This window comes from Falco rusticolus, chromosome 13 (genome assembly GCF_015220075.1).
Source record: "Falco rusticolus isolate bFalRus1 chromosome 13, bFalRus1.pri, whole genome shotgun sequence".
Classification (NCBI taxonomy): Eukaryota; Metazoa; Chordata; class Aves; order Falconiformes; family Falconidae; genus Falco; species Falco rusticolus.
In genome coordinates, this window is record NC_051199.1 from 26465982 (window position 1) to 26538070 (window position 72089).

Sequence of the window (72089 nt, forward strand, 5' to 3'; positions counted from 1 at the left end):
CATCACTGATGCATACTGTTTTGTCCCTCTAGTAATGTCTTTCCAGGGTAAAAGATGCAAAAACGCACTATCCTTGAGAAAGGCCTTGAGAATTTAATTTTAATAAGTCACAATTTGATTTATTTAGTACAGCTTCTCTCAACCAGTTGGTTGCAACTTCAAAGGGTCATGAAAGGCAATTAGAAGACACAAGGCACTTAAAATCTTATTACTGCCTAAAACAAAATAGAGTTTAAATCCTACTCCCTCATTCCACTTACACCATAATCCCCCAAGGTCACACCCACAACCTTCTGAAACACGGAGCTACCTACAGAATTTAGAGCTGTGGTCACAGATGGGAGGAGGTTTAATTTCACTGTAAAGCGAAGGGGGTCTTAAATACATTATACATGAAATAGAGGCCCGCTTGACTGGAAGGAGTGAAAAATATTGAATTAATGATTCAACAAATGTGCAAATCATGCATTAATTTATTGTCCCTCCTTATCTCATTGATTTGTCTCACCAAATAGTTAAATACAGTGCTTCCATAATTTTATATCAAACCACAAAATTATTTTTCAAATAATATCCAAATCAGAAAAGCACTTTGGCATCTGTCTGGCCCCCACTGTCTCCAATTTAATGGGCATTAACTGTCCCAACTGAGTTTCTGGAATAAAATCCATTGATCTGTGTCAGTCAGGATCTTGAAAACTGAAGACCTGAGGTTTAAGAATCCAGGCTGCTAATATGCATTAAAATGAGCTAGGAGCCTTCACTGGACTTTGGTTCAGGCTCTGACAACCCAACTCCAGCTAAAATTCATCCAAGAAATAAAACTAAATTATTTGCCTGGGCAAGAAAAAAAAAAACCAAACCATTATTATTATCATTATTATTGTTAATAATAGTAATAATAATGAAGAATAATCCTTTCTCTCTATTCAGTGGGATATCCCTCCTGGGGCTGCAGTTTGGGATTTCTGTTTTACAGACCAAACACCAAATGCAGAGAAATGGAGATGAGCTGGAGAAAGCTCAGTAAAACGATTCAGTTGAATGGATTCATTCATGATGTTTTCCTTGTTTGCTCACACATATAGAATACGTGTAGCTCAGCTGAGCTATAATTATGAGACAACATCAAGAGTGATCTAAAAGTACCTGAGGCAAACACCCTGAGGAGGGGAAGGATCCTTCGGGGCGGTACGTAAGGCTACAAGGAGGATGAATGGGATTAGTGGGGAAATGGAGTGGAATATTAAAAAGAAATTATTCCCGGCAACAAGATCAGCTAAACTAAAATAGTCTCTCAGGGGAAGTAATAGAAACAGTGCCATTTGACATCTCTAGTGCTAGATTGGGGAAACTACTAGAAACACAGTGTGGAGGACGATTTTACATCTGCAGAGGGGTGGCGAGGACAACCTAAAACAACCTCAGTGAATCCCTGACCTCTCTAACTACATGTGCTTATTTGCAAGGAGCAGGGATAAGATCCCCACAATACAGCACTGCGTTAGCTACGCACGCACAGAGTAGATGACACTGGGTACACAGATTTAATGAAACACTACAATTAAATTTAAATTATCTTCTTCTTTTTCTTCAGATGTGAAAAATTCCTACACAACGAGCAGGGTTAGAAAAAAAAGAGTGTATTTGTTTAATGTTTCTCAAGAAACACTTCTCCGTAGAGGCCACATTATAATTAAGACTACTTATCCAATCCCTTGAGATCTTTCCATACTTATTTCCTATCCCAAGGCAATCTGAAACATAAACTTATTCAGAGTAAATCTGTCAGCAGGAAAACTGGAATGGTTTTCCCAACCAGATCCCAGTGGGATAGGCTGAGTGTGACTCCAACTGTATCAGCCCCGTGGCATTACTGAAAGCAGGGCTGCGAAGGAGGAGGTCTGGCATCGCATGGGCTAGCAGCAGCCGGGCAACCTGGAGGAAGCATCTCATGCACTGGTGAGATGTCCAGAGCTTAAGGAATAGGTGAATTAGGTCTGGCCTTTATTAAATCCCCAGTACTGGCCTTTTAATATGATCAGACTGTTTCCTCGATTGTCTAAATATTTAGTTAGCTTTGTCACATTGTATTTCCATGTTAATATAAAAATGGTAAGATACAACTCAAGCTATGCAGTCTTTTTTCTCCTGCCATTGCTGCCAACTCAGACAATATTTCTTAGAGGTTCTAACAATGCAATGCTTTCTCCAATTCACTCGTCTTAGACCGAGTTCATTAGCGACTTCCCAATGCAGCATTTTTCTTATTGAAGTCAATAATTACATTTCCATTGTAATAGCAAGCTTGCAAGTCTTGATATTGGACTGTGGCAAGACAAGGCTTGAAAAGCCTTGGGACATGGCTGGTGACAGTCTCACCACCCCAACCTGCGTGCCCAGAAGGCAGAAGCTAAATGCCTGCAACTCTTCTTCACAAACCTCTGCAAAATCCTGGCTGGCTCACCAGCGTCTAGTGCCCCAGGGAGACGAAAATTTAACTTGGTCATCTTCCAGAAGAGATGCCTTTCTAACCCTGCAGATAGAGCAGCCGCAAAGGATCCCCAATGACAGCCACAACAGAGCTGCAGGGAAGAGCGGGTATGGTGTGGTGTACGGCCAGGCTCGTCACGAGGCAGAGGTTAACAGGAGCAGCCTAAAATTCAGAGAAGATTAAGGGAAACAAAAGGCAGCAGAGAAGCACACAAAAAAGCTACAGAGTGGCAGTAAGAATCTTGCTGAGGACATGCCCTCACCAGCAGGCACAGCCAGCAGAAGCCTTGAAACTTCTGCTCAAATCAAAATTCCCCCAGTCTTCAAGTGAGACCAGGGGCAATACTTCAGTCCCAGTAAATTACATTCCTTTTATTCATATTAACTCTTAATAGCTTTGGAATGTCTGAAGACCCAATCCACGTAGGTGTTTGTTTATCTGCATGAATAAGAAATGTTAGATAATGTAAATTATGTATATATCACCAGTCCTTTCCAGACAAAATGAATTATGAGATTTGGTACCACCTTGCATCAGGCTTGCTGATGGCAATGTCAGCGATGTCTAGTCCTTGCACAGGAGGACATTCCATTGGAACGGAGCTCCTCGGCTGGTCCAAAAGAATTGAGAGAACCGATGGAGCAAAAAGAAATCACCAAAAATCTTGAAAATGGCCGGAGATTTACTGCAGTGCTGGATACAGAGGCAAGTAAACAAACATGGCTTCATTACACAGCTCACTACACCCAGCAACCGATATGCAATCCCTATTCCCTGGCCACATACAGTATCTCATCAGTGATTTCTGCCCAGAAAAGCCAGTAGAATAAAAACGTACGCTGCCAAGGTAAAGTTTTAAGAGTTACAATTTTAAATTTCTTATTAAGGATAAGGTAAGATTCATGGATGATATACTGATTTATAAGAAAATTTAGACAGTAAATAGTTTTGGCTTTAGGATGGAATCAGAATGCTTGATGTAAAGAAATATTTTTAAAGGTTTTGTGGTACAAAAAATAAATCCAACTTAAACTTTCAAAGAGCAATCTAGCTGTATAAAAGATGATGATAGTGATAGTGAAAAAAAAAAAAAATTGCTTATATCTACAATGCTCCATTATTTTCTCATTAACTTGAGTTTTAAAGAGAATCATATTAATGCCTCCAGAGGATGAGCTATATAAACAAGAGCTACAAATTTATCTGTGCATTAAAATGAATGCTACGGTAACAGGTTTGATTGCTTTGGCTGCAACTTAAAAACTTAAAGGGTGTATTATCCTGAGATAATCTCACCCTTGGGTCCTTATATATATTATATCTCATACCTCTAACCCTGCGAGACAGTGCCTAGCTAATGCTATCCCCTCTGCCTTTGCCTGGTTTGTCATACTGCAACTGAAACACCTGCCTTCCAACTTCACATAACACATTAGTTAAGTAATTTTACTTTGATGACTCTGAATCATTAGTTTATGTCTGGAGAATGTGTAGAGAATTATTCCTTGGACAGCAGGAAAAGATCTCTTAGCAAGAGGATAGTGCAGCATGCAGCGCTCAGCAGAGCAGTGAAATTGCCATCCTTCGAGGTTTCCAGGACTTGGCGAGGCAGAGCCGCAATGGAGCCATCTGCTGCAAAGCTGTGCAGCCTCAGAGGCCAGTCTTGTACCTGTGATGGACAGTCAGTGCCTTGGGTATCCACACTTCATGGTCTGCATTCGCTGGTCTTCACCAGGGAGACCTCAACAGTTGCAAACCACTGCAACACAATCGCTCCTTTGGCCACGTCCTGGCACACCATGCCTTGCTAAGGTCCCCCCAAACCCACCGGGGCACGGGCACAGCTTAGGGCCGCTCAGGTCTGTGCTGTCTTTCCAACCGTCTGGGAACAACTGAAGTGGAGATGGTCTTCCATCAGGCTGTGGAGTTGTTGTTTTTAAATCCTTCTTTTGGAGTCCTATGGAGATTTACTGGCAGGATTAGGATGACTTTAGCCTACATCAACAATTTTCAGATCTTCACAGCAATGTTTTCCTATTGAAATCTGACCTGCATGTGATGAGGGATCCTCTCTGCATTGACTGGGAGGTGACTATGGTGGACCAGTGTTTGCACATGGCCATTGCACACTGGAAGAGCACACAGGTGAGGAGACAGGATCCAGTTCTTTGTGCTGTGGATGAGGTAGTGCCTGAAAGGCTCATATACAATTATCCATAAAACAACAATCTTGGATGCTGAAGGCATTTTCCATTCTCCAGGCTTGAGGCTTTCAGTAGCCAAACCCCTCTTAGAAGAATCTCAAATCTTACAAAAATTGAAGGAAATCAGCATCTCGGTACGTTCACTTTGTGCCTTGCACTAGGCAAGAAAGTAGCCACAGCCAGTTTTCCTGTTTTTTTCACTCAATCATACCTCTCCTCATACTGTTTATTGCAACGCTGTTATTCCCCGTTAGTCATTTGCCTACATAAACTGCCACGCTCTGCCACGGGAGTGTGATTTCTGGACAGAGACCGTGATACCTTATTAAAAGAAAATGACCTTGCTTTTCAATGCCTAAGTCAAATCCTAAGGGTTAACAGAGACTCCTCAAGGTCCCAGCCCACTGTTGCACAGCTTTTATATACTGTTCCTGATATAAACTGCTTCTGAACATGCCTTCACCTGTCAGTTCTGTTGAGATATTTTTGAAAGTCATAAACTCCTACATCTTAAAGCCAGGTTTGAAAGAATCCCTATTATTATCACTACATTGTCAGCCACAATAACAACAGTTAATAAGCGATGACAGGGACATAAATGTCTGGTTCCTGTGTACGGCCTGTCATTTGCAGTCAAATCTAACACTGCTAGAGGAGTCTTTGGGAGCGAATGCTGAAAAAATGGATGTCTTCTGGGAACTGGCTCTGCAAAAAAGGCATCCATGTTTAATTCTGCTTAATCTTTTCTAACTTCAATGTGCTCTGCTCATAAAAAAATAAGTGTAAGCTGGTCAACACATACACGTGTGTATTAAAGACTTTTTATTTTAAAAGGCCTGTCCCAGCTTTCAGCAGGGTGGCAACAGGGGCTCGGCCACGCTGGCTTGGGCAGTGTTACCAACATCTTGTTTAGGGAGGGAGTCAGCGGCTTCGACTTCCCATCCAGAGGCAAATCAAACAAACAAAAACGTGTACACGTTGCCCCTGCCCTGATCACAACATCACATTACTGCAGTGCCTTGTTGCATTGTGCTTTATCTGTTCTCTATCTTGCACAGGTTAAAATCAGGAACTCGATGATATTTCTCTCAGAAAATTGTTTATAGCAGTCTATTTTACATCTCTCATGCAAAAAAATTAAAAATGAGCATGCAAGGGAATTGCCTATCACGCCTGGGTGAGACATGCCCTTGAGCTTTGCCTTACCCGTGCTCCTAGGCTTGAGAGGTCTGTTAAACACCTCTTGCAGAAAATCCTTTTCCTTTATACATACTGTGTATATTTTGCTTCTTACAACATATTAAATAAGAAGAGTACATGAATTATTGATACTGTACCAGGAGAGAAAGTGCAGGGGGAAAAGAGAGAATATCACATGATGGTAAAGCAGCCACGTTTCAGCTAGATGCCTGGGTAAATAGCTCTGTAAGAACCCCTGTGGCTCGTTGCTCGGTGCATACCCAGATGATCTCAGGTGCTTTCTTGCTCGCTGTGGTTATCTCTTCCAGTTTTTAGGTTTTGAGCATAAGCTGATACAAAAGCTTCTACAAATTATTTAAGTGAGGAGTTCAGCTCTGTCTTTGAATGGGAAATGTAATTCCTTGCCTGTTGTAAATCCAAAGGGCAGGGAGATCCAGGCTTCCCTGCTTCATTTTGATGTCTTTGCAGGATTCATTGGCTGAATTTTCAGCTTTTTTATTTTTCCAATGAATTATTCCTTTTGGTCAGGAGGGGAATCCTTTATATTCCACATCAGTCTGCATTTTCCGACCTCAGCTAACTTCATTAGCTTGCATCAACATGAACTCGTTCCTGCGTAACTTGAGGTCTTTGTAACTAAATATTCCCTCCAACTGACCTCAGGTAAACTACCAAGCAAGGCTCAAAGTCAAGGAAAGCTATAATTCTTGGGAAAATGGCAACTGTAAGACACGGATCTCCCACTTCCAAAGTATATCTTTTTCTACCTTTTCAGTTGTTTGGGTTTTTTTTTGGTGGACGAGGGTCAGAGCACATTTTGTCCTACAGCGCAGGCTCTGTGCTTTGTTTTGTGCCAACTTCATGTTATCAGTTCTTTTCCTTTGACTGAAGTCAAACATCAAACTGAAAATCACTCCTCCATTATAGTGTGAGTCAGGGAAAAACCTTTACACTTTTTAGGAAATAATTGGGTAATGCTATAGCAAGACCTCCTAAGAAAATCATGGTAACAGGCTGTCATAGGCTTTCAAAGCAGAAAGAGGAAAAATGTTTCATGAAAGCCTTTAAACAGTTGTATCTGCAGACTTCAGGTGAACAAATTGCACGTGGGCAGCAAAGAATAAATCAAGTACTTATATAATTTTTTCAGTCTGCATTGTTCCTGTCCCAAGCTCTACAATTTTGCATATAATTTTGACATTTCAAAATCTAAAGTTATTTTTATCCTGTAAAAAGTAGCTTCTACATAAATAGTTGTTGCTAATGTATTATAAACTAGGATTAGCTTAATTAGGGACTTCACAAGAAAGTAATGACTATTTAAGCCCTGAAAACAAGCTAATTATTTTGTATCACATTATTGCTAACGCCGTCCTTGGTTCTCTTCAGGTGAATGTTCAAAGAGATGTATGGCAGACATGCCAATTAACAGATTTCTTGCAAACACATTACCGATTTTTTATAATATATTAAAATTCCTCTTTTATGCAATATTTCATGTATACACACATTGCTACTCAGGTTAACTGCCAGCCTGATTCAGTGTCTTTTGTAAGACTGCATCACCATCAAAGTTGCTGCTAGAGTTGCAAAGGATACAACAGTGATTTTTCTAGTGCTCTGCTGAAAAATCCAGTAGTTCCATTACCTGCGCACACATTTTTATAAATGCCTTCTGTTTATATTACTTCATCACAATTCATTCAAAACAGTTAAATAAATCCAAATTATTTGAAGTAAGTAGAATCTGAAGATCTGAGCTTCCAAGAGGCAAGACACCTTCCGCAGCACCTGAAACCCCCCTGAAGCATCTCTTCCCAATAGTCCTTATCTTGCCATTCCACTGCTGCACACTGTCATCGGAGCTTACATTACCTACCAGGAATTAGGAGTGGAAAGCCCATGAAATCCAAACATTTCATATAATGCAGTGGAATGTAAACTTACTGCAGTTTTCTGTAACTATTATGTTTAAAAGCCTATGGAATAGCTACCATTTAATTCTTATCTATGTTTTCCCCTTTTCTGTATATGACAGTTGCCTTTCCTTTAAAATCCCCTTTTACTTCTAAATTCCTCTGTTCTTACATTTCATATTCAATATTACTTCATTGTTGCAGTTTCACATTATCTGTACTTTCCATTCCTTCAACATTTTTCACATGCATACATATACATCATACACATATTCCAAGATCTCACTGGTGTATTTGCAATTAATGACTCAATTTATCCTGACACACAAACTCTTACAAAGTGACGATAAATGATTCCTGATTAGATAGCTGATTTCCATAAAAGAGCTCTGGAAGCGAAGCAGATGAATTCTCAGCTCTACTTTTAACTCACACATTGGCTCTGGTTCATCCTAGATTTCCAATGGTGTTAGTCAATATAAATCCCTGCAACCCTGCCTTAAAAAAAAAGCAAAATAGATAAACGCAGAGCTACCGTAATACAAAAGTATATAATTTCAATAAATATGAATATCTCTATCTTAAATGGAATAATGCAAGTATACGTATTCTGCTGCAAACCAAAGAGCTGACAGAAAATGATTACACTATTATTAAGCATCTATACAGTTTCTGTTGCTAGATATTGTCAAATCAAAATTATTAAGCTTCATTAGAGATCTGGTGCCTTTAAAAGAATTCCTCTGCATGTCCTAGATGAAGGCCCCTTCAATAAGGACTGATAGCTCTGCAGCATACCCATTCTGGCTTTTTTTCCATCTTGAATTTCCCATGGTGTCATCTTATCTAATCATTGCTTGGTAATGCTGGCTCCATAAGAAATCTTCCATAGAAAATGAGAGTTCGCACATCTGTCTCCCGCTGAAAATGCTCATGAATAATGGCATGTCGCAGCACCAGTCAGTAAGAAAGCAAAGAGCAGTTCCAACGCTGTGTGAAAGGCAGACGGCTCTGAAGGAAGAGAAATTCAATTCTTATTTTAATTTTGTATCAGGGGCTTCCTCAGGTGCAAATTGTCCCAAGCCCTTGAAGGAATATTAAGGGGGAAGTCACAAAGAAATCTTTTTTTTTTTTTCTCCTTCTCAAAGCAACAGCCGGACAACAGGTACACCTTCTGTGACTGGTTAAATGCAGTGACAACCCCTTTTTTATGCCCCTAAAGTAAAGCTGTGAAGGTGAGAGCCCCTGAGCCCTCGCTGGCAAAATTCACAGCAGCCTGCAAGGGACCAGCCGCGGCGAGGAAGCCAGGGTACCCGTGCAGGCAGGCGTGCACGCACACCGGGCTGTGCAGGCAGGCAGCTCCCTGCGCATGCATTGCAATCATTGTCTGCTGCCATTCCCATCAACTGAGTGTCGTTGCCATTTATTACTGTCATAACTGGATGCTTATTAATTTTACATTCGATATTTTGATCATAAAATGGATCTCAGTCTTCATTTATTAGAAGTATAATCATCACCTTCCTCATAAACCCATGCTTCGGGTCGGTATGCTGGGGATCCCTGGCAGACCACCTTGGCTACAGAACCTTCTCAGACGCTTCTGGCTGCTGAAACAATTAATTTTTTTAAGTCTCTTATTGACATTGTGATCCCATGAGCATAGTATGAGTTAAATATTTGCTTATTATAATTGCACATTTCACATGCTAGAAGCAATTTCTGTATTATAGTCCTGGTACAATATTCCGCACTGTGGAACTCTCTCCAATAAGGAATCAAATTCAATCAGACTTGAGAACTATTCATGTGAATGACTACCATTACTTGATATCATCTGTAATGCAATAAACCGAGTGTTTGATATAATACTGTTATATTAGGGATAAGCATAACCTATTTGTTATCCATCACTAGAATCACAGAAATGGTGTGATCAAAATTAATTACATTTTAGGGTATGTCTGAGTTACAGCTAATAAAAAACAAAAATCAGTTTTAAAGTGTTTTTTGGAGAAAAAAATAGATGTGATGCTGTGATCTCATTTGCAAAATAGCTTTTCTTAAGAAGCTACACATGTCACCAAGAAAGTTTGTTCACTGTCTAAATGTCTTGCATTGCAAGCTGCAGCGATGCTGGCTACGGAATGTGACCTTTCAATGAAATAGTGCACGATATGAAAAATATTACATCAGCTTTCAAAAGAGAATACTGAAAAGAACTTACAAAAATAAAAGCATTTCCATGTCAAATATTTTATATGAAATGTTACCCATGGGAGTTTTTTCATAAATACCTAAGTGCAGCTTTTGGGAATGCCCATAATTGCTGTATTACATATTCTTACACTTGGCAAACTGATTCCTGAATTTGAAAATAAATCCATCTGGGCTTTTTCAAGTAACAGGGATCGGCAGAAAATGCCTTTGTATTTGGTTACAGCAATTACTTATGTACAGAAGTCACTTTTAGGTCTTTAACACGTTCGGGGAGAATGGCTTTTCTCTTAAAGCAGCACTGCAGGCCGGCCAGCGGGGCAGGTGTGAGGCGGGCGGCGGCAGCCCTACAGCGCGGGTCTGGGCTGAGCTGCAGCTGGGTCAGAGGCACCAGGGAGGTGGACCAGGGGTGCAGCCTGAGGTAGCACCAGGGGAGCCAGGGAGTGGAAGCGGAGCTGATGCCTGGCCTCGAAGGGAACGTGTACTGAGCACACTGTGGTCTTATGGGAGGGGAAGGAAAAGAAAACAAAGCGGAAAGCACAAATAGAGGTCGAGTCCTCTGGCCCCGGAGGAGGAGCGGGTATAGCCTGGGCAAGATTGAAAGAGCTCCTGAAAAAAGGATGGAGAACACATCACGCACAGAATAGGAGTCACTTTCAAGGAAATCCTCTTTTCTCATCATTACAAAAGGTTTCATGTGTGCAGCTACACCAGACCGCTGGAGAGAAGCCGTGTGAGCTGATGGACAGGGCCTGGGGTCCTGGGCAAGGGGTCATTGCCAGCAGCAGCTTCTGGCTGCTGCCTGCCCTGCCCACCCGCCCTGCCACCCCTGTCCTGCTCCCCCCGCCATGCTGCAAACACCGGGGCAGCGCCTGGTGCCTGCACCTCCCGAAGCTCACCTGGGGTGCTCTAGTTCGACAGCAGAAATATTGAGCTAGAAATAAGAAGCATTACGGTTGCATCAACCCTGGCACTACATCACTCCAGAAGCTACAAACAATATTAGTCATATATGGGCAGCAGCTGGGGTGTGTGAGCTAATCCCAGCATCTTTGAAACAGCCATAGGATTCACCAAACGGTTTGTGACCTGTCTTGTGAAAGGCTCTTTGAGGGCTCACCAGTTTCTCCCGTTTTTCCTGCACATCTGATACATGTGGCTCCTTTTAAACCAGTTTTCTGACAAAATGTATTGATCTTGCTTCTATTTATTTATTGAGCTAGCCTAAGCAAATTCAAAATAGAAAAAAAAAAAAAGTTCCCTGTTTCTATTGACATCTTATAGGAGTTTAAAATCCGGTGAAATAGCCTTGTTAAATTGTGTCCTGCCAAACTTTGCAATAATTCTGACGTCTTCCTTTTAAATCTTCACAGTTTTGCTAGTTACCTTCAGATTGGTGTGGGTAACCCCAGTGCAGATGCCAGGATTCTCTGATCACATGCATCTTAAGGTTTCCTGTTAAATCTTCAGAACATTATACACAGGGTCATGCATTAGTGAGAATTCTGGGAACGTTAGGAAGAAATTTTAAAAGCTACTGAAGAAGTAGCTGTTGACAACCAGCACAATGCATTCTGTATTTGCTTATAGTTCTGGGTTTTACATATATATATATGGACTTCAAACTTATTCACTTTACTGACATGAATAACCAAGGGCATGATTTATAATGATTTGTCATCGAGTATTAGATTATAAAAAGTTTAATTAATTTTTCATTAGCCACATTTAATGACGGGCTTGTTAAACATCTTGAGGTGAAGCCAAGAGCTATTAGCTATGTTAAGGACCAGTTTCAAGAAAATTACTCCTTTTATAATCCCCAAAATGAGTTATAATGTTTTCCCCCCTTTCAGAAAACTGTTTTAAGGTATATAGATATAATAAAATTTATACAGCAGGCAGACTTTGAGGAAAACTGATCACATAATAAAAATTATTGACCAATTTTTGCATCAATTAAAATAAGAGCAAACTTATTGACGATATTCTAAAGAAATAGTCTCGTGAAATTAGTTACTGGTTCTTGTAGTTAAAAATCAACATAGTGGTTTATCGTATAGCAAAGGACTGACCTAGAGAGGGTGACTATTTGGAGGAACTTCTTTGCTGCCACTAGATTTCTGCCAGTTGTCTCACCTGATTATCATAATAAAACCAAAATTAAGGTTTGAATTGAAAATGTGATTAAAATTATAATATAATTGAAAAATTAATTTTTTTCCCAGCTCTGTGCCCCCAACTGGGTGGGAAGGCTAAGCATGAGAGTGGCCATTGTGCTACGATCTATGACTCAGAGAACCTGCAAAAGAACATGTATGAGTAATTAATGTGTAAAAATGTGGGGTGGGAAATGGAATTGAAATTATATTTCTAGTAAGCCTTCTGATTTTCAGAAAGAGGGATTACATTAAAAATAAAAGCAAAATCTTAAAAATAAGTGTCTAAACATAAAAGTGGTGCAAGATGAATAGTCTTAAAGGTTCTTTTAAGCAGGTGGGAGGAACGCGCCTATTGAAATAACTGAGAAACGTGACTGCTTGGTAACTCTAAACCCTGTGGGTGTGAACAGGAATTCAGAAACCTAAATTTTAGCCTCAGTTTTATCAAATCTTGACCAGAATCTACATTCAATAACAAATGTACTTTACTTATGTAAACAGCTATATGAGAATGTAAAACTGTTTCTTAAAAGATTTTAAATCCAGTTCCATTTCAAGCTGCAATAGATTTTCAACATTTCTCCACAGCAAATGCAGGAAAAGGTGGGAAAATCACTTTCCATCTCTTCAAATGTTTCACTGGGTTTTATTTTATTTTTAATGTCACCATAACATATATAATACAACCCCAAAATGTTAGAAATGAATTTTGAAAGTTGCTTCAAAATTTAAATATTAAAAAAATGTATTTTTATCTTAGAGACCCTTTTACCCCTTTTTTCCTAAATGAAATTTCAGCGAACTTGGCATGAACTTGACACAGTGACAACAGCTTCCATATGAACCTCTGTAGAATGCAAAGTAAGCTGCAGCACAATGACCGATGTGAGAACTGAAGAAAGGGGGGAGCAGAATCAGCCCCCACAGACAGACCGCATCGTCTAACATTTTAAAAGAAGATGTTTGGCCTCAAGCCTCCAAACTTGGACACAACTAACCTCCCCAAATAAAAAGCCAGCTCCACATGGCACCGAGGTTCTCCCTGAGCACTGCGGACACATCTGCGTAGGCAGCGCCAGTCGGGAAAAGGCATCATCCAGCTGTAGGAAATGCAAACATTGAGTATAGAGAATCTTTCACCTGACCCAGAAAGGAACGGTGGGACATAAGGAAGATGTGCAGCAATAGCTGGATGCATGGCGACCATCCCATTTACATGAATTTCTCTGTATGAGGAGGACCTAAACAAGTGCTTACAGCTCAATGCAACACACAGCAGGCGTGTGCCACACACAGCATCTCCCTGTGCAAGTCCGTTCTGGAAAGGCGATATTTCATTGAGAGCAAGAACATGCACTTTAAAAGCATAAAGAGAAGTGTAAGACCCTCTAAATGTCTTGCCTGAGGCAATCTGTTTCCTTTCACAGGATTGCTCGTGAAACAGGTCTACAAGGACTGTTCTTAGCACTTCCCATCGGCGCTACAGCGACAAGGGCACAATTCTCACCCCAGATCCATGCAGAGCTCCCAGAAACACTGGTGGCTGCCACAGCCCCATCACAGCCGTGTCTCCCACACATCCCAGCCTCTCTGCCCTGCACATGGGACCATGCAGCCACCCCCCCCAACCATGCGCAGAAGGCTCCTGCCAACCAAACCACGAGCTCTTCTCAGCACACAGTGCAGATCCTACGCTGCTCCGGCAGCTACGCTACCAAATCCCACCCCAAACTGAGGCTGGGAGCCACACGTGCACCCCTACCGATGCACTGCAGGGGTAGGACAGAGGGTCACAAGACCCTTCCTCTTGGAGGCCGCCAGGTGCAGGGTCCCCTCCGTGGGTAGGTGTCCCTCCACCTCAATGCCTCCAAGAGCATGCTGTTTACCTGTTCAGGGAAAGCTGCTGAGCTAAATCTGTATATTCTAAACCAGGATGCCACATCCAAGCCGTATACAAGGAAGAAGAAGGGCTTATATAAGTAAGCACAAAAAAAGTATTTGTTTTCCTAATATAAACCCATTGAAGCCAACTTCACTTAACTGATGCTTTGATTTGCCACTGAAGCACCTTGCTAGGCAGCTTCAAATTCTACTGAAATGATTAAATATATTTCTCCATCTTCACTCTGGGTTTTTGACCTAACAAAATCAATATATGTATGTTCAGTCAATACAAATATTTAGTCAATCTAATAATAAGGCACAAAGCATATGAGTAGGAAACATACGGTTTGCTCCCCATCGCTCTTCAGTACCCAGTCACTTTGACACACACGTGGCTGCGCAGCTGAAGGGGATGTGTGGAGGGAGCAGAAGTAAATGTGCACCAGTTCCCACAACCGCAGCCGGTCTCACCACCTCTGTGCTTGACGTTACAGCCTTAATAATGCTCCTTTAACTCAGGACCTTGGCAGGAGTAGAGGTATTGGTAAAACTATCCAATATTAGAGCAAAACCTTGGTGATCTGTCTTATGAAAATTACAGGCTTCTATTCCTCCCATTAGCAATAGCAGGTGTCTGTCTATCATTTGTTAATCAGTCTTTACTGGATACTGTAGCAGAAAAGAAATAAATTGCAGATGTCACAGCTAAGCAGAAATAGGAGGAAACAAGTATGGATGGAGCATCCTGGGTCTACACTGTGTTGTCACAAAGCTGGGAAGGGGAATATAGGGCATGTCGTCTGCCAGAGCAACAGGACTTCACCCTCTGTGTATCTTCTCAGGTCACATTCTCCAAATTTCCCCTTATCTCTAGATCCACAGCTTACATGATCCAGCAGGAGGTTTTTCCGGTGCAGACAGGTAATTTCCAACAGCTCTGAAAAATCAGGGATTTGGCTTTTTAAATCAGGAATTGCTAAAGTTCTGGTGAAAATAAATTCCAGCTGTTTCTAATGAACTGATGTTCTGTCCAACAGCGGCTGGGCAGAAGCCATGCCTGTATGTCCATTCCGGGAACATAAGGAGACTACACTAAGGCTTAGGACTTACTAGATTGCACAGATGTTGGACACGAACTAGTACAAGATCCTCAGGAGTGGGGAAATTATTTTATGACCTATAAAGCACATAAAGGAGCAAAACCAGAGATTATTTTAGATGAAGGTGGAGGAGAAAATGTGCACTGCTAAACTCCCAGCGTAATGTGCCATATGTATGTCCTGAACCAGAGGACTAAATTTAGCATCCCTGCCAAAATTACAGCAAAGAGATTGGGAACGTGTCCCCCAGTGCTGGTACGGCTGCGTTTGGCATCACCCTTCTCACACGGCCCATTAGCTGCTCTGCCCAGGGCTCGCGCTGAGGACGGGGCCATGGTGTACCACGTCCAGCACCTCTCAGAACATGTCAGGCAGTGAAGGATGGGAGGAAAAGCCCTAGCAGCAACACTAACACTGATGAGGGAATTTGTCATGGTGACACTGATGGTACTGAGAGTCCTACATTGTAATGATTGGTTTACAATAAAAATTACTTCAAATGCTGGATCAGAAAAAGGATGGTTCAGTCCATCAAATCACTGTCAGCTGCAAATTAGGTTGCCCATCCCTAGGCAATGGGGAACATAATTGGCTTTGTCCATCGCTGGTTTTATTTTTATCTGTTCTCTTAAAGTTAGGCTCTTTCCTCACTCGCACTGGTTACAAACAGAGTATTTTTTCTCTGTTTGATGCAGAAAGGCTCTTTCACTCCTTACACCTGCAATAAATGGGGCGAGCTAGCCCTGAATTTCTAAAATTAGTCAAAAATTCTTTGAGAGGTGGCTTTCTGTCAGGGCGAGGTTCCCCTCATGGAAGGAAGTAAGAACAAATGGTATTTTAGCGTGTGGGCTTTCAGGAGCCTTAGGCTGAAACAACCCTTAAACCACAAGTGGCCAGTGCTCTAGTTCAGCCCCTGGGGTTACACAAGGGGGGCTGGAAACCTTCTCCTTTCTAATCCTGTAAGTGTCGCAGTAACTTTAAAACCTGCTGTAGTTTGCTGAAGACAGGCTGGAAACGCACACACTGAACGCCTCCCTCCCTAGGGGCTGATCGTTTTGACACCATCGGGCGCACGGCAGAGTTGTTGCACTGTGATGTCTTGGTGTTTCTTCAAACTGTGATGATGCATGGTGAGGTTATGAAGTTGCGTCAGGCTGAAATAACGACCGATGGACTTCACCGGGAGCACATGAGGAACTCAAAAGCATTTCTCCCCGTGCAGTGTCAGGATATGTGGCTTTTGTTGCTGGGAACACCTGTGTTACAAACTGGAAGTGGAAGTAGTCTCCATCCCCGGCACGACATACAATGTCAGACAGCCGAGACTCTCTCTCCAGCTCTTCTGCCAGTTCATATACATTAGTATTCAGCTCTCTATAAGCGCCAAATATCCCTGTCCTCCCGGCGCACAAGTTGTAAGGCTATGCCCTTCCCTGGGTAGCAGAGCTTTCTTAACACATTTCCCTGACATTGCAGGCTACAGTGAGACTCAGAACAGGAGAAAATCCGCTGAAAAAATAAATACAGCTGACTAAGTAGGAGGGAGAACAATGTCTGTCATCTTAGCCTGTCTGTCCTCTTAACCCGGAGAATTCACTGCTCTGCTTACTTGGCTCTCCCTTTTCTCACTCTATCTTTAGGGCAATTTAGCAGCCGCCTGTGTACCTGGGAAATCCACCACTATGGTAAAGGCTTGTCTAAGCCCTGGCTCTGCGTGGAGAAACAAGGGCATGCAGCAACCCAAGGGAGAGGGAAGGTTTCACCAACCTTCACATTGCACCCAGTACAAAAGAACTGTCTGTGAATAACTGCTCATAGGATTCTGTTCATCAGCAAAGGCCAGTAACTCAGGATGAGGACAAACTGGAGACCTCTGTAAGGTAAAAGTGGCTATAAAGAAATTACAATTATTTCTCATCCACCTACACTTACAGGTTTGTGCCCCATTTGTATGGCCCTTGCCTGGCTGCGTATGTGCATGGATGGCAGAAATGATGCTGTGGCACTGCTTCGGCATTGCGCAGCCGAGAGCTGCCGCAACCTGAAGTGCAAAGCAAAGGACAAAAAAGAAACAGTTTGGAAAGATGCATATAATAATGATCAAGACTTATGAAGAACTAGTCAAAGGTTGTTACTGTTGTTGTTGTCATTGTTATTCTATGGTAGATGAAAATCACAGAATGAGGTTTGCTTTGAAGGTACCTACTTGCCCCATCTCATCCTGGGCTGGCAGGCAGCTCTGCTGCTAACCCGCTGCCCCAATTTATTCTCCTGGAAATAACAAATAATTCTGGCATTCCAAAAATCTCGCATCTAACCTCAATAAATAAAGCATCCTGCGCTGAGGTATCACACGTCTGAGAGCTTTGCGGCTCAGGACTGCGCCGCCACTGCAGATGGGCTTCGGGTGGGTTTGCTGTGATAAGGCTTTCACGTGACACTGTGTTTAGGTTGTCAGCGAAAGTCCTGCAGATTAGTGTCCCCTGAAATCTCGCTAAGCAGCTTGCCCTAAAATGTGCTTTATGTGGATCATTTGGAAAACTGCATGAGACAAAACACTAATTATTGCTATAAAAATAGGTATTTTTTTTTTTTATAATTCTGTTTAACATGTACTTCTACACTTGGGATGCGTGGTTGAGAACTTTACTCCTTTTTAACAAGTCTGTAAGGAAAATAAAAATGTGACAGTGCTCTAAATTGTAAACTGAAAATCAGAAGCAAAAGCTTTCTACCTTTCACTTTAATTGAATCCAACTGGCCTCCTTCTACCCTGCCTTGCAGTCAATTACAGATATGCAAATGGTTTGAAAAAAATATTGCCGTTTTCATCTGCATTGCACACCAGAAAATCAGACAATGTGTGTGCTTTCATAGGGTTTTTCAGCAGTTTTGCCATTCTCCTGCTTTCATGTTTTAATCCAGTTTAACAGTACAACATGTTTTAGTTATATATTTAAAAAAAAAAAAAAAATCAGTCTCTACCTGGACAATATTGATGATGTCCCTTTGACAACCTGAAAACTTTAACATCAAGATGGTAATTTTTAGCAACACCTGTCCAGACAAGGAGCAGAAGTGAGAGGCCTGTGACTGCGGGGAGAAGGGTGCAAAGGGATGGGAGGTCTGAATCCCAAAAGGAGATGAGAAGCTCTGCTGCTCGCGGTGGCTCCTGCTGCTGGGGGTGGATGACGTGCACCCACAGCATCTCCTCCCTGTCCCTGTGCTCTTTGCTTGCTTAAATATCTTACATCAGCGGCACAAATCAGATTTTTCTAGATAACAGAGCAAAGAGAGCCCGGAATGGAGCCACTCTGCTTCCCATGTGCGCTGGGCAGCTGCCTGCTTCCCTGCATCCCACGTCAGCCCTGGTGGGACCTGCGTGCTACAGCTCAGGAGTAACACCAGTGTGGCAGTGATGCAGCTCGGCAGAAAAACCTCTCCGACAGGGAGTTACAGAGGGCCCTGTCTCGCTTGTCTATTTAAGTTGGGAAATCATTGAGGTTTGAGGGACTCTTCATTAGCACTTACGTAAGGCTAGACCCAAATGGCTTCAGTAGGAATGGATTCTCCCCAAGTGACAGCTACTTCAACAGCAAAATAAAGATTACTTTTAAACAGTGCAATTTAACAACTTAATAATACTATCTTCAAAAATTAAATAAGCAAGAAAATGAACAAAAAGTTTTGCATTAAAAAGTACATGAAGTCCCTAAGTCACTGGGCTCCCCTAAGCAGTGGCTGAAAGTAGTCCCCGGTTTAGCAGGATGGGATACACCTTGAAACCAGTTAGCTGATAATCTGGGACCTTTTGAAGAGGGACATCAAATGTTGGATCTTCCTTTACAGCTTATTTAGAAAAATAATGAAAACCGGTTGTTAAAATTAGTAACCTGTGGGAGAAGCATACAAAGAATTTAGCTGGATTTATTCTTATGCACTGAGACAGAGCTGTCAGTAGGAAAAGGAAGAATCACAAGGAGACTCGCAAACACTGGCCACTGGTCAGAAGCCGTTCTGCGCGTAGTTTTTTGTTCGTACAGTGCCTTGCGTGGAGGGAATCCTTGGCACTCCCACGGTGTAAATTACTATTATTATTATTATTATTAATATTAATCCTTATGTTAGATGATTTCCACATTCACAGTAACCTCCATGGGAAAGTGCAGAAGCCTGCTGGGTGGTGAAAACAGTTGCTGTAAACCTACTTTCATTGACTATCTTTTTTCTAAAAGGGTTAACATGGTAAAACATAATTAGCCTCAAATTTTCATGAGTCCGTTGTATATTTAGCTTGATACATGAACGTCACCTTGGCTGCAGCCTTTGGAATGGCACTGTATCGCTTAGGTCTTTCACTTTATTCCTTGCTATCGCTCAGCAAGGAAGGAAGGACAAATCAGACAGCATCAGCTTGAAAATATGTTCAGAATATAACAGCTTGATTGCTGCTGACCACCCAGAGGACAGGTGTGACACATATTTATGGGCTTGATTTTAAACCAATATCCGTTCATTTCATTTATGAGTCCATTACATGTTTTATTTTGACAGTTCCACAGTGGTGTTCCTGCAATCCTTTGGCCATAAACTGTTCACAGTGGGATGTGTAGCTTATTATTTGGTGTGTAGGCACTGTGCACCCCACAAGCTGATGAACTATGTACAATTTATTCATTGGATTTTAAGCCTAGTTAAATCAACAGCTAAGAGGAAGCCTCCTTGCACTCTGGAACTGGTACACTTCTAATACTGTAAAAGTGGTTAGGAAATGTTGGGTATTGTTACAGATTTTACATTACAGCATGGTACTGTCCTTCTTAAACTAAGGTCTGAGACTTTTATCTATATTCAGGAATGCCAATTCTTTTTGTAAACCTGTTTATATTGAAATTTTTCCTAAAATTCAAGTTTCTGGAAGGTCACTACCTGAGAAACTGATATTCTTAGCTAGCTAGCCAACTGGAGATAGGTGGATGGTACAGAAAGATACAAAATGAATAGAAAATAAAACCCCTAAACACAAGAACTTTGAAAAATTCAAGATAGGTAAAATCATCCAAGGATGTAGGTCTGCATGCATGCATGGATTTGTGTATACGTATATACATACTCATATACTTTCAAGATTATGTTTTTAGCCAGTTGCGTGAGTTCAGAGTTTAGATATACAACGCTTAGTATATGACTTAGCCACGCACATACTGTTGACCTAGAAACCTTCAGTTCTTTCACGTCATTTTTTTATGTCAGTGTTCTATTGGAATCTGGTTCCAAACCTGTTTTTCACTAAATTTTCTTACCATATTTAATGAAGAGATATATCTTTTAAGAGGCATAGTATAGAATCACAAACAATTTGTCCCTCAATATGAACAATCACAGAAATGTAGGGTTTGGAGGATGCTCAGGGGATCACCTCCTAATCCATCTCTGGGTGACGGGAGTTGCCCTCTGACATTCCTGACGCAGAACCTCACCCCCATTCTTACAGGCATTACCTCTTATGGCAGAGGCTCTTCAACCTCCTTAGCCAGTCTTTGCCATCCTTGCCATCGGAAACATCCTCCTGATATTGGACATAAATCTTCCCAGCTACAAATTAAGACCAATTTCTTGTTCTCTTTCTGATCCTACTTGTAGAAAACAAAGTATTCCCTTTATTTTTAAACATATTTTTGTATAACTCAAAAGTATTACCATGTTTCTCCTCCTCTTCCCTTTAGGACAGTCCTAATTTACTCTTTCCTCACAAGTCTTAACATTCTGGACCTCTGATATTCCTCATACATCTACATGTAATGACTACCTGGATGTAGTGACCACAAATGGTGGTTCCCACTGTTTCTTGTAAAAGAAATTCGCTATTACATAAAATGATGAAAAAAAAAAAAACCCAAAAACAAAAAACAAACCAAAAACAAAACCCAAACCAAAAAACCACAAGAGAGAAGACCTATCTTGGTATTTGAAAAATGAAAAGCAGCTATTTTTCTCAGCTTTTCCCTCTTGCACAAAATGTTACCAGACAAGGAAACGGGGAACTACTACACGTAAAGCATAGCCACACCACTCAATTTTTTATGCCAATTTCCATTGCTGAAGTTAGGACAGCCGCCTCCCCCCCTGGCTGGTGGGAAAGATGGACAGGAGTTCCAGCAGAGGTCAGTTCAGAGCTGAAGGCTGAGGAAGACACACTCAGGTACTTCAGCTGATTCTGCCTCTTGCTATTTAATAGTTTTAGCATAATAAAAATAATACCTTAAGTGCATGCTAGTGTGTTAATGCATCATGTGGTAGAAACCCAAGTAGTACAATATTACACATTAGAAAAGATCCACGAGTTTAATGTCCAACCCTCCTTTGGCATTTTTATGGACATACATTAGTCCACAACTTCCATTACAGGTAACTGAAATCAGAGTGAGTCAGCTCATCTTGAAGTTCATAGCCGAGCCCATTTAGGATGAAAGATCACCTCTTATTCATAACCAGGGGCTACTATAAGGCTTGTGTCATCGATAGTAAAAAGAAAGGAGGGGCAAGACTTGCAAAAGCAGAGAAGACATCAATTCTCACCATCTCTTCCATGACGGTTGAACTACTTTCGCTGAGAGATTAAAATGAGGATCCAACTTGCTGCCTCTGAGCCGAGCGATAATGTCTATCTCTATGTCTTAACTGTCCCAAAAGAGGAATTGCAAGGAGCGGTGCTGACAGGGAGCTTAGGAAAGGGAGGAGAGGGGGGAATAGGATAGTTACAGCAAATGGAAAATACTGGCACCACCGGACTGAACGGAAATGTCACCACTGACATCACTAAAAGTAGGATCAAGACTGATCTAAAAAGCAATTTAGAATATGAGCTTTTCTTTCCAAATGAGCGGTAAGTGCCTTCCTTCACACAGAACTCGGTACGGTAATAGTGCCTTCTATTACATTTTAAATTGATTGGCTTTATGGCCCAGTACTGGGGAATTGCCCTAGCATGATCTCGTCGGGCTCATGTTTCTAATTCTGGCAACTCTAAATCCAGATGCCCTGAAAATCCATGCTGTTGCTTACAGTGCGTGCTGTACGGTAATCTCCATTTTCGTGTGCCCAGGCAAAATAAAGGAATCAGGACGTATGCAAGAGTAGCCCACAAGGTGAAAAGGAAACCAAGTGAAGCAAACTAGAAATTGCAAAAGAAAATGTTTACATGTGGAGCGTGTATGTGTGAAAATAAACCGCAGCAATTACTCTGCAACAAGTGTTTCAGCAAAGAGAATTCACATGCTATTTTTGTGTTATCTAAGACTTTTCTTATGGGAGAACAAAGCAGTTATCATCTGAAGGTCTGTGTCCTGCCACTGGGGTCTTTGGGCAATGGATGGAGAGATTTAGGAAACACAGTTCTGCGTTCTTCCTTTGCATGGTCCATGTTCAGCCTCCTCTAAGGACATCAGAACCAGTACTAGTGCTACAAGGTAAAAATAAGTCCCTCCGCTGAAAAAAAAAAAAAAAAAAAAAAAGCTTAAAAAGGACATAGTACGTTTCCATAAAGGAGGAGGTAGCTGCACTGCCGCAGTATTGCCTACGTGAAGCGTGGGAAGAGTTGAAGAAGCCCCTCTCCACACTGGAGCAGAGCTCCCAACCCCACCGTTCAGGTGGGAAGAGATCACCCTGAGGGAATTATTCTACCTTGGATCCACACATGAAGTTCTGGCTGCTGTCAAAGGAAGCTGTGCATGCCTAACCATGGCTGTAGATCATCCTAACAAAGGCCAAAGAGAAGCTCATATATAAGTGGAATGTGAAGTTTTTTGACACTGGCTATAATAAATATCAGCACGCTTAGAAAAAAATGCAGGCTTAGGTGCCTGAGGTGGGAAAAAAGCTATAGCTGTGTCTGATTTACTAGAAGGAAATATCTGAGGCTGTTGAATCATTAGATAAAAAACTGATCTTGAAATGTCAGGAACTGGTGAGGATAACAGAACTGTCAATTTTGTCCGTTAAAAACTCCGTTTTATTTTGCCTACTTTTCTCTTTTATTTTTAATCACAATCCATTAAAGATACTGCACTCATGATTTGACAGTATTTGCTGTTCTATTTTAATACTACCCATTAGTTCTTTCCTCCTTTCTTTTTAATATTTACACACATCATCAAATACTGGGCCAAATTTCTCTGCTGAAAAAACTCCCATGAGTAAAAACCAATTACACATGGCTTGTTACTGAGGGCATGGCTGGGGTTTCTCTGCAGCTTCAGTGTCCTACGGAGTTTAGAGTCGCTGAGGACTTTACATTAGAAGTAGTCTGCGATAATGTCATGCGGTGCATTGCTATTTCTTAACTTCACCTAAAAATGATGCATCGGTTATAGTGGATGTAACTTCCCTGGGGAAAATGAAGAGCTGTTCCATAGGATAATAAATAACTGTTAATGAGGTAACTAACAGTAAAAATCATGGCCAGGAGCATCACTTTGACATAAGAAGCTCAGCAGCCTGAAGGATCCTAGTTGGTAAAGCCCAGTTTAAAATCCTGACATTTCCTCCATTTCATGTATGCTCACCAGCACTCAGGCAGCTGAGATGACCTGTGCCCGGACTTGTGACACACGGCACGTTGGGCACCGGGACGTACGGAGAGAGGGAGACCGGCCTTCAGCTGGGCAGCAGCGACAGGCTGAAGGTACCTTAGGGCCTCTGCAGCTCCCCTTGAAGCCGAAAGCAGGACTGAGCCTTGGGGTCAGTGCTCACAGTCCAGACGTGATGCTCCAGCAGCCAGTGAAAGCCCTGCGTTGGCTCGGGGGCGGGGGCAGGACAGCCCTCTGCAGCAAATTCCCGTCCCCTTGGGATGAGTCGGAACCGTTGATACGATAGCAAGGGAGGCTGTGGTCCCTAAAAAGGGTACTGGAACAACATGACATTGATTTTAACAGAAATATTCTCTTCCAAAGAAGGACTGTAGGTAATTCCACCTGACGGTTTTGTTTCTCTGTCTGCTGGATAAATGACTAAGTAAGAGAGAGGGGAAAAGTTCAGCCTCATAAACTGTTTCACTAACTGCTCTAAAGAGAAGATCCTCTACTCTGATTTTCCTCTATCCACATTTTCAAAAACACCAAAATTCCTCAGTGTGAACAATTTGTAATATACAAACCCAAGAATATTTGAAAGCTTCCTTAAAAAAACATATACATATATATACACACACACACACATATATATAGATATGAAGCGGGAGGGAGGTATCTCATTTTAAAATTTATCTATCTGAAGACACCAGACAAATGGAAATCTCATGGGGACACAGGAGGGGTCACCAGACCAGTGAAGGCATCTTAAGCCCTTGCTCTGGGAGGCTCAGCTCTGAGCCCAGTCCAGGCAGACTAAAGGCGTTACCAGATGTCTGCCTCTCCCAGCCTCTGCAGCTACGGATGCTCCTGCCCAGGACCACTCTGTGTGCTGGAGAGTTACAGCACTGTATTTTCCACAGCCCAGTGCTCTGGCATTTCCTCCTAATTCAAGGGTTTCCACATTACACCAATGAAGCCCCCCAAGGTGGGGAGCCCCACGGGAAGCCCCCTCCGAGCCACAGGCCTCGCCCTGCACCCTGGCAGGGGCACACGAGCATCTCCCTCTGGAGCACCCGGCTGGCAGCTCTCCCCAACAAGTGCATGTGTGGTTTGCGTCACGGATTAATCAGCATCAGCGCCTGCTCGTGCCTCTCTGCTCCCCCTCCCAGGCTGAGGTTCCCCCATATTCACCTGTGCCGACACAACCCAGAAGCTCCAGGCAATCCCCCGTCCTCCTTGCCAGCGGTGCAGGGCAATCCCCCCCGCTGCAGTCATTGCAACACAGCCGGAGCCCAGGCGCTGGCTGCACCTAAAGCCAACCGTCCCACACTCGGATCCAGAACCTCTAAACTATTCCCTGGCTTTAACAAAATATAGAGAGCCAGGAAACAGCTCCAATCTATAATAATTACAAAAGAGTTTCCCTTGCCCTTGCACTATTTATTGCTTTTGCCCTTACCATACATTGCTTGAGACAGAAGAGGCTATTAAAGAGCCGAATATTTCTTCCTGGACAGGCAGGGTGAGCTTTGGTAGAAAACTCCCTCTTTTTCTCAGCCGTTGCCACTTCTACCAGGAAGGGAAGGGGCTGATTGATGCCGCAGACTGAACGAAGCATTAAACGGCTGCGTTGCAATGACTGCAGCGGGGGGGAATGGTCACCTCCAGTGGAATCGTCATGCTGTAATGATACTTTCGGAAAGGTACACTAATTGTTCGAGCATCCTTTTCTAATTTGTTACAAAGGTTGTCTGTGGCTTCTCTCTCCCTTATTTTCACAAGGCTGTTGGGGGGGCGGGGGGAGGAAGGTTCGTTTCAGTAATTACAACTGAGGCTGGAAGGAGGCCGGTGGGAGGGCACCTGCCAGCCTCCCACCCAGATGACATGCATCTTCACTGGCTCCACAGCTCCAGGACAGGGTTTTGCAAGGAAACTGGTGGCTTGCCAATAATAATAATAATTATTATTATTAATAACCGAGTGATGTCCTAATCGTGGTTACATCAGTTGGTGGTACCCTGAGCTCCTGCCAGTCACACTCAGGCTGGTGCTGCTCTGGCAGGTTGTAGCGGCAGGGGCAGGGGCAGGGGCAGGGGCAGGGGCAGGGAGGCCGTGGGCTGCATGGCGGGAGGGGGTCCGGGGGCACCTCCGTGATTCCCATCTCCTGGCTGGGGGAACCAGGGGACATAGGTCCCCCAACCCGGCCCAACCTGAGGGGAGCCCCCCCTCCTCTTCAGCCGGCTGCCAGTGGAAGCGGCAGAAAGGATGCCCGGGGGCGGTGAGGGACCGTGTCCCTGCTCCCCCCAAGGACATCCCGTGGGGGCGCAGCCAGGCAGGGGGCGGGGGCGGGGGCAGGGGCGGGGGGGGGAGGGCTGGGGGGCGGCGGGGGATCCGCTGCCATCCCGGAGGAGCCCTGCAGCGCTCTCTGATTTGCATTCAAGGGCCATCCCCTCCCACCCCCCCCACCCCCCCTTCCCCAGCCCATCTCTGCAAAACTTGCAGGCAGGAGCCTTGGAGGGGTGCTGAGCCCTATTCGGGGGCATTTCGGAAAGTTGCCGGCTGGGGGGAGCGGCAGTGCAAGGGCGGGGCAGGATGGGTGCAGCCCCCCCGCCGGCCCCCCGCCCAGCCGGAGCACCACCAAAACACAGCGGGGTGCAAGGGGGGCAGCTTGCATAGATCGTTCCTCTGACTTGCTGCTAAAGCCGCTGCGCGAGTTTCACGAGAACAAACTGTTGTGATTTCCCTTTTCGCCCTTTTTCTCCCCCGACCCTCTTTTTCAAAGGCGGGTGTCAGGAGCATGGTGCCTGCTGGTACCCCGTGTTGCTCCCGCGTCACAAAATGAATGATGCAGCAATTTAATTAGGAAGGAGCGGTGCGTCCATATTGCAACAGCTAAAGGAGAGCTTCGCAGGCGGGGAAAAGATTGTGCACGTCCGCGGGCGCGGAGGCAGCGCCCCTGGGCGCGGAAAGGGCCGTCGGAGCGGCTGGAGGCCGCGGGGCCCCCGGGCTCACCCGCCCGGCCGCCCCCGCAGCTTTGCCCGGCAACTTTTCGCTCCCGACCCGCGGTTCCAGCTCAGCTCCCCCCCCCCCCCTTCCCCCCAGGCCGCCCCCGCGTGCGCGGAGCGGGGCCGGGCGGGGGGTACCGCGGGAGTTACGCGGCTCCCGCAGGGTGCGCAGCGTCTCAGCCCCGCTGTGCGTAAAGATACGCGCAAATGTGTGCGCGGGGATGGGTGCGCACGGCTGTGCGTGCGGGGGGGGTGGGGGGTGCGCGCACGGGTGCGCACGGCGGGGATGCAAAAGGCGTCGCGGGGGGCACCTCCCTGCCCTGCCCGCAGCCCTGCCCCCCGGCGGGGGGGCGACCCGGGGGGGGAGACCCCGCAGCGCACACACACACCGCTACACCCTACACCCCGGGCTCCCACCTCCCCGCCGCATCTCGCCCGCCAACTTTCAGCCACGGGCGAAGCCGCGCAAGCCTCCCGCTGCGCTCCCCTCCGCGGATCCCCCCCCCCCCGCCCCAACGGGGCCAACCGCCCCCCGCGCTGCCCCGTTACCTGCCTGCGGCGCTCGAGGCGGGCAGATAGGGGCCGCCGGCGCTGCTCTCCGCGGGCGCGGCCCTCCGCCTGCGCGCAAACTCCGCGGAGGCGGCCGCGCCGGGTGGAAGGATGCGAGAGGTGCCGGGTGTCTCCCCCGAGGGTTTTGGCTTTGCCGGCGTGGCGGGCGGAAGGCTGCTGGCTGCTGGCGAGGCGACGAGGCTGGAGGCGCGGCACGGCACCGGGACAGGAGGGGACAGAGCCGGGGGGGGACGGGCGGAGGAGGCGCCGGGCTGCGCGGGGGGGCGCCGGGCCGGGACCCCGCTGCCCCTCGCCGGGACCCTCCGAGCTGCTCGCCGCAGCAGCCCCCCCGGCAGCTGGGCTGGTGCTTGCGGTCAGAGCATCTTTGATTTCCTCCTAGTTGGGCTTCTTTTTTTTTTTTTTTCTTTCCTTTTTTTTTTTTTTTTTTTTTTATAGACAGGGAGGGGGGTGAAAATTGTGACCCATCCCGGCGGTTTTTTTCCTCTCTGATTCTTCTTGGGTTTTTTTTTTCCTCCCCCATCTGCTCTTTTCCCACTTCCCCTCCGCCAACCAGCCCCCTCCTTTCCTCTTAAAAAAAAAAAGGCAGGGAAGGGGGGGGGGGGAGGGGGAAATGTATAGTCAGGGCTTCCCAAATGCGCGCCCCCGACCTGGTGCCAAGCGCGCCCCCTTCATTTGTTCCCCTTCTTGAAGCTCATTTTCATGACGTGGAAAAGCCTGATCCAGGGCAACAACAGCACACACACAGACACACACACCCGCACACCCGCACACGCACACTCACGCACACACCCAACACCCGCACCCGCACGGCCCGGGCAGCGCAGCCCGAGCTCCGCCGCGCCCCAGCCCTGCCGCTCCGCTGCCGGGGCCCGGGAAGGCGGCGGCGGCGGCGCTGGAGCCTGCAGCAGCCCCTCTCCTCCCTCCTCCATTGAGTGTGCCAAACAGCAGCTCTGCATCCTAAAGAAGATCATTGAGGGGCTCATTGCATTCCCAGCACGTCTCAGGCTTGCTTCTTTTTTTTTTTTTTTTTTTTTTTTTTTTCCTTTTGCCTCAGCTTCAGCAGGAGTAGAGAGAGAGGGAGAGAGAGAGACACAGAGAGGGAGAGGCAGAGAGAAACCAGCAATCTTTAAACTCGAGCTTTTTTTTTTCCCCTTAGCCTCTTTTTTTTGTAAAGATGTGCTAAAATCTCTCCTGCAAACCGGTAAGTACAACCTTTCTGGATCCTTTTGTTTCCGCCTAGGGTCAAAGACACCCCCTCTTCCAAAAAGAAGATATAATAATCCTCTTTATTTATTTTTTAATTTTTTTATTACAGCCTTTGCAGAAGAGAAAGAACTTAAGTGGCTAATATTTTGCAAAGGAGACAGAGAGACTGATACTGCAATGTAGCTCTCATCTCTCTCCCTTCTTCCCAATTAGATGCTGGTTTTAATTGCAGAGGGTATTTCTCTTTTCATGCTTTCAACCATCTCCTCTTTCCCACAGGGGAGGGTTTCATTTGCAAGTTGATCCTAAGGATTTCTGTTCCTCTGGCATTTCTCTCCCCTAAATGCATCTTTCTGCTCTCAAGTTTGCGGATGGAGGGCAAAATTTTCTAGTTCTTACACAAGGAAGGCAAAAAGGACCTTTTCTATTGAAAGATTAAGACTAAAAGCAACGATCGCTCTGAATAATTCTAATGGGCATTTCAGTGATTCAAGGAAGGCTGCATCACCGCCGTTATTATTACCATCCTTAGCATTTCTCTGTGCCCGTACATTTAAAATATCTGGTGAAAGGAAGGGTGAAACCATATGTTGAAGGAGCTGCATCTCATTAGTACAGTATTATTTTCATCCGATTGGAGAAGAATGGTGTCCTCATTCGGAAACGTATATAGTAGGATAGATAATTTGTCGGCTGGTAAGTGTCAAGGTATTTTTTTTCTTCCACTTTCAGCTTTTTAACCGGGTCTCCTGCTTGGTCCTGGGGGCACAAAATACCCTAATCCAAGGCAGGCTGAGTGTTTCAATCCTAGGTGCCTCTTCAGCTGTCACTTCCCTTTAGATCTGCTGATCGCATGGGCATGTGCTTTAGAAAGATTAATCATCTCTAAATGCTTTAATCAGCTAAAATGACTAATATGTGGTATGTATTTATCTGATAATATACCAGTTGCATTAATTCATCGGTGCATTTGAAACGGGAAGCTTTTCTTTTAAATCGGGGTTGTTAACTATTTACTGTTTTAAAGATATTGTGGGGATTTGTGAAGGGAACCGTTTTGCCAGGGACATCAGCAAACCTTGCACATTCCTGTGAACTTGCGTATGGAATATATCGAGCTGGGAGGGAGAGGGATTCAAGGACTGGGATTCAATAACTTTGGGAGTTTGCATGTATGAAAGATGTAGTGCGACACCAGAGAAATCTGCCCACTGGTTATTTCCCCCCCTCCCCGTAGTTAATGCGGGCTACGATGGCTACAAAGCTCAAATTGCGAACAAGTATGAAATACCTGTACTTCTAAACACCGGTCCGACAGTGGAAAACATGTAAAGACGCAACACGTTCAGCCTGTGTGCTCATGTTGCTGTGTGGGTCTGCATGTGCTGTCCTCTTTATAGGTGGCATTTACCAAAGGGGGGGGGGGGGCGGGGGGGACAGGGGAGGCTGATATCGCGTGATTAAACCTTCTAACATCTCTTAAGTATAAATCAGGGCAAGGCTCACCCATCCGACACCCCTAGAGTTGGCTGTGAACGTCTGCCAACAATTGCTGAACTTTCCAGGAGCTAACAGAAGTCTAGCAGGTAGGGGCTTAGTGACAAGAGCGGGGCCAGGACGGAAATACTGAAATGTGCATTTTTCTTCCCATTGCAGTTTGGTAAACAGCAACAAATGATGAAACCCTTCCACGGCAGAGACGCTTCATAAAGGAAGGATGTTGTGGATAATTCTTCTAAGCACAATTGCTCTAGCATGGACTACACCAATTCCCTTGATAGAGGACTCGGAGGAACTCGATGAGCCCTGCTTTGATCCATGTTACTGTGAAGTGAAAGAGAGCCTTTTCCATATACATTGTGACAACAAAGGATTTATAAATATTAGTCAGATAACAGAGTCGTGGTCGAGACCTTTTAAACTTTATCTGCAGAGGAATTCCATGAGGAAATTGTACACCAACAGTTTTCTTCACTTGAACAATGCTGTGTCTATTAACCTTGGGAACAATGCACTGCAGGACATTCAGACGGGGGCTTTTAACGGGCTCCGAGTCCTGAAGAGGTTGTATTTGCACGAAAACAAATTGGACATTTTCAGAAACGACACTTTCCTGGGTTTGGAAAGTCTGGAATATCTGCAGGCAGATTACAATGTCATCAAACGGATTGAAAGCGGGGCATTTCGAAACCTAAGCAAATTGAGGGTCCTTATCCTAAATGACAATCTTATCCCCATGCTTCCCACCAATTTATTTAAGTCTGTGTCCTTAACCCACTTGGACTTGCGCGGGAACCGGCTAAAAGTCCTTTCGTACCGTGGGATGTTGGACCATATTGGCCGGAGCCTGATGGAGATCCAGCTGGAGGAGAACCCGTGGAACTGTACGTGTGAGATCGTGCAGCTGAAGAGCTGGCTGGAGCGCATCCCCTACACCGCCCTGGTGGGGGACATCACCTGTGAGACCCCCTTCCACTTCCATGGGAAGGACCTGCGGGAGATCAAGAGAAGTAAGCTCTGCCCCATGCTGTCCGACTCGGAGGTGGAAGCCAGCCTGGGCATCCCCCAGCTGTCGTCCAGCAAGGAGAACGCGTGGCCTACGAAGCCTTCCTCCATGCTGTCCTCCTTCCATTTCACCGCTTCCTCTGTTGAGTACAAAACGTCCAACAAGCAGCCCAAGCCCACCAAGCAGCCCCGGGCGCCTCGCCCCCCCCCGACGTCCCGCGGCCTGTACCCCGGGCCCAACCAGCCGCCGGTGGCTGCCTACCAGACCCGGCCCCCCATCCCCATCATCTGCCCGACCGGCTGCTCTTGCAGTTTGCACATCAATGACCTGGGCCTGACGGTCAACTGCAAGGAGCGCGGGTTCCACAACATCTCCGAGCTCCTGCCCAGGCCCTTGAACGCCAAGAAGCTGTACCTGAGCGGGAATTTGATCCAGAAAATCTACCGCTCCGATTTCTGGAATTTTTCCTCCTTGGATCTCTTGCACCTGGGGAACAACCGCATCTCCTACGTGCAGGACGGGGCTTTTATCAACCTGCCGAATCTCAAGAGCCTCTACCTGAACGGCAACGACATCGAGCGGCTCACCCCGGGCATGTTCCGGGGCCTGCAGAGTTTGCATTATCTGTACTTCGAGTACAACCTGATCAGGGAAATCCAGCCGGCAGCCTTCAGCCTCATGCCCAACCTGAAGCTCCTCTTCCTCAACGACAACCTGCTCCGCACCCTGCCCACCGACGCCTTCGCCGGCACCTCCCTGGCCCGCCTCAACCTGCGCAACAACCACTTCTTGGCGCTGCCGGTGGCCGGGGTGCTGGAGCACCTCCACGCCATCGTCCAGATCGACCTGAAGCTCAACCCCTGGGACTGCACCTGCGAGCTGGTGCCGCTCAAGCAGTGGCTGGAGGCGCTCAGCTCCGTCAGCGTGGTGGGCGAGGTGCTGTGCGCCAGCCCCGAGCCCCTGGCGCGCCGCGACCTGCGCTCCCTGGAGCTGGCGGCGCTCTGCCCCGCCGCCCTGCGCCCCGCCGCCGCCGCCGCCTCGCCCCCCGCCGCCCCGCCGCCGCCCGCCGCCACCGGCGCCGCCGCCTACGAGCTGCCGCCGCCCGCCGCCGCCGTGCCGCTCTCCGTCCTCATCCTCAGCCTGCTCGTCCTCTTCTTCTCCGCCGTGCTGGTGGCCGCCGGGCTCTTCGCCTTCGTGCTGCGCCGCCGCCGGCGGAAGCTGCCGTTCCGCGGCCCGCGGGCGGAGGCGGCCGACCTGGGCGGGGTGCCGCTGCGCTGCCCGCGGCTCTTCGAGGAGGGCGGCGGCGGCGGCGGCGGCGGCGGCGGCGGCGGCGGAGGGGAGCGCTCCCCGGAGAAGGCGCCCCCGGCGGGCCACGTCTACGACTACATCCCGCACCCGGTGACCCAGATGTGCAACAACCCCATTTACAAGCCGCGGGAGGAGGAGGAGGACGTGGCGGGCGGCGGCGGGGAGGCGGCCGAGCTGCTGCGGGGCGGCGGCGAGCGCTTCGCCCACGCCGCCGCCGCCGCCGCCGCCGGCGGGCAGGAGCCGGGCACCAACTACCGCACCTTGCTGGAGAAGGAGCAGGAGTGGAGCCTGGCCGTGTCCAGCTCGCAGCTCAACACCATCGTGGCCGTGCACCCCCAGCACCCCGCGGGCGGCGGGCTGGCGGCGGGCGGCGGCGGGCTGGCGGCGGCGGGGGGCGGCCCGCGGGACCGCGACCGCCCGCCGCCCTGCGCCGTAGGGTTCGTGGACTGCCTGTACGGCACCGTGCCCAAGCTGAAGGAACTGCACGTCCACCCCCCTGGCATGCAATACCCGGACCTCCAGCAGGACGCCAGGCTCAAAGAAACCCTCCTCTTCGCGGCCGGCAAGGGCTTCTCAGACCACCAAACCCCCACAAGCGAATACCTCGAGTTAAGGGCCAAACTCCAAACCAAGCCGGATTACCTCGAAGTCCTGGAGAAGACCACGTACCGGTTCTGACCGCCGCCCCGCCGCCCGCCCCGGCACCGCCGCATGCGAGTAGAGGATACAGCTGTGTGCTCTCCCCCGCCAGATGTGCGCGCCGCGGGGAAGGGCTGTTCTCAGATCATTAATCGATGAAGTGCCTTCGCAGACTTTTGCCAGCAGATGTTAATCAATCATTATTTTTTATACTGAAACTGAGACTTTGACTGTGCCATGTCTAAGGTATATAATTATTATTATTATTATTATCGGGGATCTTTGTATTGATCCTGATTAAGTAAATTCTATGTGTGTCTCTCTTTTTTTCTTCGTTGTTTTTTTGTTTTTGGTTTTTTTTTTACTTTTCCTTTACTGTTGGTTTTATTCTTCGTTTTATTGTTTGTTTCTGGTGTTTCGGTTGTTTGTTTGGTTTTTTCGCTTTTCTTTTCCGTTGCAGTAAACTTTCTTTATATTTTCCCTTGGAGGGGAGGGGGAGGGAAGATGGCATTTTGTGGCTTGCTTTCTTCTTGCCCATCATGGCACAGATTCTGTACATTTATTTAAAAAAAATGCAAAGAAGCAAACGAGCGCAGTTTGCTGCATGCCTGGAAACTGCAAGAGGGAAGGGAGGGGAGGTTCTTGCTCGAATGTCTCACTTTTGTCTCTCTCCCTCCCTCGCACGCACACTCACCCTCGCCCTCACCCTCACCGCCACCCTCGCCGCCAGCCCGGCCCCGCCGCGCAGCGCCCGGTGGCCGCGGGGTGCCGGTGGCCGCGGGGGGGGGGATCCCGTGGGCTGGGGGAAGCCAGCCGGAGCCGAGCAGCCCCGAGGTTGTAAGCACGTGGCGCACACACCTAGGGGATGCTCGTCATGACGCCATGGTTTTTTGGAGGACATCCTCACTTTCCTAATAAAAGCAACATGCAAGTATACAGGAAAAAAAAAAAAAAAAAAAAAGAAAAAGAAAAAGAAAAAAAAAAGCTACTGGGCACCTATCACTAACAGCTTTGTAGGAAGCACTTTTAATGTTTTCTCTCATACACACATACACACACACACACAGACACAAAGGTACAACAATGTGCATATATTTATTCTGTAATTTCAAGTGAATATAAATTGTAAAGGTAATGTTTAATCATTGTACAGTGATGCGTCTGGTATAGCTTTCCTAATAAAACGTTTTGAAAAAAATGCATATATATATATATATACACCCCCATATATATATATATATCGGAATACAAAGCTTGAACCTGAAACTTCAGCTTCCCCCTACTGAGGTTTTCTTCCTCCACCTTAACCTTGAAAGCTATTTTACTAATAACAACAGTTCGGTGCACTGTGATGTTAACAGAGAAAACCCCTGTACAGCTTCTCTTGCCAAGATACCACCCGAGACTTGTAAAAATCCGATTTACAATGCGTGTTCCCCGCTGCGCGGTACTGACGGCCGTTCCCCCGGAGTTAACAGTCGGCAGCAAAATTGAGACCGTCCTGGCGTGGCGTTCCTGGCTGTCCTGCCCCGGTAGCAGAGGAAGGCACTGCTGCGGGTGTTCCTCCTCCTCGCACTCGCAGTAAATGCGAAGCGAGCGGTCCGAGGTGGGGCGAGGGGCGGGGGGGAGGGGGGGGGGTGTTGGAATTGAAGCGCAGTTCAGATTTTGGGAAAAGGTGAAGCCGTCTGGAAAAGGATCCCAACGGCTCGGGTCAAGCCGGCCCCCCTCCCCGCAGCCGGGGCGGCGCCGCTCCTGCCGTGTGCTCCCCGCTGAGACCGGGCCGAGACCAAAGACGATCGGATTTCCCATCCCCGGGAAGGTCCCGGTTGGTATCTTGTCCCCGTTGTGGTACCTCGGGCCCCGGGCCGGGGCAGGCGGCGGCGAGCTGCTCCGTGCGGCCGCCAGGTGGCGCCGCTGCCCCAGCGCTGGCGGCCGCGGCGGGGCGGGAGCGCGGGGGGACCCGGGCGGCTCCGCTCCCGCTCCGGTCCCGCTCCCGCTCCCGGCCCGCTGAATGTACCCCCCGGGGTGTCTCACACCGGGGTCGCGAAGAGGAGAGCCCGTAGCCGGGCGCCTGTGCCACCGAGGCGCTACCCTAAGGACCTACTGAGTTTTATAAGGAAATATCCAATATATCTACAAATAATCATTTGTCTTAACGGAATGGCGGTCACGGTAATTTATCCAGGTGAACTGCGTTAGTTTTTTGCTCCCTAGTGCGTTAAAAAGGTATTCCCCCAGGGCATTTCTCCTGGATATTGTCAGGGGACTGAGGACCCCTGACTGCTGGGGTACAGAGCGTGGTGTCCCCCCCGGACCCAGCTGTCCCTCCTTCCTCCAGGGGAACAACCTGGTTTCACCCAGCACAATCATTTTCATGGAGCTAAACCCATGAATACTTGTTTTCACCCCGAGTGTCGCTATTTATAGCTTCAGCGGGTCCACTTGTCGCAGGCTTTTTTTGTCAGGTCGTCTTGGAGAGGCAGCTGGGTGGGACAGAAGTCGGGTCCCAGCCCTGGTGGTAGCTGTTTGTGTCTGGAGATGGACAGGCAGCTCCCAATAGCTGTAATTCTGGCATCTGCTCCATAGTATTAGTAAAAATATCATGCATTTGAATTTCCCAGATTCCTCTGTTGAGTTGATAGCATTTTGTTACTACTGCCTTCAGCTGTAATCTGTTGGGATTTGTTCATTTGCCTTTTTTTTTTTTTTTTTTTTTTTTTATGGCTAGCAGAAGAGCATGCACGTGTTAAAAGTAACAAACATCAGAGTGCAAAGGCCAGATCCTTCTTATGATAATCGTAATAATCACATTGATAAGACTACATGCAAGTAGTGCGTAGAGCTGTATCAGTTTGGTTAAAGTACAACCCCTAGTGAGAGTGGTGCTGTATACATTTGGCAATGTCACCAAACCCCCAGGTGTTCATACTTGTATCCAAATATAGTAAAGCCAGTTGCAAATAATGTTTATATTTTAATTAAACTGCAGAAAGGCAAGAGAATTTCAACATAACTATAGGTAGTAACCTCACCCGCAAATGGTGAAGAAATCTATTTATTCAGTGGAAATAAATTTGTTCTATGAGAATGGAATTTTGTATTAAAAGAGATAATTTTTGGCTTACGTTGAGTTATTTTTCTTTCCTTGTGTAGGAAACTTCCTTTTCCTTGTGTACTGAAATCATTTGGGGATGATTCGCTCTGGAAGTGTTGACAATGTTTAACTGTGATAACTAATGTGTGTTATGATGACTTTGAGTTTGCTATTTCATTGCCTGAGCTGAGGCTGAGTGGGTGGTAGTGTTACTTGCCACTGCAGGAAACAAAAGTGGATCCATCATCTCTGATCTGTGGTGGGTGACTCTTTACGTGCTTCGACCTGGGTTACTCCTAATGAACAGGGAGCATTAATGAAAATTATACCATTATCAGCGGTATTATTGGTAGCATTCATGATATTGGGAAGGAATCAAATAAAGTCAAATGATCTGCATTTACATTAGAGCTGTTTGATGGGATGCTATTTTAAATAAATAAATATATTTTTAGCTTATTTTGTTGTTGTACAACAAGTACCGGCTATGGGCTTCAGCAGTTCAGATTGTGGTGGTGCTCAGAACCTGGCAGTCAATCTTTCATCACTTTGGTTTTATTCACTCATTGACTAAATTGAAATTCTTCCCACAGGTGGAAAAGAAAAAAAAAGGCCAGGTAAGTCCCGGTGATAGCTGAGAACAGCTGCCTACAGGGAACCAGAATGGGTAACAATGGTGCCCAGTTATCAGTGCTCTTTTGTATTTCCTGGATATTGTCATTGATGTCACCATCTTATTCTACCTGCGTTAAAAGATTTGTTTAAGACTTCTGATTGCTTCATGGATCTCTTAACTGTCTCAATAGTGAGAGAAAGGTGTTAATTTTTATGGTATGAAGAATAATCTGACTTCTGGAAAGAGATCCATCTCTGAATGTCTGTTGCAGCAAGCCAGGACCGTACTGCTCTAGTCGGGCAACTGTTACAGACAGGTCATTTCTTACGAGGTTCAGTGAATGTGGGTGAAGATGTGATAGCTCAAGATTTTGTCAGAGTCCTTTCCAGACAAAGCCGCTTTTGAGCATGACATCACAGGTCATTTGGTTTCAAGCTAGAAATGCACACTTATGTGCAACCTGTGTTCTCTGCTGTAAACTTTTACAGCAGCAGGACAGAAAGGTCTCTACAAAATGTCCGTGGGCAACACTCTACGTTTCTGAAGCACTAATGTGTGCAAGCAGGAATGTGTGAGTGCTATGCTCCTTCTGCTTTGTGCTAGTACCTACTCCACATGAACTGTTCACACGAATAAGGCATGAGGAATTGGCTTTAGGTATGATGGAAATGTTCACATTAAAAAAAAGTGTGTAGAATTTGGCTGTAAGTTTGGAAGTTCATTGCTTAGCTACGTCACTCAACCAAAGAGCATGACTTCTGGCAACGCTCCAACCACTTAGGTGTGAGCTTGTTCCAGAACTGCACTTCTTCCAAAGGCGTTAGCTTTTGCAGGGTGGATTTATGTAATCAGAAATCAGGCTGCTGCACATTGTATGTTCCTATTTTCTGAGTTTTTCAAGACTCGATTCTAAATCTGATTTCCTCGTAACTGAGTTTCACAGTGGATTTATGTATGGGTTATACAGTACAATGCACTTGTTTCCATGGGAGAAGTGAAGAGTAAATTCACCCAATATGTAGTTTCACAACTTCTTTGTGCTAACAACAGCTCTTTGTACAAAATTGTGCTGTTTTTTAAAATATATTGTAATACTGATGTGAGTGGAAATACATTTTTTTCCCAATACTTGAAAAAAATCTGTTTTATTTGGACAATAGTGTAGCTATGCCCCAATTTGAAGCCTGTTTGAGCTAGTGGAATTGGAATGCCCATGGAACCAACGCTTTGTGTGGGTTTGTACTGGAAGACCTAATTCTGCTCCCTTGAAGCCAGTGCTGAAATACCACATTACTGCTCAGTTTTACTCAACAGACTTGAATGAAGAGCAAAGTCTGGTCTCAGAAAATTACAAGTATTAAGTGGACTCAAGTATTTTCAGACAGGTGCTCCACGTGACTGTTTCAGAATAAGATGAGTAACAGTACAGAGAAAATGGTTTTGCCATCAATTTAGTAATTTTTCTGATAGATGTCATTCACAAATTAACCAAACAAGACAGTATTTGCATAAAAAAAGAAATATGAGCACCTATCAGCAGATTCAAGAAACATGGAAACTGGTACCAGAGTTTAGAGCTCATGTCATAGGTAACCAACCAGCCAACAAGATTATTAATGTAACAGTTGCAAATTATTTTGAAATACTTTATCACTGTTACCTTTTTCTTTAAAATCCAGAATATGAACAGGTACTGACAACTGTGTTTCTTTTATTTTTTAATGTTTTTTGCTCTATCCTTATAGTTTCCCACTTTTAAGATGACATACTTGTATATGCAGTTTTGTTTGGGTTGCTGGAGGAGCTGGGGGGGGTGCTGATGGAAGCGTTAGCTTTGCTGCATACAGTGTTCCCCAGAAGGCTGCTGGGGTGAAACTAGCAGGTTATCTTTGATCACTGTGAAAGTACGTGGAAACACTCCCCTGTGGTGGCATTTCTTCTGTTAAACTGGTCGATATTGTGGTGGGTTTCAGAAGTGTCAGGTGGGTCATTTTTGCGGAAAAACGGTGTGAAAAGGCTCGAAGGAATGGAGCCACTGGCATTGCTATAGGAATTCCCTGTCCCACGGTCGTACGGGCTAGTCTCTGTGGAGTGGATGTTGCATCAGCTTCTATATTTTTGAATGTCAAGGGTGTTAATCTTAAGTGTGGGGTTACTTTTAGACATTATGAAGATGTATGTATATGCAATACTAAGATGCTGGGTGCCTTAAAGAGAATAGATAATAATTAATAGAGGGCGTAGCACAATATAAAATATTAATAACTCAGTTCATATGTCATATACTAAATCTTTAATGTCCGTTTACTTTTCTTAACATCTTTATTTTTCTACTAGAATTTTCTAAATCTCTCAAGAATATCCTGTATAGTCTATGAATTCTGAAGAAATATTTTAGGTTAGCCAAGGGTTGACCCTCTCTGTATTTGGGAATTCAAACAAATACCACTAAAGGTGGAGGAATATTCCTGGCTGTGGCATGTGGCATGTTGTTGTAGCACTGTGCCAGTAAGGGACGTTCTCTGTAGTGGTGAGATTTTGCAGTAGGGCTTGAATAATTTCAAGCAGGAGTTCCTGAATTGTGATAAATCACTATTGGACTGGCAGAGATCTGAGATGAGCTACTGCTTCTGCTGCCATCCCTCTGTTGATGGTGGGACCTGATACCATTGCTGGTGGGGACTCCTGTAACAGTAATTCTAAAAAACCCCAAAGAAACTAACAAACAAAAGCAGAAGAAAGGTTTGGGAGTCTTTGTCCTACAAGGACCCTCTCATCTGAAGTTAATGACCTTCCCCAAATGTTAAAGGGACATTAGGATACCGATAATGGGAAAATGTGGGTGGGGGTTTCTTGCTTTCCTGAGCTTTACTTTGCTTTTCTGGTGACAGTGACTGGTTTGCATGTTAAAGAACTGTAGGAATGTATGTGTTAATATTTTTTCAGATCATACTTTTTCAAAACAAAGTCAATCTATCACAACAGTAGATATGTTAAACTGACATGAGTCTTCTAGAAAGCTATGTGAACCTTTGGTTTTGTACTTGGTCTTTAAGTTACTATCTATCTGTGTGTGTGTGTATATATATATATATATATAATGTCCATTTTATGAATAACCCTTGAACCAAAGTGTGTCGTTGAACTCTGGAGGCTTCGGATTTGCAAATTATGGCTAATTATTGTTGTTTTGTTGTTGTTGTTGTTCCATGATTATTTGGTTTGATTTTATTCCGAGTATGACTGGAGACAGGAAAACATTTCAGTGTGAAAATTCTCACCAGACAACACTTTTTAATAGGACTTTCAAATTTAATTCTTTCTTCTCTTTTCTTTGGAGAACTGAAGGAGCTATGGTCCAAAGAGTGTAGGAATTGCCACTCAGGCTTCAGGTTGAAATGTGTTCACTCTGCTGTGTCCACTTGTTCCTGAGAGTGCCCAGGACAGTCTGACTCAAAGGAAGGTGTAAGAAATTCCCATTACTGAGGTCACAGGGTCAGATGTGGCCAGCTGATCTGTTCCACCATTAGCTCTCACCCTGAGCAATCGGGTAGCTGGGGTACTACACCACTGGAGGTACCCATCCTGTGTGCACAGGGAGCAGGCAAGTGCTGAGCACTCAGAAACATCAAGTTGCAGTTTTTCAGTGAAAAATGAACTTTAAAAAAACTGGACATCAGTAATGGATGCTGGCCATTTAGAAGTTTGTCTCTATGTTCTTTAGAAAACTCATCCAGAGTTTCTCTGGTGCTGTTAAACTGCCCTGCAAGGGCACATCTGATCAGTCTTGGTCAAAGCACTGCTGAAAGAGATGTATAGCCAATGCATTCTTCTTAATTAGAGAGCATCGTTTCTTGTGGCATCACTTCTGTTATGTTTTCTTGCAGTGACCCCAAACCCTGGCTGCTTTGGAAAGTGGATAGTATTGGCAAGCAAAGAAATATGGCAAGTAAAGGTATTTTTTAGATCCAGTTTGTGTTAGTGTTTTCTTCAAAGAAAGGGCAAGTCATAGCTGTTGGCTCCTTGTTCTGCAGGCCCCACTGAGAATAAGTAAAGGCAGCGATTCAGGCAAAGAGTCAGTCATCGTTCAATTTGCATTTAATTCTCTCTCTTTTATACCAACAAAGTAAGAAATGTGAATGTATCTAATTTATATCTATAAATATATAGCTATTCCTCCTGTGAGCAGTGAGGGGCCATGATACTACAGCCAGTGATGATGATGGAAGGAATGCCATTGGCATCTCTGGGAGATGGGTTGAGCGGTGGCAAGTGGGAACTGTGCCAAGGCTAGTAATGCGAACGGCACCTGAAAGTCAAGCGTCTCACTGCATTAGAGACAGCTCATAACAACACGCAATTCTCTTTGAAACCTCTCTTTTTAGAGCAGGTAAACAAATATCTTACAGAATCCTCTGTTACCTGCGTTTGGCCCAAGTTCTCAACCAGCCTCCAGATTGTTGGCATTCTCAGCATTGCTTTTACCTATCTGCATGCACAGATATTCATTTGGCTGACAAGAAGTTATAGCACATCAGTTTGCACATTAACCATGTGCATGAAATGGAGACCAATTGAAAATACGGTTATCTTTGTTGGGTTTTTCTATAGAGTGGTGTTTTGCACCTCAAGACTTCATTCTGTAAGATGTGTCGACTGGATTGCCTACCTGTAACTCAGCTTTGTAAGCAGCCTCCTGAGGTTAGCCGTGGTGGTATTACATGCCTTGTGCTTTGCCAGCCCCTACAAGCCAGCCAAAGTCTGTTAAAGCCTTCAGAGCACAAAACACTGATCAGATGGATCTCTAACAGGTATGCATCAGGGATAAAGTGGAGATGTTCCATTTGCAACAACCTAAAATTAGTTGCTATTCAGTCAAAACAGTAGTAACTGCCTCCGATGTTGTCACTTCTACTGGAACAGGGCAGCTAATGTGTGTAATGGAAGTGTTGGTACTAAGTATGTACAGTATATACATATATACCGTGTGTCTATATATGTGTGCATACGTGTATGTGCTAGCATGTTAAAGCGTCAAAGTTGATTTTGGGAAAGTTCTGAGAGATTCAGGTATGCGGCTTGCTTTGGACTGTTATTAACAAGATGGGCATTTTGGTTATGAAGCTAAAAATAGCTACATTAAGACCTACTTTCTCAATGTAGGTCAGTGGAGGCACTTCTCAGACATATTAGCATTTTGGACACTTAATCTTAGCAGCATATTGCATCTCCTCGAATAGGTTAGTAGAGACAATGCAGGAGAAACTGCTGCATCTCGAGTCATTCAGAAAGGTTGCCAAGTTTCTCAGGAATAAGAATGGCAGAATAATGAGTATTATATTTAATTCAGGATGGAAAGGCAACCGTGGGGAGTTCAGCAGAGGCAACTCAGATCGTCTTGGCTCCGTGGGGGAGGAAGAATTTATAACTATAGCTAGCTAAAAAGAAGCAAGCTGTGTGTGCATTTGTGTGTATATATATATATATTTATATATATGTATATGCAAATCTGTGTATGTGTATATAACACTGCGTGTATATATGTATCTATGTATATGCCTACAATGTATAATATATGTATCTATAGATATGTATACATTTATATAAATTTATATTTCTCTATATAAATAGTCATGCAACTATGGGAAATCACATTTCAACAGTGTGTCCTTTCCTTTAAAACCCCACAACAAGCTGCATCCATTAATATCGTACTGGCATAAATGTCTTCAGTTATCTTTTCTACGTAGAAAGGACCATTGCTTTGTGGTTGAGCACAAGCCTAGAAGGTTTTTACTCTTCCAGCAGACTCTGAGTAGGTGATTAGCTGCTCCACAGCTGTTCTACATTTGTTAAATATAAGTGGTGGCCAAAATGACTCAGGGCTGGTTTAAAAAGCAAAGGAAGAGAGTTGTTTGTTGGTTGTGTTTTGGAAAGCTCTGTTATGCTCACAGAGGTCTGATGGTGGAATAGCCATGCTGGTAACTAGCATAAGTTTGTTGCTGTTAGTGTCCCAGCTACTGCTAATGGCTTCTGAATGGAGGAAAAAAAGATGAATTTCCTGCTCTAAAGTAAGTTATCTGAATTCTGATTACTTTCACTCGGTGATGTATGGATTTCCATTTAGGGTTAGGATGTTAGGCTGTAAATCAAGAATCTTAGTTCAGTGAACATCTAGTTCAAGATGTGTCTTTTATGTTATAACTGATTTTAAGTAATTTCACTTCATTATCAGAACAAGCTATACCTTGGTTCATGATAAGCTCAAAGAATTTCTCAGCTGGAAACCCATTCATATCAGGATGAATTTTGCACTTGGCTTTGGTGAGGTTGAATCAGACCAGAGTGTTTCATTGAGTGCTGACATTAAAACAATCTTGTAGTTGTGCAAATATTAACTAAAACTGTAATTTTGTAATAAAAGCAAGCCTAAAAATGACTTACTAGTTATGTATTCTATGCTTGTAACATCTTTCTATTGGTAAGACCTTTACACAGTTGCTGGGTATCGGCAAGGGTTTGGATTTTGGGCTGCTGATTATTTCTCCAAGTTTTGCCCCTGATTTGAGCTGGAACCAGCTCAGCCCCTGGAAGAATGCACCACAGTATGCTGCAGTTCAAAGGGAAAGCTGCAACGTAATGATCTTCATCAACATCCCCTAAGCTCCCCACCCTGAATGATTTTTGACAGCTGAATTGCCGCATGTGTTGTGCTGGAACACATGTAGCTCATGGTAAGGTGGATTTGTCATGATTTTTGGCTCCTGTGCTGATTGCGTGCGGGGACAGGTGCCCCATGCTCGGGGCTGGTGCTGCTGCAGAGGAACATCTTCCTGCCTCCAACACCGAGTGGTCCTACGCCGTCATGGCTATTAGAGCAGTGAGGATCTGTCATACTGCCAGTCTACAATCATTAGCAAATGGTAATGTGATTAGAAAAGAAAAGGGGGAAGAGTGGATTTTCTTTCCAAGTCCTTTGCTTCCTTTAAGGCACAAGGCAAACAAACATGAAATAATCACAGAAATCAAAATAAATACCCAGTGGTTTAAAACATAGGATATTGAATGAAACATTTCTTTTAAGCTTCTTGATTACGCTTTGCCTTATTATTTCATCTGGAGGAAATAAGCACCTTGTGGGAAAGTGCTTCCCAATCCTTTTTGCATAAATGTTACAGTGAAACTTTCGGTGATACATAGCTCTCTGTTCAAGAAAATAGGTCATTTCCATACAAATGTCATATTTTATGCAGAAAATATGCTGAATTCATATACTATCTTCTAGTTAAAGCAATCCTTTTGCTGTTTCTGTGATTTCAGCATATTTTCCCGAATGAAGACAACCAGAAGGGGAGCAGGAAAAAAGGTTATTTTTCAATTAACTCATGCAGGCCTAATGTCAGGTGAACTACTTGAAAACGGTGTCTCTGGGGCACGCAGAGGAACATCATCCTCAAATGGCTAACTTTTTTTTTTTTCAGCCAGAAGCATGAGAATTTGAGCAGAGTGTATTACAAAGCTCAGAGGGCCACTGCTTTGCTGAGCATCTGGAGACTTTGGGAACTAAGTTTTTCTGATGTCACTTGTTAAAGAAGATGCTTAGATGTCCATATCTTTGGGGAAGCAGCCATTCATACAGGAAGCCCACAGACTGAAGCCAGTAAAGGAATGAGGAATTTTGCAAATCTCATACTCTGCAGCAATCTTCCTCGCAGGATGAATTTCATCTATAATGAACCTGGGCTACACACACTATTGCTCTAAAGAAACAATAAACCAGCCCTGCTTTCTAAATAGCTGAATTTTGCCATGCCACTTTAGGAAAGGAATAGTGTGGTTTGAGGATCAGACATACAAAATCATGTTATTGCTATAGATAGACATCCACATAAATTACATGACCTAAAGCATGTAGGTGCCTAAGGCTCCACTGGCGTGAATCATTGCAGCTCTGTTGCTCTCAGTACAGCAGTGCTTGTATCCCTGTGCTGGTGAGATGACTCAAAGATGTTTGATACCCGCTGGTGTAGCAGTTTCTCTGGAGGGCTTTCCATGTAGCCAGTAGTATTTTGTTAAGTAAGTATAAAAATAAATAAGCCCAGCTTCTCATCTAGTGTGAGCTGGCGTCAGCCCAGCAAAGTGCTTAGGCTGCTCGGTGCTGGTGGGGAGCTTGACCCTGCATGTGGCAGTCTTCTCCCTTTTTACCCAGCTGGTTATTTTCTTACTGTGGGACTGCAAAGAGCTGAAGCTGTTGAGATGGGATCATCTTTGGCAGCATCAGTATCGCCTGACCTGTGGATGGGCTGTTCACTCACAAGGAGAACAGCCTTGACCCAGGCTCCTATCCAACTTCTGCACAAGCTTCTATGACCACCTAAAGCCTGCTTCTGCCCTTGTGTGTTGGGGGGTTAAGAAACATAAACACCACGCCCCCCCCCCCCCCCAAGAAAACACAAATTCCCCCTGAAAATCTCCCTTTGCCAAATCCTGTTTCAACCAATCCTTAAAGTAACTGTGAAGTGAAAAGAACTATAGAATATGCAGTAAACTTACAGGAATTGGGCTCCCACAACTCATGTGAAAACAAGATGTCTCAAAGGCCAGCCACAAAGAATAATTATCTGTTGTAAAGCGCTTAATGACTGAACAGCTTTGGAGCTGAGTACTGATGTTAACAAAAAAGAACAACAAAAAAAGCACAACCTTAGATGCAGCTTTTCGGCTGCGCTCACGAAGCCGCAGTTGTGCTGGTTATAAAGGAAGGCAACGAGCAGAGAAAGCAGCCATCAGGGAAGCTGTGGCGGTTTTATGCCCAGGACAGCACAAAGATACTCTCCTTATGACTATTACCGACTTTAGATAGGAGTGTCTGCTTATTCTTTCATGGTGTCCCTCCTGAGCCGTGAGGCCCTCCCTTGCTGTTCAGCCTCTCCCCAGGTGTTGCTCTCCCTGTCCATGGAGGTTGTGTTTGCAGAAGGGGTGTAATCCTGGAGAGCACAGTCTTCTGCTCAAAACGCCGCCCTGAATCAGCAAAGCTTGGCTCAAATGCAGCAGCGAGCGTTGGCTCATGCGTAAGCAGGTGGTAAGTGCCTTCCTGAAAAGGGACCTGAGATCTCACTGCTTTACTGCTAAAGGATGTGTTAAACTCCTATAAAAGAAAACTGTATAAAAAAAAATAATTCACAGTAATAATAATGATAAAGCTCTATATAACACGTTTTCGTTAACAAATAAGCAGGTACTGACCGCCAAGGTCTTGTCTGGAATATGAGACACCTACCCATTTTTTCTCTGACAGTGTCTTTATTTTTCTTCCTCTTTCCTCTCTAAATCATATTGGTACAGGCTCATCCTACTTTAATGATATGTCATTTGTTTCCCAAGCAGTGTATGGGAAAGTGATCTTAAGAGGTTCATATCTTAAGTACAGCAAGACATTCCCACAGAGAAGTCTATCCCGCCCGTTAATCTTATCTGGAGCTTTGGCTGATTGTGTTGTATCTAAAAGTTTAGATATTTAAAATTAATTAGAATTTAACTGGAACTAAGCTTCTGTTCCCAATTTCCTGTCTCCATGGGGAAGACAGCAAAAAATTCCTATCTCATAAAATTAATATGAGTATAATGTGTATTATTAGATGTCCAGATACTCTATTTAACAGAACGTTGCATATATATAAAAAAATGGAACAAGTACATTACTGGTATTTTTTTATAGTGAAGGGATTTTAAGAATGATGTAAAAATTAAACAAGTTAAATCATTATTATCAAAATAATTATTAACTTATCAAAACACTGAGCTATGGTAATAAATCACTGACAGCTCTGGATATTCAGGTGACAGTGTTAGGCCCTGATGGAAAAGGATCAAGTTCTGAACAGTTAAGATAGTGATGATGATTTTTCACCTCCAAAATTTTCTGCTGAAAAATATCAGCTTTTAATTGGAAAACAAAATCCTAAAACTGGTATTTTTTATTTTTTAATGATTATTTGGTAGCTGAAAAAAAGTGACTCCTTCAATGTTGCTGCAAACCAAAATCTTTTCAACATTGCTTTCATCTTAAGAGAACACATTTTTCAGCTTAAGAAAACTCCTTTTTGAAGCATAGAGGAGCTTTCTGAAAATAATACTAATCTAGAAGAAAACTTTTTAAACAAGACTTTCTACCAATAAAGTGGGGTTTTTTTCCCCTCTTTTATTACAAATAATATGCTTTTATGTGATTTAGTTTGTGTAAATTTTGTTTGTAGGAAAAAAATAGTATCTTTAATCTTGCTGGTATTATGGAGGAAAAAACACTCAGGCACATGAAAGTTTTGTTACCTGTGCTCAAAAACTGTCTATCTGTATCAATTTTTGTAATAAAAGACATTACATGTTCTATAATGTCAGTAATTGGCTGCTTCAGGAAGAGATAAAGCTGGATAATAAATGAACAAAGTATCAGAGGAAAGACTAACAGAAGGACTGCTGGCAAAGGGCTTAAAGTTCCAGAACTGGGCTTCCATTGTCAACGAGTGTGGGTGTAATGAACAGGGGCTTGTGATTGCTTAATTCTTTTGAATTAATAACAGACAATTTACTCACTTCTTTTATTATGTTATTGCATGAGTTTGTAACCTTTGTTGCTGTCCACCTTGTTATCACTAAAAGTAATAGTTGTGGGAAAATGAAAGAGTGGCAATAGTAGAACCTTGAGAAAGCTGCCATTACTTTGCTTTTCCAGTGATTTGCAACACTAAAACCAAATGTTACGCTGCGTATATCAAAATTAATGAAGTAACAGTAAAATTGAATGACAATTACCAAGAGGAGAGGAGGAAAAAACTCCAAACGTGTTCCTTTAGTTGGCATGCCAGCTTTCAGTTGTGTATGGGCCGGTCTTTGACTGCTGGCAATGGTCAACACCAGAAGTAGGATGTTTTTTCTGAAGTTTTCCTCTTTTACAGATCCTTTTTTTCCTCACAGAAAGATTGTCACTCTGATATCAGAAGAATAGTCTCAATGACCTTTTTTTTTTGTAGGTTTTGTGCAGCATCTATAGTCCTGAATAATATAACGGTCCTTGAAGGAGTGCATGCAAATAGATTTTCATCTGTTTATTTGTGCATGAATCATAAAGCATCATACAGGCTGAAAATCTGTCCATAGGACAGGTATGGCAGCATAATATACATCTATAAATGAACACTTGCTGGCAAAGCCATGGTCTTAGTCTCCTCAAATTAAGCACTGCAAAGACAGCATGAGCAGTACCCTCTTGCAGGTGTGGGTAAACATTAAAAGAATGAACATTATTAAGCTGTTAATGCATTGAATTCCTTTCTTACCTTCATTATTGGCTGATTTTCAGTACCTATAATTACTGTGCTTGGAGTGGGCAGATCTCTTCAGATTTGCCTGTTTCTTTTCACAGCTAAATCGGGACACAAGAAAAACTTAAAGTGAGGATTCTCTGAAAAAAAGTTTTCCAAGTTGCCTGGTGCTGTGCAGGGCTGGGTGGAGGGAGCCCAAACAGGGAAATGTGCTACTGGAGATAAACAGGGGTTGGGGAAAAAAAAGCTGCCAGCCCTGAAACCTTCCAGATGAAAAGTTGCTTGTGTTTTGGACTAGCTTCTAGTTCTTAATGTTGCAGCTCCTCGTGGGAAGTAAAGAAAACTCAAATATCCAGAAATCTCAAACTCTCGAGCTCTGCAACTGATACTCAGTAAGACTGGCGCCTCTCAAATTCCATATAACCTTCTAGCTCTATAATGTTTAGGACAATTTACATTTGAATTGGATATTGTGTGAGCATGATAACATTTAAAGGTTTAAATGTTTCTGTGACAATTCACATGTTAGGATTGACATTATTTGGGGATGATAAGGAGTCAGTTGTCAAGCATGAACCAGCTCTGTGTTTATTTACAGGTAAGTACTAGTGAAGGCAATCATAACTTCAAATATATCCTTCTTAAAAGCAATGTCTATTGCCATATCCGATATGGTATCTGATTATCCCTCATGCAAAAATAGCAGTATTATTTTTTACAGTGACTGTCATAAATAACACTGCATGTTTTAGTAGCATAAGCTCAAGAAAGCTTAGAAAGCCAATTCATGGGCCCCTGGATTCATAGCAGGTACCCATGTCCAGTGTCTGAGTAAATAAATGCATGACTCGCCCAGCATGGAATTAATCCCTTGGCGTCATGGTTTTTGTGTAGGAAGTATTCTCGGGGTTTGAAAGTGTTGGCTTTTGTGATTGTGCTTGAAGAATATTGCTTCTGATGGAGCATAGCTGTTTTTGTTTAGTTTTGACTGAATATTGTGACATTGTTCATTTAAGCAATATCCCAAGCCTCCCGCAGCTGGTTACCATTCACTGTGGTGGACTTTGATTCAGGCGCTGGCTGATTGCTGTTGTATGACGCTCCTGGGCACAGAATGCATTTGATAGAGGTGTAAATTCACTGGTTATCTTGAAATGAAACTGCTGAGTTTAAGATGCAATCTACATTTGTAAAGTGAAATTTCCATCAGATGGGGGGGGGGGGATACATCCATGCCTGTGATCTGACAGGTGAGGAAGTCCCTGGAATTTTTCCCACGTTCTTAATGATTTCAGAGGATCGGGCCCCAGCTAAATCAACCACAATATTAATTTAGAATTGTATATCTTTATAGCCTTAGTTTATTACAATGTAAACACCACAAAAATCCTTAAATCTAGTGAGTGGAAGCACCCAAAGCATAAATCAATAGAGAAGAGTCTGACGCTGGGAACATAAAGCTGGACGGAGGATGACAGTCCCTGATTAAACAATATACTGCAGACTGAGCGGACAGGCATGAGGCGAGTAGAGAAGACACAGCTCTGCTTGTGTCGGGTGATTTGTTGAATTCTGAAAGAGGGAGAAACCAGTAAAGTGTAGAGTCATTGCAGACAGCAGCTGGAGCTGGGCCAAAGAATAGAAGAGCTCTCTGCGTCACTCAGGGTCACCGAAATGAGCACATTGACTTGATTACTAAAATTTTTAGCACTGTAGTTCAGACCTGGAGGATAAACAAGGTTTGTTTATTGGTTAGGAGGTAGAATCTGGCTTCTTCAGGGAGAAATTAGTAATATTTTAAGCCTTTTAAGTTCTCTTCTGCTTGAGTGATTGGTAACTGAAAGCCGACAGCCAACTGGTGGTCCATGCAATGCTGGTGGCTACTTACATTTAATTCCTTAGCTCTGAAATCACTAGATGTCTTCTTAAGCTGAGTGGCCCAAATCAGGTATTTTTGAAAACTACAAACCAAAGTTTCTACTCCTTTTTTTTTTTATTTGAGTAAACACCCTTGAAAACTTTTTTTTTTTTTCCAATGGAACTGAAAAGAGCAAGTACTTCTACAACGCTTCTTGAGTAGGAAAGTGGAAGCCAAGTGCAGGCTCTTAAAGACTAGCCCCTCTTGTATGCAATTAAAAGAAAAAAGAAGTAATGATTACTATCTATTCCAAAACCTTCACAGTACCCTGGATATGCACATAGCAGAGCAATAAAAGAAGTCTGCAGTTTATTATGTTTGAGAGAGAGGCTACATCCAAAATCCTCAAACGGGTTTTTCAGAGAAGGCTATTAATTACTTTTTGTGTCAATAACAAGTTGTTTTTTGAATAAAAAATATTTAATCTAGGGGAAGTACTGAAGTGGATTAAATACAGGCTCAGGAATCAGAGGAAAAGAGAAACTGCTACTACAAAGAGAAGTTCTGAAAAAGAAATGCATTAGCACATTTCTATTAATTATGTGGCCTTTTTTAAACTCAGACGAGATGTAGTATATCTTTGGGCATGAACCTGGCTGATGGCCTCCTTTCGGAGAAAGGCAGAGAAAAAAAACACATTCAAAGTGATGTGTATAGATTGGATTTGGTGCTTCTAAGCTATTACCAGGTGCTTTGCAAAGAAGGCTAAAGTAATGGGCTGACAACATAAAACTAGGATCAGAAGCCAAAATTTTTAAATATAACTATAGTTTTGGGGGAAGGCAGTGACTAGGCTTTATGATGGGCAGCTTGGTACATGTTTCTCTTTATCCAGTCTCTAAAGATCTTGTGAAATGAGACATATTGTCACAAGTCATGACAGTCAGTTTTGAAAACTGTGATTAGACGTTACATCTATTTTGGTTATATATAATGGCTGAAATGTGGAGGACTGGGTGTGTTCAGGAGAGATGTTACTTGTGGAAAATCACATTCCGTTCCTGATGGATACTGTTACCAGAATAGCAAGCGTAGACAACATCAGAAATTGCTGCAATGATTTTTCCATAATTACTTAAAAAAAGGATACACAAGTGCTTGCTATTGACCGGATGAAGTGAGCGAGGATCTGGCAACTGGGACCTCCTGCCTCCCTCCCAGCTCTTGATACTGATTTGCTGTATGGATTTAGATAAATCCTTTAATATTGCTTTTGTAGTTTACCTCTCTGTAGAATGCTTATCTCTGTACCATGGAGGCATGGTGGAAATATACAGTGCTGCTGTCTGTCTTGAGAAATATTTATAATATATTATAGACTGAGCTAAATGTTTGCAATGAAATCCCCAAATAAACAAACTCTAGACTTGTTGTGCACTTGCTGAAAGGTTAGCACCAGGGAAGAGCTGGGCAATACCTTTATCAAAAGCGGCACTGGTGCAGTCACATACAGGTATTTTCACTTTCAGCTGACCTTTTAAACACATCTTATGTGGCATGGGAAATAAATATTACCATTGCTGGGCACTGGCACAGCTTTATAAAGAGGAGATTCCCAGCGGACCTCAGGAAACATCAGAAACTGTAGGATCAGATGTTGAGTTTCTATAGGTTCATATGAGTGTAATTTAAAGCAGAATTTACCTACAATGTTTTTTTCTGAAATTAAAAAAATAGCATTTTAATTCTGGTTTAGGATTGAAATTGATTCCTGTGGTTTCTACAGTTCAGGCTGTGTAGATGAAGCTCTTTACTATGCACAATGCCTTACGTAGAGAATTTCATCCTGCAGTGGTTAGTGTCCCACGTTACCTTGATACACAAATACACCCTGAAAGAAAAGATCAAGCTCTTGCTTAGCGCTCCTGTTTGGGTTTAAGGAGGCAGTCAGAGAGAATGCTGAGACCAGTCTCTGAATCTGGTGAAAAATTTCCCTGGATGGAGATGTCTTCATATTTACCAGTGTATGAGGTATGTCCACATTTTCATTTGATTAATTAGCTTCGATTACCTGGAGCTGCTTCTGAGGAGCTTTAATGGAGTTTTATGGATATTATTTTATCTAGACAGAGCTCTTAGAATTTATTGTAACAAAAGTGTTAAAACAATCTTATTGTAGTGTTTTACCTTGAGTGCCTTTTTAGAAACAGGAAGAGGTTGGCAGTTTGCAAAGAATCCATGGACCCTGGTCCCCAGTAATTGACGTAGCTCCTTATCAGTGCACCTCATTGTCAGTAGTCTCAGCATCCTCAGATAAGTAACCTTAGCCCACTGTCATGTTTATTATGACACTACGTATTTCACATTAAATGTTATTTACTGTAATGCTGCACATAAACGACTAACAGTGTTATTGGGAACTGTCCTTTGTATGCCGTATGTCAAATATAGATGCAGATCACATTTATGACTCAAAGCACATGCAATGTAGATTCATAAATTATATAAGAAACAACACAAAGTAATGAGAGACATGTCATGTTTAGTTTCTCATTTCAGAGGCAGCAGTATGGCATGGAAGATTTATTTACCATCCCAGCCACTGGCTTCCTTGTATCAATAGCTCATTGCTTTGCTTTAAGTCTGCAAATAGGAATAGAGATGTTTTGCAAGATGGAAAACAGTAAGACAGCAGCTTGGCCCAAGCTGGGGTGAGGTACTTGAATTTTGGAGATCTAGGTCTCAGCCTGCATCAGCTACTTGGGAAAATCCTGCAGCTTTTGCATGCCTCTTGCTCTTCATCTATAGAACGCTGCTAACACCTTTTTTAAAGCAAAAATCAGTGTATGGAAAGTGTAACATAAAAGCTGGGAATCAGTCACATCTGCTCTAAAGAGGACACACTGGTCCCCAAGAGCCAGATAAATACTGTGGACCTGACTACCACCACAGAGCAGAGGTACAGAAATAGGGAGTGGGGACACAGTGGCCAGAGCGGCTCTGCAGAAATGCTGGGAAATCAAAGAATCATTTAGGTTGGAAAAGGCCTTTGAGATCATAAAGTCCAACTGTTAACCCAGGACTGCTAAGTCCACCATGTCCCCAAGCATGGCATCTATGTGGGTTTTTTAAACACCTCCAGGGATGGTGGCTCCACTACCTCCCTGGGCAGCCTGTTCTGATGCTTCACCACCCTTTCTGTGGGGAAAAATGTCTCCCAATATCCAACCTACACCTCCCCTGGTGGAATTTGAGACACTTTCCTCTGGTCCTGTTGCTAGTTATCTGGGAGAAGATACTGACCCCCACCTGCCTACGGCCTCCTTCCAGGCAGCTGCAGAGAGCGGTAAGATCCCCCCCAGCCCCTTTTCTGCAGGCTGAGCCCCCCCAGCCGCCCCCGGCCAGGCTGGTGCCCCAGCCCCTGCCCGGCTCTGGACACGCTCCAGCCCCTCAGGGTCCCTCCTGCGCTGAGGGGCCCAACACTGAGCCCAGGGTGCGAGGGGCGGCCCCACCAGTGCCCAGCACAGTCACCGCCCTGGTCTAACTGGCCTTGGCCCATCGGTCCGGCCTGCCCAGACCCCTCTGCAGAGCCCCCTGCCCTCCTGCTGCTCAACACTCACGTCCAGCTTGGTGTCATCTGCAAACTTATTGCGGGTGCACTTGACCCATTTGTCCAGATCATGCATAACCTCATGACATCCTTATAGTCATCCAGAGTTGTCTGCCCCTTCTTCCAAAAGTCACAGTCTCTCCTTTTTTTTTTCCCCAAGTTCCAGCCAAAGCTCCCTGTTCAGCCAGGTTGTCTCCCCTGCTGGCTTGTCTTTTGGCACGTGGGCACGGCCGGCTCCTGTGCCTTTAAGGCTTCCTTCTTGACAAATGCCCAGCCTTCCTGGACCCTTGGCCCTTCAGAACTATCTCCCAAGGGACTCTGTCAACCAGGCTCCTAAACAGGCCAAAGCTGGCACTCCAGAAGTCCAAGGTAGCGGTTCTGCTGCCCCCCCTCCTTACTTCTCTGAGAATTGAAAACTCTGTCATCTCACGATTGCTGTGGCCAAGATGTCCTCCAGCCACCACCTCCTTCACCAGTCCTTCCCTGTCTGTAAACAGCAGGTCCAGCGGGGCATCTCCCCTGATTGGCCCACTGACCAGCTGTGTCAGGAATTTATCTTCCACACATTGCAGGAACCTCCTGGACTGTTTCCTCTTGGCTGTGTTGTTTTTCCAGCAGACACCTGGCAGGTTGAAGTCCCCTACAAGAACAATGTCCACCAAGAAAGATGGTGAGAAAGAGGATGGGGGTTTGTATTCAAAACAGTGTTCTGCCAGCTGGAGTGAGAAGAAATTAAAAGGGGAAGAATGTTTTGGATCTGATTAATAACTTCGCCTGTCTTTAGGGGTTTGAAAGTGTCTGTATTGTGTTCAAGTGCGATAGAGATGAAAAGTCCCTGTTCTTCAGCCTAAAACTAAATCAATGTGAAAATGATTCCCTCCCACCATGGTTGAAATTTGCATTCAGGCCAAAGTGTCTGCTTTATTTTTCCCACCTGTGAGATACCCTATGGGAAATATCTGTGCAGCGACAGTATGTTCTCTGGGTGCCAAAAAGAAGGGCTGGGGCTAGCGCGGGCACCTGCAGTGCCAAGGGATGGGGGAGCATGGCTGGCAGGCAGCAGCAGCACTGCACATACAGGTCTACACCGTAGCCTGGAGGTGCTGCCACAGATGATGATCTTTGTTCCAGTGTCGTAGAAACAGCATGCATGTCTTAGCCAGACTGAACAGATTACATCCCTCTAAGTCAAGGCAAATACATGTCTGCAGGGAATGCTGATAAAACTGCATGCAACATGCATGTTTGGAGGCTAAACTTAGTCCTCAGTCACTGTGAATGTCAGCTTGCATCATCAGTCAACACTGAATGAAATTGGGCTAGAAGGCGTTGTGGATAATTGTGGTTTATTTTAAATACTTTTGTACAAGTAAATTTGAACTGAAGACGGCAGAACAGCCCTTGAAAAGAGGAACAAAGATGTGATGCATTTCCTCTTTCTCTGTTTATTTGAGAAGCAATAACCACTTAACGGTAGGGTTACAAGCAGAAAGACATTCTTCAGATTATTGCTTTTCTAGGGCATGGTTCCTCACATGATTTTGTGGGGGCACATCCCTATGGACACACAAAGCCCCAGCAAAGTGAGGTCTGACTGCTGCATAGCAATTCATAGAAACAGGATGCAAGAAGAACCCTTTCAATGAAATTAGTTTCTTTAAAGCCAATAAAGCAGTTTGCAACATTCAGAAAAATCACTAAAATTATTTCCTGGTGGACTTGCTTACCATTTTATCATATTGTGCCAGATTGTGCGTGTTACTGATGAAAAAAGTAAAAATTAATAAAAGTTATGTAGGGGAAAAAAATGCCCAAAATTACTAGCTGTGTTTTAAAAGTTTGCAATACTAAAGGTCAGGTTTCAGTTGGTTTTGTCTTTTTTGTAATAGTACTTAGTATTATTCAATAGAATTTTCCATCTGCAGGGTTGGAAAACCTCATAGATGGTGTGGATTCTTGTGTGATCAGAATTTCCAATGAGGGTAAGTAAGCGGAGTGACTAAAAGACTGATGCTGTATTGACCATGAAGGTTATATTTCAGTGAGCAGAATAAAGCATATACTGTAATGCAAAGCATGCATTCAGCAGAAAAATGCATAGACATTTTTCTAGAGAATAGAGAAGAATTTTTCTTTCATAGAGAAGAAAAAATAAAACTGTAGTCCATACAAAGTTTGCACATTTGTTGTTTTTTTTTTTTTTTATCAGAGTTTGTAGTGATAATTTGAGAGAACCTGACTGGCTGAAAATCCAGAATATTAAAGTTTTCAAGAAAATAATATTAATGTAAAACCTGTGGAGTACTTTTGGAGCATTTGGATGCTCTAAGTAACTGTGTACTAGTTGATGGATGTCACAATTTCTTGCATTATTAATAAAAGTAGTAGTTTTGCGTTTTCCTAGTTCTGATTATTTCTTTAAATATCTCCAGGAAATAGAAGCATAAAATAGCAAGCTTTCAGAAATACTGGGCAAATATCTTTTGGAGAATATGCCTATAAAATAAGTCTTGCTTATGTTTATAGTTTTAGACTGATTTTCAAATCATAAAATAAGTACAAAACAGCCAAATCAAGGCTGTCACAGTGAGGTCACGATTATGAATCAGTAATATCTTGCTACATGAGAATCTCCATTAGTATCAATGGATAAGTCTTGTACTTGTTTATTGATTGGAATTGTGAAACTAAATTAAAAAAATACATAAAAGTCATGTGATATTTCAGGAAAAGTAACCACACAAGACCCAGACCATTTCAGCAACACTGAAGCAGTTTTCCATCAAATGAAAAGTTAGACACTTCTCAAAATTCACTCATTTTTATTTGTGAACTATGTATAAAAAAATCTTAAAATTTTATTTATATATACATAACTATATATAAAACGTACTTGTTGCAATAATTTTGCAGATGTCCTAAGGACCTCAAAACATCTGTAGGTCTTGTAGGTCTTGCAACTGTTCTCCAGAAAGATCAAAATCTTTTTGGCTCATAGTAGCCAGCCAAGTTCTGCTCATTGTCATCTTATAAGATTTGTCACTGTTTCCTGATGTCCCTGACTGGGCATTTAGTCTAACTAAAGAAAATACTATGTAGTACTGGCTAAGCCCTATGTTACTGTCTTTAGGACCATGCTGTGGACTCTCTACTTTCCTTCAAGTACTGTACTTATGGTAGTTTCATTATTTTTTAAATATCATAATAGGAAAGTAAAACCAACTTCTTGTCTTTTTCAGGCAGTTTTCTCTTGCATATCCTTAAAGATTTCTCTACATTGGATCACATATTTTACAATCTAATTGTAACACAGTCAATATAAAATTGATAACAGTTATTCCATTTTAATTTATAGAGATGTAGCAGACTGCCTTCACTGAAACACCACTATAATGAGCTGAATTACTTTGATGTTAATTTTCAGGTGATGTAACTGAGGCAAAGCACTGAACTGTCAGGAGAAAATTCCCAACGTGCTGTCTTGGTTTATAAACAGGCATTTGTTGCATTGAGTGCTCACCGCATTTACACCCTTGTATTGTCATCAAACATTTTTCCTTGGAAATAAACATATGTTCAGCTGAGTTTAGCCATAAATAGGTTTGTGTTAGAAGGGAATCTAATCCCCTACTTGAAAATCATACTGAGGAAACTGTCTACTTAATCTTCGACAGGTGATGTCTCTCTTAAGATAGCATTAGTATACAGAAAAAACCTGAGCTTTTCCTCTCGCTGGTGGAACTAATTGCAGAACTCGGGTTTTCAGTGGAGTTCACCTTAATGTCTCCTCATCATTCCTTTTATTTATTTATTTATTTATTTAAGACTTCATATATTTTCTAGAGTTAGAGGCTGACTTTATTAGGAAATAAAGGTCAGAAACAAGTGAAATTTTCCAACTAGATCTTTCCCAAAGGATGTGAATGAATTGCTCATTGTAGCTGGTGAATCAAAAGCGTGCAGCAGTTGTAATACCAGAGGTCCTTTTTCTTCAGTCTTCAGATTGAAATTTTTTATTCTCAAATCATTATTTTCCCTTTCCAGCCTTAAGCAAATGACACCCCAAAAGCTCCAGTTTTTATCTAAGATAAGCATGCATAGAACATAAGAGAAAACAGATTTTTAATTAAAAAGTGGTTTTAGCACAAACTTGAAATGTGACAGGGATCTAGCCTTGAGTTTGGGCACATGGATTTCAATGCACTTATAGGAAATATCTTGGGTTTAATACATGTTTAAAAAACACATATGCTGTATTTACATACAAACAGTCATTTTCTTAAGAATTTTTTTTTTTTTTTTTTTTTTTGTGCAAGTACCACACAAGGGCAAAGCTGAATGGAATTGAGATTCTAAAGCACAAACATCAAATATTTCACTCAGTAAAACACTCCAGTAGTGAAGAATTTGTGCAAGTATAGATGGATTAAGGCAGGTCTGCATGGGGCTTTTTCAGCTGCAGTGATAACTTTTTGAGCACCCCAAAACCACACAAAGAAACACTAAGCCTGAAAGATTTCTATAGTTTCCAGGCCACAACTTCAAACTGAAGATCTGAATCTTGACAGGGAACTCTAAAACATCAAGACGGGCAGTAAAATTCTCCAAAAATTGAACTTCCCGTGTCTCTGTCAGGGTTGCTGTCATCTGAAGGGCTTCCTGGCTTTGTAGAGCTTTTGTTGAAAGCAGGCCTGCTGTGTGGGAGGGACAGGTGGGAGAGGTCCTTCTGGCTTTGGACAATAGCTGACTGATTCTTCCAAGACTCATGCTGCAAACTTTTCAGTACATTTCTTCTGTTTCCTTTTTAATTAAGATGCAATATAAGTTTGCTTGAAGAGGTGGCAAGAACCTAATCCTTTTTGAACTGACAAGAATCTTTCCCTAAAACTAGATCCAACTATAAGCGTTTTTTATCAATTAATTTATTAATTCTGGCAGGGGCAAACATCCTGAATATATATTGAGGACTTATGGTAATTAACAAAACAGTTCTCCAGCAATGTTGTGACCTAAACTGCATATTCTTTTCTGAAAAGTAAAAGTATATACCTGAAAGATAGATCTAGCTCATCAGTTGCAGCAATAGCTGACCAAGCAGCAACTTATTAAATCAACAGAAATAACTAAAACCTTAGGCAATTGAGTGTGCTTATCTGTTTGCATCTGCTGTTTTTCCTTATTTTCAAATGCTTAAAATGCTAACTGAGAACTTGATGTTCCTCCAAGTCTCTAAACAAAACTTAGTTATTCATTTTGCTAACAACAACAACTCCTTCAGGGGAAGCAACGGGATCATGTTGCAAACCAGCACAAGCAGTCAGGGTGAGGAAAATCTGCCTTCTCTAGCAATTGCTGCAATGCCACCAGACCTTCTGCCAGAAGATGTAGCTCCTGTGCATAGTGACAACAACCATCCTTGAGGTGATTCTGCCAGCTGTGGGTAGGACAAACAATATTCCTCATCAAGGAGCAGAAACCCAATTTAAAGACATTTGAGTTAACAGTGGAAAGACAGGTACAAACCTCAGAGGTAACAGCCCCACCCAACCCTACATGGATGACCATGACTGTTTAGGTAAGACTACAGTCACCTTAAAAGCAAGGTGAAAGAACAATTTCAAATACCAGCAAGACTTATTTGCAGTATTGTTTGTGCTTTAAACAAGTCTGAGCTTTCGTGCTGCTGCATGTCTTTCAGATCAACTAGCAACAAAGCTTTGACCTTGTGAACTCCCAGATGTCCCCTTTCTGCTGCCAGGGAAGAATGACGGGGAAAAAAACCCATGAATTTCATTTCTCCAGAGCTTGAACTCATTGACAAGAGCAACCTAAACAAAGCAGCTGTGGCCGCACAGTCCAGGACTAAGTGTGTATAAAAGACCAAACCCCAGCAAGAGATTACCATTGTGCAAGCTGAAATTATGGGATGGGCCAAGGGGAACATCCATGTAAAAGAAAAGCAACCAAGATGGGAGTTGCTGAGGAAAAGGTTTGTTACTGTCTCCTGGATGACATTTCACGTGAGGAAAAATAAGAGGTAGTTTTGTCCCATGACCCTGGTGATTCTTTACTTCAACTGTTGGTACATGCAAGGTAAACTCAGGAAATGTATATGGATCAGGCATGCTCTCCCTCCTCTCTGACAGTGCATTTAACCAGCTTTCACTCTTGTGGTAGGATTTATTTTAGAAAATTAAAAAAAGAGTCTGTGTTAGTCTTCAGATAGGAAACATTACATGTTAAGAACCAGCCATTGCCTAAAAACTTTCAATTACATAATGCTTTTCACTTTCAGATCAATAGTCATGTTAATTAGGCTTTTTAACAGCTTTTTGAAGTTTAAATTTAGTTTAGGACTGGTCAAAGAGTTGTTCTGGATCTTTCTCTGTGTGACTAGAGCAGTTGGCCTTGGTCAAATTCCTCCTGACCAAGTACCTACACCATCATTGTCATTTGGTGCTAACCGATGCCTTTTGGCAGTGATTGCACAGGCTAAAGGTGGAAACAGCACTTGAACCGTCCCTGCATTTTCAAAGCCGGTCTCTGCTATGCTTTTGGTTATGTGCAGATGCCAAATCTCAGCCTAATGGGCTACTGCAAAATAGCAAGAATGAATTGGGTTTTTCCCTTTGTTTCATTAGAGTAGTTTCAAGATAAACAACTGAATGTTCAAGTGTTTTACAATGTTATCATTTCCCTTTGAATTGATTTGGTTGTGCAGTTCCCCCAGCAGCCACAGCATTTTGGGAGGGGTGCCGGCAGGACAGGCTTCAAGCACTTTTTCTCCAAGTGCCATGCACATTGCGGGGTTTCAGCTGAGCAAGCCACCAGCAAATTTGATGTGCGGATTTCACCTCACCCTGAGGAAGCCAGTTTTTCACTTGGTCCTTTTAGTGTGGAAAGAAAGAAAGGGATGAGAAAGCAGCAACTAAAGAAAAAGATCCATCAATGTCACCAGTTCAGGGCCAGGTCATTCAACTCTGTGCCTGCAGGTGTGATACTACAAAGTGTGGCTGCTCCCTGGGTGTGAAAAGCAGCTTTCTGAAAGCCCTTAGACAGCCGAAAGCTCCGATATGAAAAGTGAGAGCTGAAGGTATGAGAAACGTCTGAATCCTTACCTGGAGCAAATAGCAAATCTAAAGACAAGGCTAAGCCCTCTTTGTGCAAGAGGTAGGGAAGATGACAGGCAGGAGGTTAGTGACATGTCTCATTTAGTCTAGCATCACACCAGAACGTTTCTGACACTGGGATGTTTCTGTAGACTAAGCTGGCAGCAGTAAGCCCTTGGCCGCAGAGAGGAGTGACAGCTCTGAAAATCGGGAATTCTCATGCAGTATCAGAAGCACCATGAATGAGCCAGAGCACCATGGACTAGTGGCAGCACAGGTGACAGGTACCACTTACCTTATCATCTTTCCAGGAAAAGGGGATATATAAGCACAGGTCATCAAAGTGCCTAAGAAATAATCTCATTTGCGATTATATTGCTGGCCTCTGGGGGCTGCAGTTTCTGGTCCCTGACTTGCAATCCTGGGTGAAAGTCAGGAATTACAGGTGAATGGAATTTTTCCTTCCAATAGTCTTCAAACATCAACTCAGTAAATAACTAGGTCAGGTGAAATATTAAATATTTCCTTGTCCTTTCTTCAGTTTCTTGTTTAAGCTTTAGAGGTGAAAGATACCAAGCATAATTGATTTTTTCTCCCTTTTTCTTTCTTTAAGCTTTCTTTCACAATGTGTTCAATGCGAGTCTTTTTTTTTTTTTTTGTCCTCATTGCTTAGTTCACCTTATTTCACGGCTACCCACATCCCTTAGGGGTTTGGAAAGCATCTCTAAAATCTTTCTCCCCGTTGCCTCTGATAGCAAAATGTGTGGATGCACTAAAATATCTGTAGGTGCTGGGTATGTATCTGCCTCTTCTTGGGTGAGCAAAGCTGGTGTATCTGGCTATCCCCTAAAACCACAAGCTTGCCTTGAGAAGAACTAAATACCCTATACCTTTGTGTCTGGGCTTCTGGTCTGTAGAAGCTGCAGGTCATCAGCAAATTGAAACACACCCAGTTCCCAGCCAATCAGATTGCACAGTTTGCCTGACTAGCCACTTGGCATGCACATAAACACCCACCAGCAGGTCAGGCTCCATGTGGTCACTCAGCCAACAAGGGTCTAGGCACGAGGTCCTTGAGCTCCAGGTTTCTGCTGAAATACTAAGGTGCTGAAGGGGAATGTGCTCAGCAGGTTCATGTGAGCTGTTCAACCCAACATGTTCTTTGCTGCTGTAGGACCTAGGTGTTGTACAGCTTCGGGTTCTCTACTTGTGGCATGCTGTAGCTTTTCAAGGTCTTCAGTCAAAAGGATTCTGTGGATGTTTAGAATCTACAAGATTCTAGCTGCAAGAATGCTTTTGAATGGTTACTCGTGTGTTGCAGTTCTGGAGAACAGCATTCGATGGCCTGTGTTGTTCCTTCTGATGACCTGTTTCTGCTACCGGGTGATGGAAATGCATGGTCAGGACCTCCCTATGGTGGCTGTTGCTGAGTCAGCAGGCAATGCTCACCCTTCAGTGTGGAGGCAGCTGCAGCAGCTGAAGGTTGTTGTGGTGTCCATGGAGTTATGAGCTGGTTCAGCATGACTTTTGCAGCGAAGGGTCCTAAGGTATTAATAATGCTGCTGATTTCAGTGCTGTCTCCTAGGTCGTATGTGAAGACTGCTGTGTATAGGAAAGTATTCTGGCATTGTAGAAACTTGTTCTAACAAAACCCCCACCCCCAGAAGCCAGATGTGTTCACTCCTAGATGACTACCAGGAAAGTGCAGGGAATGGGCTTGTGTGGTCTAAACAACAAAGCTGTCTTCAGGCTCTTAAATTGTAGTCTGCACCCGTGATGTTCATGTCCGGTTGAGTAACTCCTTCTGGGTCCTTGCCATCAAAGAAAATATTCTCCTACCTCAGTATTTTAATTGATTTGAAAGGTTGAGGTGTGAGTTAACAACTTTTTTATATATATATTTGAGTTCTAAATCAGAATCTGAATTCTCATTAGAGAATGGGAAAGCTACACAGTAATTCATTCCTATTTTGGTTATTATAGATCTTTCTCATTTAAAGCTATCCTGTATTTGTAGTAGGGGCACCAAAACCCTACCATATGTATCAAGCATCTATTTAGAACCATGGTATGCCTTGTCCCCCTTTTTTTTTCTCCATGTAATTAAGATTTCCCTTCGATCCTATTTATTTCACTGTAACATCTCTCCTGGTATTTTCTTCATGCAATCTGCATTTTATATGTACCTGAACTTGAAAATTTGGGTCTGGGGATTTTAAGTTCACAGCAAAGAAATTAACGGATTGCAAACTTTGTCACCCACGCTAATCACCAGCTATGTTTTCCTCAAGATGCTGTCTGCAGTGAAGAAAGCCAGGAAACTTTGTATGCTTTCACATTTAGCTTCCTGGGCAGTGCTAATAGGTAAAGACATACAATTGTTGACCTATTTCTATGTTACTAACATGTATAGGCAGAACCAGTGGCTGTAGTATTCATACAAAGCGGTATCTTAAAAATCACAAGGACTGAATAAAACAGCTTATGGTTTGCTGTCACAGAAGTGTAATTTTAAAATATTGCAACTTCTATCTATCCATGGACTTGAAAGTGTGACTTGAAGGGGAGAATGTATTGTGTTTCACTTTTATTTTTCATGCAAAAAGAGTTCAATTACTGTCTTATTCTGAATAACATATAAAACTCAATGAAAGAGTATCTATTTCAAGTGAGGACCGCAATATGTTTGTACTGAACCAAGACAGCATCTTGGTTTTTCCATGACTGTTTCCACTGAGGCCCAAAGGACATGTCCCCCACAGAAAACATCACGTAGCTAGAAGTGTCAGCCTGTCTTTCATCCTCCTTTTAGTAATAATGAGTACACAAAGCACCTGATATTGTAGGTCCAATCAGTGAAAATAAAACTAGAAGATCAGAAAGTAAAGAAATAACGGATAAATATGAAAAAATGTACAGTGAAGCAGATTTCAAATAGCCAATGCCACTGGGCAAAATGTACTGATGATAACATTTCTTTCAAAAATTGGTTTATTTTCAACTGCTTGTGCGAAACCTGAAGCTTAATCAAAAGTTCAGACAATATAGAAGAGTCTTTTGTGTTGGGCTCCCCCCCCTCCCCCCGCCACTAACCTTTCAGAGCAAGTACAGTGCTAATGCTATGTAAGAGCCTTCATTTCAATAAATGCATACTTAGAAGCTCTTTCATGGGGGTTTTTTTTTTGCATTAATATTGGGAAGAGGGATATCAGGGTTTCTGTTCAAGGCTTCGTTCAAGGATTAGGTCTCAATGGCTTAACATCAGTTTCAATGTGAACTGAATGAATGAAAATTTGGTCAATGTTTGTTTTGATAAAACTATAAATAGGCTAATTACAATGGCAATTTACTAAATTTGATTTATTATAACTTTTTTAAAAAATCACTGTACCTGAAAAGCTTCTAGGATATTTTAGAAGTTCTGCTGAAAACAGATAGCAGTTCAAAAGAAAAAAATTAATATGTAGTCACGCATTTCCTGAAATACAGCCCTTAAAGAATTTAGGCAATGTTCTGGGGCCATTTTAAAGAAATATGTCTCTTCAGATATTAGCATAATGAGAATAATAGTTTCAAAGGGAACAGTGTGGTACCTAGCATAAACCCAAGCTTTTCCAGTAATGTCACAGTAGAAAAAAAGGGCACTGTAATATCCTCCACTTTTTAAAGGCATCTTGGTTCATACATGCAAGACTAATTTATCTGATGGAAGCAAGAATGTTTCCGCAACAGGGTTACAGCAGCAGTAAAGCTACTCCTTCCATGAAACAAAGTTTTCTGTGAATGTGAGTGATGCATTATTAAATCTGTAGAGTTAAAAACAGATTGAACAAAGTTTTTTAAGAAAGTGTTGATAAAGAAGCAGTATATAACTATAAGATAACTAAATTCTCACAGAGCTGCTGCTGTTATTTTGGTAATTTAAGGGGTATTTCCTAGGGTGCTTCTTGCACGCTGGTCACTATGAAAGTAATTGCCAGCTCATCCTGGCGCCAGCATAACCCATAACTTTCCTGTGCACCCAAGGATGTTGCAGACACTCCTTTCCTCTGCTGGCAGCGTAGCAGCCTTGGCTCCTTATGGGTGATGCCTAAGCACCTCTCTTAAAAGTTATCCTGCTCTCAGGCAAAAGTTCCCAGAATGTTCTATGACCACTTTTGCATCCTGTAGGGACACCGATTTTAAACTACAAAAGCGATGGGATTGAGGGGGGTTTTGCCCCTTGGTTTTGGCTAGTTCCCTGTTTCTGTCTTTCCATTCTCTCTGTGTGTCTCCCCTGCTTTTTTCTCTTTTGAGAGCCATTGCCTACTGCTGATGTGCTGATGTGGGCCAGGTAAGTGTCTGACTCTGTTCAGACCCTTGTGTGCACCATGGGGTCACTCAAGTTGCAAAATCATCTAGCTGCAGGCTAAACTGGGAGCTTTGCTCCCCAGCAGCCATCAGAGAGGAGAGTATTTCCCGGTCCCGGCAGCTTCCTACCCCAGACTGACTCAAAAGGTATTTTCTTCCCTGTTTGCTTATATTAAGTAATGGCAAGAGCCTGAGTCAAGGATTTTGTAGTGGCGTTGAAGGGAGAGGAGGCTGTATGAGAGAGCACCTTAGGATGGAAATAAAGTGGCCACAAGGTAATATACTTGTGCTGGGAGATTTGTCATGTGGAGAGTGTAAACACATCTTAAGATCAAGGTAAAACAGACAAACAAAAGAAAAGAAAAAAAACCCAAACAACAAAACGCCCTAAAAAACAACAACAAAAAACCCCAACAAACCCAACGTATATTAATGGATAGAGCAATGTACAAATGTATGGTGCTGAGCCTTGTGGTGACAGTGGTTTTAAAGAATCTCAGATGAGCTGCAAGATAGATAAAACTTCTGGTTAATGAATGATGGTGTTAATATCTTAAGGTGTGTCTTCCCTGAACACATGCAAACTGTACCTTCTGATTTTTGGAGCTGCTTCTAATATCTTTCAGCTTCTGTACATTTTTTTGTGATGGTTGCAGTACCCATGATGTAACCGGAGTGTCAAGAAATAAACATTGGCAGAGAACAGCAGCCCAGCAAATGCTCTGCACCAGGTACCTTGGTGTTGTTTGCCGCTTCTGTCTTTGAACTGACTTGGGACTCAAGGAAGGATAAGCGTAGCTATGGAGCTCACAGAAGAAGATCCAAAGGGCTGAAGAAGAGGATCACATTTTCTAATCTGGGCATCTGGAAGAGGGACAGTGAGTTGTAACCTCCTACTGTACATACCTGATCTTCAGGAAGTAGAAAGCAATTCAGTTCAGCAAAATCAGTCAATGCATACATATTTGCATGAGAGCAAGTCTGAAGGTTCTCTGCACTGGATATATATACAACTCCCCCTACAAGTGGTAGTAAAAATACCAGGTTTTTGTTGTTTTGTGTTGGTGTTTTTTTATAAAAAAAAGCTTCCAGCTGTTTTTTTTTGAACAGAAAACTTTGAAATCAATATGATCAGAATCTTTAAGGATTTGTGAGAAATGTGTTTGTAAAGCAGAGGAATCTATGGGGATTATTTAACATTTCAGGACTTTAATCCTTCTTGGTAGTGATACAAGCATTGCCACTAGTTGCAAAGCTGTAGTTTCGAGGTCACTGTGTAGGATGAGTGACATGGAGGGGACTGTGGCAATGGAGATGGCACATGTGGTTATTCCATGTCTGTTCGCTGGAAAACAAATATTTAATTTTAAGATTAGTTGTGTTGTGAGGAAAGGACAAAACCCAGTTACATATTAAGATTTTATATTTCGATTATTAATGAAACTTCTTCCCTGTGAACTCTTTTCCACAGTATTCCTTCATCTTTGTCTTATGCTTTTGACATTGATTTTTAGAATACCATTGCGTCTGTTTATATGAATATTAAAATTAATAACTTCATTTATTTGTCCTAGATTTCATAGTCTCATAACCATTTTAATAAAACTCGGAGCTGTTTGGCGAGTCCCTGCCGCTGCCCCCAGCCGGGGAGGCTCAGGTGCCTTTGGCTGGGGCCGGCGGGCCAGCACAGTGCCAGGCCCCACGCAGGGTTTGTGTGAAGGGGGTCTCAGCTGGCTCCAGGCCACCATTAGCCACCTTGGGCTTGGCAGTGGCTCTATGCCGCAGGGCTTGCCAACAAGGTGGTTTTAAACTGAGAGTGACGGGGAGGGAGTAGCCACAAGCCCTGTGAGGGAGACAGACAGGCTGGGCCAACAGGCCGCGGCCTCGGGTGATGTGACAGGGAGGGATCACAGGATTGACAGAATGGGCTCTGGCTTTGGAGATGTGTCTAAAGGCTGGAGAACAGCAAATGTCTCCCTGGCTCTCAGAAGGGGCAAGAAGGGAGAAGCAGGGAACTACAGGCTGGTCAGGCTCAGCTCTATCTCTGGGAAGACAACCAGCCTGTGAGGGGGCACATGCCTGCCATTAGTAGGGCAGATAGCAAAGGGTGAGCTGATAACACTGAAGCGTAAAGCATGGTGGGTTTTGGTGTTGAGCTTTACAATCAAGAGCAGCAGATGAAGGAAGCAGGGGGGCTTTAAGGTGTGTCATTCCTTCTACCGCATACAAGTTGCGTTTTAAGGCTCCCAGTCGATATATATTTAGGCAATGTTAAAGGGAACTCAGGAGAGGAACTGCTGGAGTACCGTTTCCTCCTCATAAAGACCAGGCCTTAAGATGTATGCTTTTCCATGTGCAATGTGGTTGCAGGCTTTAAATACAGTATTCCCCAGGGGAATGACAATAATCTTAATATTAAAAATGGCTACAGAATTTGGTAATAATGGAGAAATTATGAATAACACTATGCTATTTATAAAAGCTTCTTTACTAATCACCATACTGAAAAGCACTTAGTTATGTAAGTACTAGCTTTACTCTTCTGGGACTATTGAAAGGCTAATGTTACTTTTAACCTTTTTTTCATTCCTCTGGCTGTGGGGTGATGCAGGGGGGTGATGGGTTGTACTTTGCTGACCCTGGTGTCTGCAAGCCTGTTTCTCTCACATTTTTCCCTCACATCTTGCTCTCACAGCAGCTGTGCAAGTTTTTTTTGCCCCCCCCCCCCCCAAATGTTATTGCAGAGGCACCAGCAGCAGTGCCAGTGGGCTCATCTTTGCCCAAAGATGGGTCCATTTTGGAGCCAGCTGGGACTGGATTTGCCCAATACGAGGCAGGCGCTGGTCTTGTCTCACAGAAGATGCTGCTTCAGCCTCCTGCTGCAAACACCTTGCTGCAGAAAACTGAAACAAACAGGTAAGCGTATTTTGATGTGTCAGTGCAATGCACATGTATTCCCACACTTTCTTGCTTTAACTAAAAAACCCCCACCATTTCTATGTATTTTTAAGGTTGTTTTATAAGGTTAAATATTCTTAACCAAATGCAAAATGCAGTAGCAGCTGTCAATGTATCTTGATCTGGATGCTGGAGATTAGTTTTAATTAGTTTTATTGCTGGTGTGCAGTTCAGTGTTCGTGGTACGGCGTTGGTCTCACGGGGCCGAGCAGCTGGCTGTGCAGCCAGCGCAGCCCCTTGGCGCAGCGTGCCTTGCTCCTCTGTGCCTCACAAACAGAAGTAATACCGGAAAAAGACGACTTTTACAGAGCAGTTTAAGGCACTGACTCCAGTGACGTACGCTTCCTCATTTCAGTTGTGATTCCAGCAGCAATCAGTGTAGCTCTCATGGCATTTTGTTCTGCTTTCACTGCACTGAAGCCCCCATGAAATCCCATGGGCTGATACACATGATATGTTCTGCTTCTTCACAAATAAGAAACTTAGCCTGTTACCTATGTCTTGTTTTTCTCAAATGTCATGGGCATGCTATTAGAGCTCATGAGAGGTATTTGTCAAGTCATACTTTTGTCATCCTCCTTTATTAAACAAAATATAGTTTGTGTTCTTGTAAAGAAGAAAATAAAAGAAAGAAAAAGAGGTTTGTTTTTTGTTTCAGGCATTTCAGTAGCATGTAAGAAACTCCATAGTTAATCTCAGGAGAAAATTGATCTTTGTGTATAAAGTGGGTTTACATGGAAGAAAATACATTTCACAGTGATTGCCCACTAGTGTAACATTGCAGTAACCTGTGCTGTGTGAACTATTCTGAATTTATCGTTAAACGTGGTTGAATAAATAGGAGATTTATTGCACGTAGCCCTTGAGGAGTGTTTTGTTTAAATGCAGGGATTAGGGGGCATGGTTTAAAGCCTGAATCATTTATTAATTTTGCTAATTGAATAAATTGGTACTGTAATTCATGAGTTTTCAAAGCTGTTCCTTGTGTTTTCCTTTGACTAACGGTGTTTCCCTGGGTCTAGATGGGCAAGAGGAAGTTCAGTGGGCTGGAAATCACACTGATCGTCATCGTCTGCCTGGTGACAGTCATAGCCTGTGTCCTCATTGGGCTTTTAGCATCAGGAGAATCCGGTGTCAAAACTGCAGGTAAGTAGCTGCTGCTGGTGTAGGACCAGAGCAAAAACCCTGGGTGGGAACTGCTCAGCTCTGCTTGGTGAGGTTGTTGTAAATGTTGCAGAGATCAGGAACTACCTGTTGGCATCATTTCTGTCACTGATTCAAACTTTGCAAGTATATGGGCATTCAGTTGAAGAGAACGGAAAAAGAAAATTTAAAAAGCACAAGCATTTCTCTGCTGCCCTTTGCAAAATCAACATATTTATTGCTCTCAGTGCTACTGTTATATTTTTCTTATTAACCAAAGGTGAACCATGGTCATCTCCTACTTACAGATAACATTAATAGTGTTATCTGTTATAACTGTAAGAAATAAACAGCATGTCTAGGAACTTATGATTACAACCATGCTGAAGCTCTGAATCACCAAAACCAGATTGCCCTTCAGACCGGTGTGATATCCAAGCACAGCTGGTGCAGGCCACTGATCAGCCAGGCAGGTCCTGCTGTGAGTAAAATACTTGGTGGACTTCCACATTGAATGCTTTCGTGCCCTTTGGGTTCTAAAAAGAGATACATAAAGCAGACCTAGAAATCTAACAGCATGGCTTAAAGAACCATTAGAAAGGGGAAGTGTCAGGACGAACATGTTTATTAAATCAGTCCAAGAATGATTACCAGTGGGAGTGCTAGAGCAGTTGGATTATTAACGCTTCAAGTTTAATGAATTAGCGGTTACTTTTGTGCTCTTATTAGTATTGTTTTCTTGCTTAGAATCCTCTCTAATGATTGATTTGCAATTACAGAGAGAGCACAAAAGATGGACTTGGTGTTCGGTAGTGCGTGACTGATTAGGCAGGTATATGGAGAGGGAATACAGAGCCTAGTCCAATAGAACCATGTTGAAAGAGTGCTCTGGAAGATTGTCTGTCTTTCCCTTAGGCCTTTCTTTAATTTGGTAGAAGTGGCTGCACTTCTGTCTCCTAAAGAAAAAAATCACAGCGGTGCTTGACTCTGAGTGTCTACTTGCAGATGCCTGATGAAGCCTCTTTGGCACCATCAGGGTCTGCAGGAAGGAGCGAAACCTGAAGCTTCGCTGGCCAAGGGAGCCGAGGCTCTGGTTCACCGTTACGGCAAGCTAAAGGAACGAGAGGAAATCACAGAGTCCATTGCCCTGCAGCGAGCTGCTGCTTGGGGCATCCCATGGCAGGAATTGGGCTGCCTCCCGCCCCTCCCTGCCTCAGCAGTGACAACCAGGCTTCCCCACCGTTTCTCATGTCCTTTCCATAGAAACAGGGAGTGACGTTAGGTTCTGCTGAAGTATTTAAAGTTGTCATGATCCTTATTTGGAAGAGGAGTTGTTTGTCTGCAATGAAAGGAATAGAGGAAGGTGCAAAACTAAATGAAGAGAAAAAACTGTATTACTGAAATGGACTTGTCCTGTGTGCTTTGCTAATGGATGTAAAGGAGGAATATTGATCTCGGCTTGTTCTGTTTGTACAGATACACACAGTAGTCTCCGTGTCTATTTTCAACACCAGCAACTTCACACTCCTTGAAAAGCCTCGCGGTGGCTTTATGCAGAATTTGCTGCAGGAGGTGCGATAGCCCTCAAATGGGACTTGATCCATGCTAAGGACGATGTTATTACTTTTAATCTACGCTCATCTGTGCTCAGGTTGTTTGAGAGTGAGCCCATTTCTACCCCTTACTGTGAGCTTGTTCAGGGAGCGGATTCAGGATGCAGCGCAACAGGTGTGGGGTGGGAAGCTGAGGTGGAAGAGGGGAGTGCAGATGTACCCCTGAAAGTAGATGGGCCGTGGGTATGAGACGTTTCTGCAGGATCAACAGGCTCCGCTCACCTCGTCGTCAGTGCAAGGGTCGCTCTGCTCCAGCCCCGCACCATCCTTCCCCCCTCTCCTTTCAGGTCCCTGGATGGACACGGGAACCTGCCTCCCAGCTCTAACGGAAAGCAGTGGCAACAGTTGTTACAACAAGTCTTGGTTAAATACTGGTTTTGTTTTTTAAACTGTTTCATCAGATTTGATACTACCATTGGACCACTGCAGTACGCTGACCAGTTTTTACAGCTGTCAATCAAACTACCTAGCAGCAACATTTACGGTGTGGGAGAGCACGTGCATAAGCAATACCGACACGATGTTAACTGGAAAACCTGGCCCATGTTCAGCAGGGATGTTGGCCCCTCTGGAGTAAGGACTGGTTTTCTTCCGCTTCATTCTTTGCAGATGATTTCTGAAATCCAAGCGTGTTCTGCAGCTGACACATTAGCAGTATCAATGAGGTTTTCCCTAAAGATGTTTCAGGCACTGCAGGTGCCTTACTAAAAGGTAGATGGTACTGATGAACTTTCACAGTTTTCTGATTTTTGTGCTGATGTGCAGTTGAAAACCGGTTGTTAAACACTAATATATTAGTTTTCAGTTTCTACTGGTAAGGAAAATAAATAAAAGTTTATACTAATGCATTGCTGTGTGCAGCATTCAGTACAGATGACACATGCTTCTCCAGTTAACATCCTTGTTGCTTGGGACACGATGGAAACGTTTTCTTTAACAGCTGCCTCTTCCCAAGATAAAATACGTCTCTTAGCTGTTATTAGTTTCTATAGTCGGTATGGCTGTCTCTTTATGAAATGATTTCCAGAGCACCCATTTTTTCATAATTATAAGAGAAAAATCTTTTGTCAGCATAGAGAATTCCATTGGCTTTGATCCAAGTTTCCTTAACAGTTGTGTGTAGAGGTACACTGTGTTGCTCTGTCAGTTCCTTACTACAGTGATTTGCTAACAGAGATACTCAATGTATGTGGGTTAAAGTCAGGTGAGGTGCCAATTAAAAAAATGCTAATTTTCTGCTTGTTGCTTTTTCTGGCTCTGTATTTCCAGAGACAGTCTTTTCTGTACTTTGGGGATGTAAAGATACAAATCTTATTGCTGTGTTCGTGAATATCTTTTGCTTTGACTAGAGAAATATTTGCTAAACCTATTAACACTCACTTCAGCTAAACCAATGAAAACCCTGCATGTCTAGTACACAATCAATGTATTATGGA

The 72089-nt window shown here is 43.5% G+C and overlaps 1 protein-coding gene across 4 annotated transcripts; it reads left to right on the forward strand.

The window, feature by feature from the left end:
* The first annotated feature begins 28361 nt into the window (after window positions 1-28361).
* Window positions 28362-43076, forward strand: SLITRK3 (SLIT and NTRK like family member 3). 4 transcript variants are annotated; one of them, XR_005107236.1, is made up of 3 exons: window positions 28362-33227; window positions 40579-40646; window positions 41303-43076. XR_005107236.1 is itself a non-coding variant. In XM_037406661.1 (2 exons), exon 2 carries the CDS (start codon window positions 30246-30248, stop codon window positions 33018-33020), a length of 2775 nt encoding a protein of 924 aa, XP_037262558.1. In that variant the 5' UTR covers window positions 28362-29224; window positions 30185-30245; the 3' UTR covers window positions 33021-33356. The 4 variants fall into 4 exon arrangements, 3 of the variants coding, with proteins under 3 accessions (XP_037262558.1, XP_037262557.1, XP_037262559.1); XM_037406661.1 differs by lacking the exons at window positions 40579-40646; window positions 41303-43076 and having other exon boundaries at window positions 28362-29224; window positions 30185-33356; XM_037406660.1 differs by lacking the exons at window positions 40579-40646; window positions 41303-43076 and having other exon boundaries at window positions 28362-28523; window positions 28638-33356.
* The last annotated feature ends 29013 nt before the right edge of the window (window positions 43077-72089 follow it).

Coding starts and splice junctions, on each gene's coding strand:
- SLITRK3 (XM_037406661.1), top strand. CDS start 30,246: ATGTTGTGGATAATTCTTCTAAGCACAATTGCTCTAGCATGGACTACA.